At 38.0% G+C, this 72089-nt stretch overlaps 2 protein-coding genes across 4 annotated transcripts; one reads left to right on the top strand and one right to left on the bottom strand.

Annotated features, from left to right (window-relative positions):
* The first annotated feature begins 8756 nt into the window (after positions 1-8756).
* Positions 8757-19849, top strand: POU1F1 (POU class 1 homeobox 1). 3 transcript variants are annotated; one of them, XM_069849922.1, is made up of 7 exons: positions 8757-8898; positions 11581-11730; positions 12755-12868; positions 13790-14035; positions 15893-16057; positions 17523-17583; positions 19636-19849. In XM_069849922.1, the coding sequence occupies exons 1-7, from the start codon at positions 8757-8759 to the stop codon at positions 19847-19849; spliced, it is 1092 nt and encodes a 363-aa protein (XP_069706023.1). The 3 variants fall into 3 exon arrangements, with proteins under 3 accessions (XP_069706023.1, XP_069706024.1, XP_069706025.1); XM_069849923.1 differs by having other exon boundaries at positions 11665-11730; XM_069849924.1 differs by lacking the exon at positions 12755-12868.
* A 5083-nt stretch (positions 19850-24932) lies between these two features.
* Positions 24933-36713, bottom strand: CHMP2B (charged multivesicular body protein 2B). The gene is made up of 6 exons (XM_069870025.1): positions 36601-36713; positions 33166-33257; positions 30070-30264; positions 27487-27589; positions 26317-26423; positions 24933-26162 (listed from the first exon to the last, which is right to left on the bottom strand). Exons 1-6 carry the CDS (start codon positions 36632-36634, stop codon positions 26049-26051), a joined length of 645 nt encoding a protein of 214 aa, XP_069726126.1. The 5' UTR covers positions 36635-36713; the 3' UTR covers positions 24933-26048.
* Positions 36714-72089: the final 35376 nt, after the last annotated feature.

Below are 72089 nucleotides of genomic sequence, written 5' to 3' on the forward strand. Positions count from 1 at the left end.
TGCCAGCTGTACAGTGTTTTTGAAGTATTTTGAGATTGTTTACTGCTTAATGTACTGCTTAGTGAGGATATCAAAGTCTGACCCTAATATTTTGAATGTATTTCAGAGACCAATTTGGGGTTTGGCTTAGTTTTACTTGATTGTTGCTGTCACTTTAATTAGGCTGAACCCAGATGAATGTAAGTAATTTTTCAGGATGAAGTATGAACGTTACAGTTATCTTGGTAAGAAAGAGCAAAATATGTCTGTATGAGCTATGATTTGAAGTATTATAGTTGTTTAGAAAAATAAAAGAGAGTAATCTCAGAAAATTCAAGTTAAATTTTGAAAAAAATCTGCAGTCTTCTCTTTTACATTGTGCCTTTCCTACTGTAAGTCTTATTAAGAAATATTTTAACTTTAGAAATGATCACGAATTTGGATTAATCCCAAACACATGAATGTTTTAAGTCAGTTTGTCTGGAAAGCTTTCCTCCCACAATTCGTTCTAATTAAGCTATCTGTACTATCTGCATTAAACACCACTAGTAATACTGCAAATTAAAAATCTTTGACTATTTTATCTAAAACAACCTCAGATAATTAAAAAAAAATTATTTGATTTATGAATGCTTATCAAAGGTGCCCAGACTGTTAGGTTAGGCCTTTGATACAGTTTCTGAAACTCTGAATGGCTTTTCACAAAAGCTGTAAAGTTTGGTTTTTATTTACTTTATGCCAAAATTGTTGAAACTGAAACTGAAAGTTTCACTTTATGTTTCACTTCCAGTTTTGGGAGAACTTTACAACTGAAAAATGTTCATCAGTTCCACTGGTCAGAGATCCAAATATAAGTGGGAACATATCAACCTGCTCTTCTTTCCTGTGACACATAATGAGGAAGGAGTGAGGAGTAAGGCTGGGAGGCATGGAGCAGAGGAGGGAATCAGCAGTTAGGCACATCAGAGGGTTGTTGTTATGCCAGAGGGAGGGATAAAAAAGAGAATACTGATTATTCAGTACTCTTTTTTTTTTTTTTTGTGAGTTTTAAGTTGTCCTTGTCCCATGTTTGCAATAAAGTTGAGCAATGGGCAAAAGTATTAATCAGTTTCCCAGAATGTGATTTAGGCTGCTACCTATTTCATGCCACTCACACTTCCCTAGAGAGGCCTGGGCAGATGAGACATGCATTTGCCTCTGTGTGAATCATGAAATTGATGACAGTGTATAAGAAGTGTCTAGACTACCAAAGTTTCTTTTGTATCCTTTCTAATTAAGTTAGTTTTAAAAAGTCAGAGATAAGGTCATTTAAAGACTGTATGGTAAAACATTCTTTCACTGTGTGGCATGAAGGGATGAAGATGCTTATGAGGATTGTTTTGCTGTAGCAGAAACTTTGCTGTGATCCACCAAAAGCTAGAGATGGAGCTAAACCCAGATCATGAAATTAATCTTCCCAGGAAAACACAGAAGTTGTATGTTGTTCAAGAAAGGCACAAGCTTTAATGCCAAAGGGATCTCTCTGTGCTAAACAGCATGGAAGAGCATTTTGAGCCTTTAGATATGCTTTGATCCTTTCAGGACATTTCACTTCTAGAAAGAAATTTCTGAAATCCTTTCAAAAGATAGTGAGTCTAGTATTCATTGCCATCTCCGGGACTTCAATAGAAATTTTGCTTTTTGAGATATGTGAAGTGAAAGATAATTTCAAGAAAAATATTTGGGGGGTTGTTTGTTGTCGTTGTTAATAAAATCGCTTAATTGCATAAGCTGAGTTTCTGAGAAAGAGTTATGTTTGGTAGATTTTTGCACCATAAACAGGGGAATGTTTGTACCGACAGTTAGATTCTGGCTTTTCTGACTGATCTTGTCAACTTTAACAGTAAATGGCCTAATATATAACACAGATGCAGAGATAAGATGGTGGGGTCTTAGACTATATGTAATGTTCATGTATTTCAATACTAGGTCGGTAGGTATTTGGATGGCTGATGGTTTGAAGATGTTTTCTGGATAGACCATTACGATCTCAGAGATCTGGGTTAACAGCTTTACCCTGGCAAGCTCTCTCTCTTGGGTCTGGTACATTTGCTGTACATTCTTTGCCTGGGTGTGCTTACGCTCTTTCTGTTACATTTTGTTCCTTTCCGTGTCACTTCAGGGTATAAAAGAGCATTTCTGTAACATTTCAGATCTGGAACTGTCCCCTTCTTTTGAGTTTTTTACTTATTTTTAAATAAACGTGACTTTTTGATTAACAACATTTCAGAAGAAACTCATTTAGTAACGAAAGTATAAACTGAGCAGCGGGGGTTGTATATGATTGCACCATTTTAGGGACTGTGAAGGGACATTTAAAGTACGTTTTTATTCTAGGGACTGTGAAGGGACATTTAAAGTACGTTTTTATTCTAGGGACTGTGAAGGGACATTTAAAGTACGTTTTTATTCTATAGTAACTTCTAAATCTTCAAGTTTTTCAAGTATTTCATGTTACTATCTAGCAGGCAACTCCACCTCCCCTTCCCCCCATGTAATAATTTGTTTGCCTAGGTACCATGTTGAGAGCTTTTCTTTTTTTTAAAAAAAGTACCCTGAAAACAAAGTCTTAGCTGGTAATACCATCTTACAATTTTTGATACTTACAAAACTACTCAATTTTTCATTGTTTGTTTTAACTGAGTTTTAGTAAACATATGCTATATGGAATGGATGAATGATTTGATCATTTGAAAGTAGTTTTTTTGTAGCTGGGCACACTTTTGAATCTGAAAATATCAAGAAATATGACTTCTGACTGTAGAAGTTGGATTCATAACTGATAGTCAGCTTAGATGCAGCTAGAAAATGAAGTACTTTGAAAAGGCCATGAAAGATTGAGTTTGCTAGATTCACAGTACTATTTACACTGTATTCAGTGTACATGAATATTTACAAAAGATTTGTGAAAGCAATGTTTGTCTTGTAATGTGAAAAGGTTTGCTAGGAAAGAATTAATAATTTGGCTACTGTAGCAAAACCCCATGTTTGGATGATAAAAGCTTCCTGGTGTTACAGATATCCTTTCTGAAAGTACGTAAGAAAAATCCACTTGGACAGGGATAAGAGTGCTTGCTGAAAAGTTAGGTTGTTAGAAATAGTATTGTGTGGATTTAAGTTTATAACCAGCCATATGAAAATCATCTTCTGTGTGGAAAAGTTCCAATTTTCCAAATAAAAAATAATGTGTAAAATATAGACATTTCTCACTGAAAAGGATGTCATATAGTCCTGAATTAATTGAAAATGAGTAAATCATAACACATCTGAGTTTTAAACATGTTCTTCAATGACTGTCAAGTCACTATTAGTAGTAGTATTTTATAAATATTTTAAAGACATTAACTATAACATTTTTCCTAGTTAGCTGGCTAAATTCATGTCTGGTATAGATCCACTGGATGGGCCCAATCATAACTGCTTGCAGCCTGTTCATACATGGCTTTTCACCAGAGTTAAACTGAAATGAGCTTGGATCACTGCCATGAAGTGTCAGGGTCTCTCTTCAGCAGTGTGTGTGCAATGTGTAACATTTTGAGAACTACCAGTCTGACTGGGAGCATGAAGCAAAACAGTGGAACTTGTATATCTGTGTTATTTAACTTTGTAGATCTTATCTATAACTTTAAACATATTTTATGATGCCCCCTGTATAGGCAGCTGCTGACAACAAGGCTCAGGTTGTTCTTCGAGAGCCGTGGGAACAGCAACTTTCTCTGCTGACAACAGATCATGTCTGTGTTGTATGTTCAGAGGCTCTTTTCTGCAGAGGTGATCTAACATTAAGGGCAGGTGGTTCAGAGAAAAAAAATATCTTACACTCTTTTTGGCCTTTATCAAGTAGTCTCACTTGGTCTAAATCAGGCTTTAAGGCTATTGTTTGCTTTAATGCAATTACACATGTTTTTGACTCAGACTCCAGCAAACCAGACTTTGGCAGCAAGACCGGATAAACCTTCTACAGGTTTTTAAAAGGGAATTACATTGTGGTGGCCCCTGGGAAAGTGTCTTCCTTGGAAATGTTTAATCCACCCTCCCTCCCCATCATTTATGGATGAAACTATCCATGGCATACACTGATAATTAGTCAAATTATATCTTACCTAAGAAAGAAGAAGTTTTTTTTCCTGTGTACAGTGTAATGTACTTAGAGTTGTCTTTTTCCATTACAGTGTGGGAAGTAAGCCATAAATCTATGACATACCTCTGTCTTTTTAGTATTCCAGTAATGTGAGCATAGTAATTTCAGTTAAGGATATTTCTAGTAAATAGTAATAAGAAAGGGAAGAATTGTGTAAACGTGCAGATCTCTAAAGCACTTGTGAACTACTGAAAATATTAAAATGTTACAAAAATGACACAGTATCTCCAGTCATATCACTAGCGCTTGTCCCCATCCCAGTCACTGGGTTTGTGTGATAATACTGGCATGCTTACATTGTGTGACATGTAGAAATCTCTCTTAGTGTTGTCATTTTGTGATGTTCAGTACTTCTAACTCTGATTGATATCACCTACTCTTGGGATGCTCGCTCGTGAAGACAAGTCTTTCAAAAATAAAATGCACTTGCAATACTGAGAAGCAGTCCAGTCATCTGTACTTAAGGGGCTACCTTTGCTATTACTGTGGTGTTCATAGACCAGATTTCCAATGTTGCCTGTACAACAGAGTATTTCTGCCTGAGAGCTGGGGCCCAAGTGTGCTACCACATTAGACATGGGAAGAGAAGGAACTGTGCACTTGCTGTTCCAGTAAGGATGTTTTAGGGTCTGTATGCATGTGAAATGACTTCCAATTTTTTTGCAGATGCTCTTGTTCTACAGCATTGAGTAGGCAGAGTTTGGATGCTTCATGTAGAACAGTTATGACAGGCTCCTCATCTCTACATGATTACTGAGCAGTGAAGAGTATGCCAGGAGTACAATGAATGAAGAAAATGTCCTATAGAGAGGAATGATACAGCTGAAAGCCCCAGTACAGCTGGGACTTTTCGGAAATCTGCCGTGGAGCTGGAGCATGCTCAGCCAGGTTTTTTTTATCATGTTATCTGCAAAAGACTGTTACTGGCAAAATAGAATCAAGTCAGAAGGTAGTTTTCTGTTTCCTTTCAATTTATTTTATAGCTTTTACGCAACTGAGTAAAAACTAACCATAAAGTTATGGAATTAAAACCTGGGAAGTTAGATATTCTGCATAAAAATGAAATGTGAAAGGAATTTTTACATACAAGTACATTGTGCAAAGATGTACAGGGTTGGCAGGATAAAGTAGTATCAGAAATAGAAATAGTTAAAGACCCCCTGCCTCATGTGCAGTAGAGGAAAAAAAATAAAGCTTATTACCCAGAGAACTGGTGTTTCTCTGAGATGCATTATGGGAAGAGGGTGATACATAGCTGTCTATATAAATCTATACACATACCCTCTCCAGAGTGCAAATGCACATGTGGGAGATTGTTTGAGTGGGATATGTTTCAGGCTTAGGAGTTTTGTAGTGATGATGCTTGTAAAGAATTCCATCTCTATGAGCTCTTTATTTGAACGAGCCTTATGTTTGCAACTTATCTGGAAGAAGGTCTTGGAGACCAATGAAAAGAAAAGAATGGATGATGTTGCCAAGAGTTGCATTATGCCTGGTTTCCTTAGCAATTATGTAGTGCTTGGCAAAGGTGAGAATGAAACTCCATGTTGTCAATCAATATGGACTCATCTCTTGGGAGCTCAGATGCTGTGCTCCTATGAGCAAAACGGTAATGCTTCCCCTGGCTGTCTCACAGCCAGTCCTGAGAGCCTACAATAAGAGACTATCTCTGAGCTGAGAAAACCACCACCAAACCCCCCACCAAAAAAAAAACCCCACAAATTAAATTTTATCTAAATAAAAAATGCAAAGGTTTTTTGAAGGCTTTCTTCAGTATTTTGATATTCAATCAGGAGAGTCTTAGGGGGAAAAGAATGAGTCTTCTGTCATGAAGCAAAAATTGGAGGGAAGGAAAGAAATTAAAGTGAGCTCAGCATTATCCCATAATGGACAGTATTAAAAAGTGGTCAGTCATTAAAAGCCTTAATTTTCCTTAGTCCTCCTTATAGAAGCAGTAGGCACTTAAAAGATGTGTTTCGACTGAGGATTCAGGAGGGGGCAGATGGGCTTTACTGTGATGTATACTAACACTATATCGCTATCAAAGTGAAGAGTGGGATCTGTGTCTCAGGGCAGAAAACCCCCACTGAATTTTTGAGAGCACTTGTAAGTGTAGGGAAGGGATTACCTCTTTCACTCAGCAACAGCAGATCTGAAATTGCTGGCAGAAGCTCTCAGCTGAACTCTTTCATTTTTAACTATTAGAAGACAATTCAGAAATAAGGGAAGAGAGAACTCCCCGGATGATAATAACTTCACTCTGTATTTCTTGGTCTGCTTGAGAATGTCCAGTGAAGCCTTTCTCATTCATAAGGCACTCTTTCACCAGAAACAGGCACACTCATTTAGTTTCTATAAGCTGTCCCCACTTGGGATGCTGAGTGTTGAGAATCAGATAACGATTGGGATTTATTGGTACATAATTAGTACGATCCTGCCTTGCTTCTTAACATCCAGCCAAGCCCTGCAATTTGGAAGGAGGACAGATATATTGAAGTAAAGGGGAATATTTCTTCTCTAAAGCTGTAAATAAGCTGGCACGTCCTGTTAATTTCTGAGGAGGAAATAAGGATGTTGGGTAACTTCATAGCCCTGCAAGATTAAGATTCATCTTAAAAAAAACCCACAACCAACCAACCCCAAAAACACCTATCACTCCAAGACTCTCACTTGTGTCCTACCAGCCTGGAACAACTTGGGTCTTCCATGAGTGTAGTCAGAAGAAAAGAAACCACTGTTTGTTTAACCTGACTTCTCTAGTTCCAAAGTCTGATTACTTCTTTTCACAAGAAAGGAGCTTGCTGCTGTTGTTTAACTTACGATTAGCATGTTCACATGGCCAGAATGGAGTGTCCTTGGACAATGAACTGGCATGGGTTCCTGAGAGGGAAGCATGGTGGTAAGGACGTACTTCTCAGGCCCATGTGGCCCCAGGACCTGCCTAAACAAGCAGAAGAGAAAAATCTTTAGAAATGACTGCCATTACTCCATCTGATGAATGTGAAATTTGTGAAATACCTAGTATTGGTAACAGTCTAGGTATTCAGGATCCTCAAAACTTCAGCCAAACAACTTTATTTTAAACTGAATGCAAATAAAATCTCAGTCGCAAACAAAACAAAAGGAAAAATAGTGATGTAGTTGCCTGTAGTGTGAAGCAGACAATGTGGCACAAACGCATAAAAATAAAAATCCAAGTCATGCAGCAGTATGAAACACATTAAACAGCAGGGGCATGAAAAACTTATTTGAGGTGGTGTCTGAGGTCATGTCATAGAACATCATTTTACCATACTCTGAGGAAAAGAAGTTCAGTGCCTCATGATTGCTGGCTGCACACACTTTCTCAGTCTCCCTTGGTCCCAGCTTCTGTGGGCACGTGCCTTCCATGAACCTACTACAATCTCCTCTCATGAACTGAAATCTTGAGCTTCAGAGCAAAGCTATGCAAGACTCTTGAGCTCAAGAAGAAATGGAAATCTGGAAGTGAGCTCCATTGTGCACTGAAGGACAGGCTACAACCTCTTTGTGCCTAGCTACACGTTTACAGTTGGGATTTGTGAAAAAACAATTGTCAAGGAAGTGTCACCTCTTGAAGAGTGTCGTTTTTCCTTAAAAATTTGTGGCTGATTTGTAGAATGTGTGACTGTAGCATGCTGCTTTAATTTTTATTATTTTGAAGGTAACCTATATGCTCTTTACTGCTTCAAAGTAATCCCAATCTCATGCCAATAAATCACTTTGTAAATTCTATGAGAAAACATCCTGGTTTTACTTAGTGTGTAGCACAATAAAGACTAGGACCTTCTGGCTGAGACTATAGATGTTGCAGTAGTATAAAGTAATAATAGGAACTGTGAATTAGTTTTATGTTACACTACAGATTCTGTCAAGTGTTTCTCTTAGATAAATATTTAGCACATCATGCTTATGTAAAGCTATCTGTTAAGAAACTTCCTCTGGGATACAGCTGCTCCATATGACACATCTCTGATTTATTCTAGTATATTTTAAAACAATGATCACTGTGCAACTGCTGGGAATTAGGTTAATTTAGATTATTTTGCTATAGGTTCTCGACTTTCGCAGACTTTTGACTGAGCTCTCGGCTGGGTTGCCTTCCAGACAATTGCCCAAATGAGATTTTGGGGGCAGGTGTTAACTGTGGAAACCTACTTAGTATTAAACGTACCTGTCTCATTGCAACTGACTTTGGAGACAATACTTTTATGTTGTTTTTTTTCCTGGTCATTGTTCTTCACAAAAGACCTACATGAAAATATCTGTCAAACCATGTATCTGGTTTCACCCTTTTTCCCCTCCCCATTAACTGGACGTGTATTGTGTTTGTGTGGGAAGGAAGGAGGCTCTATGGCAGTATAGCAATATTGCTGGGAAAAGAACATTAAAATGGATAAAGGGATTTCCTAGTGGTATAAATACCTGCACACGACCTCCCTATGCTCTGGAGCCCTCCTGTATATGTATATGCATATGCAGGCAAAAATTCTGGAGTAGAGCTTGAGCTGCTCTTAATCGCACAGGATCTGTTCTGGTAGAAAACAGGGGCAAGTGGCTCTTTTGCTTGTTGGAGGGTATGACTTGTCAAGCGTTTGCTTCATCTGACACCTTTGTGCCCTTGAATTCTGAGTCTTCTCCCTCTCTGCCTCTGATAATGCATCACAGCGCCGCAGAGTGCCTGGCGGTTTCTAACCATGCCACCAATGTTGTGTCTACAGGTACTTTTAAAAAATAATCTTGCTCTCAGTAACTCTCATTTGCAATGCTTTTAGATGATAGGTATTCATTGAGTTCCGCAATATTTAAAATATTTGATATCAGTGCAATATATGACTGGATCTACATTGAGGCAGAAGCATTTTCACAAAATTCTGCTTGGTGAGTGAATCAGGAAAACTTCATATGTTTGAGTTTTAGCTAAATCTGTGGCTAAGTTTGTTAGAAGACTAGGGTCAAACATGCGATCAATGCATTAACTTAGAACAGATTTAAACACTGTTATCGTTGTTATGACTGCATGATCTCAAATCACAAGCGTCATGTAAATTAATTAAAAGTTTGTTTATTATGTAATCACAATTTACAATAATATAAATTGCTTTGAATAGGAAATGCACTTAAAACATATCGGGTCTAAATATAATTCAGGCAAGCATTGCTTTACAAAGTGTATTGCATGCTAAATTAAGATTAAAATTTAAGGATGATGTTCAAAATTAGTGGTGGAAGTCAATATTTTTTAATTTTTGTGTGTTTGTGTATAAAAACCAATTTTATTGCATTTAATTTTATATGTAATCATTGAGCTACCTGAGAGAGAGGCAGAAAGAGATTTTTCATGCAGCCTTAAACCTTCAGAAGTGGGATTCTGGAATATAGGAATTGTTCATAGAAAGCTTTCAGGAAAAGAAAAAGAAATAGTTTTGATCTTTTGAAATTATTTTACAATAAGAATTTTATTTGGAGTCTTAACAAGAAACTAGCTATCTCCTGATATGCACTGGTAATAAAACATTTCAATAATTGGAAAACCAGGTAAGTTATGAGAAATGAGTATTGGTAATAGATAACAGGATCTTGTACATTAAGCAGAAGGCTAAAAACATCCTAATATGGCTGTTGGTTAGCAGTGGTATTAGGGAATGGAAGAATTTAAATTTTGTATGAGGCCATATTTATGTATCTGTATCACAGCAGAATTTCATAATAAAAAGTATATGGTGACAGCCAGCCAAAAGCTTTTGCTGGTCTGCTTCAGATTTGGGGTTTGATATTTTGTAGTTCCTACCCAAGGACAAATACTACTGTAGTCACTGGGAATTTTGTTTGCAGGATTCCATGTAACAAATGATCTTGTGAGTATGAAAGCAGTGACAGAGGATGCTAACTATAATAAGTAAAGGTTTACACATTTCAGAAAAAGGTAATAAACAATGTAGTTCTGGTTAAAGTATCAAAGGAGAATTTGTGCACAAAGTAAATGTGAAAGAATTTTGAATAACAACTTATATTAAATGTCAAAATCTTTTAAAATACGTTAACAGATCTGCATCACAAAGCAGAGGTTAATACCCTTCTGTTCAGATATCACAACATTTCAGACAGCTGGTGTTCTGCAGTATCTTCAACATTTTGTTTCTTTTTATTTAGTTTAAATGGCATCATTGTTACTATTTAATTCTAAATCCTTTTTAGCAAGTTGAAAATGCTATCTTATGCATAAAAAATATAATCTATGAATTATGAAATAATAAGAAGTAAGCCACCAGTTAACAATTAGATTTTATCGCAATAGAAAAGTTGCATTACTGTAAATGCATTAGTATTATTAATGTAATCTTTATTTTGCATGCACTTATACTAGTATAAGTATGCCTGTTTTAGTAGATCTTATAATTGTATAAGTGTATCTAAACAGGATATTTTGCTGTTGTAAAAACCAGAGATCCTAATCCCTAATTAATTATATTCTTATAAACAACTGGAATGCATGCTCTAAATTGCAGTTTTACATATCTGAACATTCACAAACATGAATTTTTTATGTTATACTTTATAGCAGTTGTTAGAGGGGACAGTGTACGCATTGCTGTGCCTATTTATGTATAAAGAACAGCTGTATCTCTCATTTTGCATTCAGTAAAAAATTCTCTGGTTCTTCAGGCACCGAAGAAGTGGTTACTGAGCACAGATCTGAGACACCCCTGTGAAAATACTAGAGATAAATTAATTGTATGTTTGTCAGTGCTGCTGATGGAAAATGTTGATTTAGGCCTAACTTTTTAGAAGAGCCCAAAGTCTATCATTCGGTTTTCCTACCACTCTGCCAAAGCACTCTGAAATGCTTTTGGTGAGTTGACACTAAGAAAGGTGTGGTTTCTGGAAGTGTCAAAGGAAATGTCCTAAACTGCTTCTTCTGGAAACCCAGGTCTTAGGCATGCACTAAGTATTGCCTTCCTTGATGTCTGTGTTCTCTGTGGGTTTTGCATGACAGTGAGGTCAATCAGTTTTCCAGGAACACAGAACAAGTTTTTATGTAAGATTAAATGAAATGGTGCAGGGAAGCTGGTTGGTGAGAGGAACTGGCCTCCTGCTGGAGAATTCAATATTTCTTTTGCTCAGCAGTACATTGAGCTGGGTTATACCCATAGATTATACTAAAACTAATGCATTGAGACCACAGCATGACAATTTCTTGTCTTGCCTCAGAGGGTATCTCACTATTCATATTGGCAGTCTCATCTGGTGTGACCTGAACAGTGTCTGCAGGCAGTGTTGGCCTGATGATGATGGCCTGGAGTTAAATGCTTACTGAATGGTTACAAAAACTGCATGCAAAAGCACTATCTACCTATGAACTTGAAGGCTGTGTCCTGAATCCTCACACATTTTCTTACCAGTCCCATCTGTTTTGTCTTTGATCCGAACTCCTATGTGCTCCTGTATCCGCCGTACCATGACGACTTTGGGAAACGCTTTGGCAGGCCTTCATTACTCTGTGCCTTCATGTCCTTATGGAAATCAACCGTCTACCTATGGGGTGATGGCAGGTAAGAAATATACCCTCAGCTGTGTGAGCTATAGGCATGCTGATTTTGGTTGGTTTTCCTTTAGAGGGACTGATTCAAGACACTGGCTTAAAAAGGACAGAACTGGGGTTAAGATATTAAATAAGGAGTTGGCAAATTAGGTGTCAGTGCCCCAAGTTTCCCCAAACCTCTGCATCATTTAGTAGTAGACACTTAAGGTTAGAGTTGATGATCTCTCAGGTCTTTTCTAACCTGATTCTATGATTCTGTTATCTCTCAGGAAATCACCCCGTATCTTATTTCTCCCTCGATGATCCGGTTGGTCTCTTCCAACCTGGTTATTCTATGATTCTATACAAGATTGAGGCAGTGCTTCTCTTTTTGCTCATCTATGCCCACTTTCCCGATAATCATCATGTTTTGAGGGATCAGGAGTAATGTATCTGATATACCTGTGTATAATCTGTACCTGGGGTAATGGAGCCCTGACTGGTTCAATGAAATGAAATGGTGGTATAATGGAAGGATTGCTGAATTCAACAGGCAGGTGATACAGATGACTATGGGTTTTTATATTAATTAAGGTGTGCTAGCATCCTGCTCAGTTTTCCGTGTCCAATGCTGGGTAGGAAAGGGGAAGAGTTATTCTATGCACGTTCAAGTAGCAGTCACTGAGACAGTGCCATGAACCAAACCAACACAACTCCCAGGAAATAATCGTGACTCAGATATAGTCTAAAATCAAATTCAACATTTTTTTTTCACTTAAGAATGAAGGAAATTATGAGTAACAGTCTTGGTGAATGCATATGCATAGGGAAAGACTACAGACTTCCTTCAAGGTGTGCAAATGTCTAAATCCTCCTCTTTCATTGTTCACTGATCTTATGTGTCTGTTGCAAACATTCCTGGCATTGTTCAGGTCTGCAGGAAGACTTAACAGGTATTAAACAGCAAATATTGCTCAGAAGTTCATTTCATTTCATTTTGAAATAAATACATCTTCATTTTTTCTCCTTTTTTTACGCTTGCATTTTTTCTTTAGGGATCAAGCCTGCAACTCCAGAGATGCTATCAGCAAGTCTCTCCCAGAGTCGCATCTTACAGACATGCAGCATGCCGCATCCCAATGTGGTAAACAGTGTCAGCACCTTGCAAAGTAAGTCCTCTTTCTTTAGTCTTTTCCCTTATTCTTTGAGAAAATTCTTTATTTGTGGTTATCTTGCATGAAACATATAATTTCCTATAGTGTTAGAAGCTCCAATACTGGTGGGAGAAATCAGAGCAGTGAAGACAGGATAAGTAAATGGAAGAAGGGGTGGGAGGTAAATAAGTTCTGAATTCTGCTACAAAGTTTTATGTCATTTAGAAAATTGGGAAGGATGTCCTGAGAACCTGGAATTCACTGGCTGCTGTTAATATTTCACCAATGTTTTTCTTTTTCCCCTTCAGGTCAGAGACTCTGTAGTCCTACGTAAAATACCTAGCTATAAAGAGCAGCCTTCACTCTTAACTGAATCTCCTTATTAAATCTGGTAATTTTGTATAGCAAACAGATCAGGCAGCATGGGATAGTTTTGTTTTGCCCTTGAGAAATTTCTTAAGCCAGACAGTCATTCTGGATGTGTTCTGGGTTTGAGCTCTTACCTGTGTACTTTCTTCAAACAAATTTTATGCTGAAGCTAAACCGAGATAATATCTTATCTGAGCGTAAAAGAGTATTTACAGCAAAATATTCTTTGTACCAGAAAATAGAGACTGCTGCATTTTAGGTGGCTCAAAATGACAAAAATCTATGTTTTATTATGCTAATCAATTCCAGTTGAGGCCTTGGATTGCTATTTGTTTAAGTTTGGATCAGTTACCATCTTACTAAAGTGCATCACAGTTTTCTACATTTCTTAGTAAAATGGCTGTGGCCTGTTAAAGTGGCTCTTGGTCAGTTTTCATGTATTGGGACAAAAGAGAGACTCTATCTCCAAGGAGATCCTCACTCTTGGATACTTTTGTGTATATTATATAATAAATATTACAGACATGGATTATGAGATAATGAAAGCATGTTTTTATTGTGTAGCAGGTAGCCTGACCCCTTGCCTTTATAAATTTCCCGAGCATGCGCTGAGTGCCAGCTCCTGTGCCCTGGGCCACGGCTTCACACCCATGCACCAGTCCCTCCTCACGGATGATCCCACCACCACAGACTTCAAGCAGGAGTTCCGCAGAAAAAGCAAGTCTGTCGAAGAGCCTGTCGACATGGACTCCCCTGAAATCAGGGAACTGGAGAAATTTGCTAATGAATTTAAGCTGCGGAGAATTAAGCTGGGTATGTGCTTTATGTCTGAAAAAAAAAAAGGGGGCTGAAGAATTCCAGTGAAAGCCCAAATATTTCCAACTGTTTTACACTCTAGCCTCTGCAGTTGTCTAATCGTAACTTTAATCCTGCATTGCACTGCCAAAATTTCTCCACTCCTAAAAGACTTGCATGTAATTACGAACTTCAGCTTTTTGCAACTTTGTTCGCAGAAAGCAACTTCGAACTTTCTTGTGCTTAAATCTGTCTTAAGTGCAGAGAATATGACTGCTTCTTATTAAATTACATTCAGTAGTAGGTGCATTATTTTGCACAGACCCAAATTTTCTGCAACTTATGGCAGCACATTTTCTTACCTCTCATACCCACCCCCTTCCTAAAAATGTGGTTCATCTGATGGTGCAGTGTCATTTCAGTGTGCAAGATGAATGACATCCATGGCGAATCTTTCATATCGGTAGGAAGCTTCTCTTCCTGGTTTATTCTCCTGTGAAAAGGTTAAGATATATTAGCAACTGCTATTTTTGTTGCTGAATTATAACTACTGGGGTTGATGCATGATGGATTGCATTAGAGGGTCTCCGGTGAGGTGCTTGTCTTCCACTGGACAATCTTAGCTGAAGACAAAGGTGAAATGGGCCATGTCTTTCTCATCTGTAGAGAATTTCTACTTTCTACAGTAGGTTTGAGGAACACTGCAAAATAAAAGCCTGTCTTGTTCCCGTTTGAACCATACTGAAAAAATATCTGTTGCTGCAGATTCATCCTGCTTATAAGCATTGGATATTATGAATGAAGAGTGGCAATTTTTACATTGTTGCTCATAACATTCTAGTGTATCATTACAAAACAGGGCATCCTACAGAAATCCAGCTTTATAAATGTAAAAAAAAAAAATTATAAGATTTTTACAGTTATCTATGTATTACCCAAACAGCTAGAAAGCTACCATGTTCCATTTGCAGTGTAAAAATAAGGACTGAAGTAAAAATTTAGGGTTTAAAGTAGCGTTTGTAACTTGGTCAGTTTGCCGTATATCATGTATTTAATGTCAGCCACAGCAACGGAAATGTTTGCTAGACCCCAAGCTGTTAATCACTGTAATTATTACAGAGTTTTCATCCTGAATTTGTGGGGGAATAAACTTCCTCCAATACAAACAAAAAGCACACAGCTTGTAAGATTGGGCTTGATGCTCTGATGGGAAAAATGTAATTTTCACAGGAAAAACTAATCTGAGGTTGAGCTTTACAAGGGAAGACAGAGTTAATATGGGCTGTGGGTCTGAGACTCAGACACACAGAGTTAGTGCAATCAATATGAAGTTAAAAAGCTGCCTCATGAGACATTCAGCATCTAAAGAGATTGTGCCTGCTCTGGTGCAGAGGTAGAAAGGGAAGATGATGAGCCAGACCCCTGAATACAGCAGATACACAATCAGAGCACTGAATGGGGAGTTGCTCTTACAAAGTCAATGTCTGCATAGAAACTGAAACCTTCCTCTGATCTCTTCAACTTAGTTGTCACAACATATAACAGGAGACACGTAGTGCCACTAGGGATCAGCTTATTGTCATTGTACCATCTATAGAAAGAAAGATATGAGGTCTAGCTCCTTCCCAAATCCCTGACTCCAGACTGTAAAACTCCACTAAATCAGGGTAAAACTGCACTGAAATCAAAGGGAGACAGAAGAGATCTTTGAGGTGAGCTCAGAGTCAGCTACAGAGACCTCTGCAGAAAGCTCATCCTGAAGTCACTGCAGGCATACGCTATTCATATGTGTCAACAACGAAGGGCTAAGCATCTCTAGCAAAGTAACCCTTTCTAGAAATCCCCAAATTATGTTTTTCTCTCAACTTTTAACAGGTTATACACAAACCAACGTTGGAGAAGCATTGGCTGCTGTTCATGGCTCTGAATTCAGCCAAACTACCATTTGCCGGTTTGAAAACTTGCAGCTAAGTTTCAAGAATGCATGCAAACTGAAATCAATACTGTCCAAGTGGCTGGAAGAAGCAGAACAAGTAGGAGGTAGAGAATTGAGATCCTCTAAATACTGATCTGCATTTAGACCAGAATCATATCTATACATTGAAGGACTACTACATGTCTTCCATAGACTAAAGTTTTTGTTTTCACATCTTTATATGGTAAAATATGCTTAGATTAGATTTTAGTTATCTTTTTTGGGGGTGAGCAAAGAGGGGCAAATTAAAAAGCATGGAAGTTTCAGAATAACAGAAACATCCCTTGGCCTACTGAAAGTAATTTGTTTCAATGCCATCCCAGAAAACTAGCTCCACTCCTGTAGCGCAGGTCAGAGACGTTACTAGGATCTGGAGAACAACCCATTTGCCAGGGTATGGGGATTCTTTGCCAGAAAAGGAATTTCCCTTCCAGCCTCTGCCATACAAGATGTGGCCATGGGGGAAAGGATTTCAGTTCAGCTGGTCTTTGAATTGTGAAGAAGAATAGCATGGCACAGAGGTTTTTGATGTAACCTTTTTGCTACTAAGGGATTCCATTCCTTTTGCCCAGCTACATTCAAGTTGTAGGAAGAGTCACGGGGTTTGCTTTGGAAAGTGCACTTTAGAACAAGTTGGTTGATTTAAAGGAAATGGGTTGTTTTAAAGTACATCCTTTTCAGCTGGATGAATTGCGTTGCTCAGAAGCAGTATGCCCGGAGGTGACAGCAAATGCCAGGACTACCGCTGTGCAGCACTCACCTAGTACGGGAAGAAAGAGAAGATGGTCTTAACACTACTTTTTGCATTTGTCATTGTATTCAACAGTAGGAAACATTAAACAGCTGCTTCTGCCACACACGTCAGTTTACTTTGAACCAAATGTAGAAAGCTTTCTTCCCCTGTAACTGCACTAGAAACCAGAGACTGTCCTGAGGTGGCTGGCACGTTGCAAGAATTGCTTGTAAGAGGTTTGAGGTGGGTAGCAGCTGCTGCCTGCTTGAGCAGTATTACAGCATGAGCTGCCGGGTAAGAAAAACTGGGTAGGCAACAGTGTCTGAGAAGTGAGAGAGGTCTCATCTATTAGCAACTGGGGTTGAAGAGACAGATGAATAAATCGTATTGGGAACCAAGGCTGTACTTCTGAAGAAAGAGTGTGAGGTTGTTGAGGGGCATGGAAATGGCCTCCATTTCCCTAGATTGTTCCCTACAGGGTAGGTGGAAGAAAGTGTGTAAGAGGAGGGGCTGAAATGTGGATTTACAGGTACATAGGCACAGAACCAGCATGGCTTGCAGCTTTACCAGTAGCACACTGCTTCTGCTTATAACCATTTTATAACTGGATGTAAAACAATGAACAATCATCTTTAAGAAAAAAGTTCCCCTATGTGTGGTGATTCAGACACATTATCTGATAGCTTTCTTCTGTCTTCAAAGAAACGTATTTTCTTTTCCTGGAGATATTTGTGCTTGTTTTCCATCCCCTATGGAACATAACTGCTGGGATTATTTTTGTTTTATTTTTAATGCAGCTTTATACAATGAAAAAGTTGGAGTGAATGAGCGGAAGAGGAAGCGCAGAACCACCATAAGGTAATAAATATTAAGTGTTACGTGTTACCCCTTTGGCTAAGATGCTTCTTTTTCTTGGGCTTGAAATCAAAAGTGTCATTTCCTATTAATGAATCTCTATAGCCAGTGTTCCAAAATGTTTCACTGCTTTGAAACTTTCCAGCGAAAAATAACAGCATAACCCTCCAAAACCCTAGTTTGCTCCAAATATACTTCATTTCCCAATTAAAGGATTTTTTTTAACACACAGCAACATACTTCAAGACAAAAAAATATTTATTCTGATTCCGCTCAAATTATATGATATTTGTGTAGTGAATATGGTATCAGAGCACTCTTTTTTTCATATTGAGAGGTTCTACATTATACTAAAATAAATTTCATTATCTTGCCAGAGAAGTGAGGTCTGGGTAATTTGAAAGCAAGATTTTAGACATAATATTGGATCCCTGTCCTCTGTCATTGCATTCTTTCGAAGAATTTGAGTGGCAGTGCCAAGACCCTGCCCAGTTTATGCAATATGGCCTATGTGAGAGCTGTGAGTTGAAAGCATCTCTGTCCTAGTTGTATTCCCCTGGCTAGAGGAGCTCACTGAAGACTATTCTAACACTGTGGGCTTTGATTTTTTTTTTTTAACAGCTATTGAGGAAATCAGCTCTTGTATTAAAAAGGTTTTAATTATTACTGCTTTTACATCTAACTCCGCTGCACAGGGAGTATCAAATGTGACAGGTAATCAAGGGCACAAATAATTGAGGGCACATTCAGGACCAAAGTCCATATAGTAAGAATACTTACTTCTTCCTTTGAATTCATACAGGACCTTAGGTCTCAAACTAAATCAAGGAGGTGGACTTTATCTGAACTGCAGTCTTATTCTCAGCAGTTCTTAATGGATGTTTGAACAGAAGTCCCACTAACTAAATTACCTCATCCATACCCTGAGCAAAATCTACTTATTTTGAATTTGTGGAAGTTATTTTATTTTCTATTTTGATCACAAAGTGTAAGAAACTCTTAGTTAAAAACAATGACGTTGCTATACTTCTGTGTATGCCGAACACTGTTATTAATTAAGTAGTTTTGGTAATTTTACTAAATATTGAAAACAGACCTATAAATGAGAGGCCAATAGCATATTACAGATGAAGTGATGAAATAACTAGAACTTCAGCTGATACTGTGTATATTTCCACAACAGAAATACCTGCAATTCGTTTCCAGACAAATGCATGAAGTGCCCTCTTGTGTCCAAATAAATTACAACTACTGCTGAAGGCAGTTTTAGATCCATCCTGGTGGATGGATCTAAAATAAGCATTTTACAGACACTCCTTGTTTTCTGAGAAAATGTAACCCGAACAGGAAGGAAATTCTACCTCACAGTAAGGAAAAACAGTGTTAGTGTTCTTTGTTTATGGAACCACTCAACTTTGGTCACTGCCAACTGTGAGGAATAGATTAAGGCAGACTTTTAGAAAATGGGATGATTGCTGAAACAGCTTGCCATAATCTCTGTGATTTCTAGAAATACCCTAGTGCCCTCTTTATAACAAATTGAGATGCATAACTTGATACACCATGCAATATTTCCTAAATTGTAAGTGATGAAGCTCTTCCTCTTTGTTAACCCAAATTATTTTATTCAGTCAGGTAACCTCAGTAAAGTACACTTGCTATACTCCCACAACACTTCTGTGACTGGGGCAAAATGGATGGTCGGGCTTGTTTCAATTCCTGTGATCCCATTCACATCTGGCTAGTAGGTATATCTCCTAGAGACCATCAAGAAGCATAGACATTTCATGATTGCCACTGAAATTGCATCGAACTTGATTCTGGTTTTGCATTTAAATTACTCTGTGCTGAAAGTCTGTGTGATGTGATACTGTCCATGTCAGCAAACAACTACAGAGTACTTTAAGCTCTGTGGGTTTCCTTTAGATAGAAGAAGAGGAAACAAACCAAGTCACTGCCTTCAGTGCTCTTCCTTGACCCTTCTTCTGAACTAGTGGTGAAAGCGTGAGTGTGTCAGAAAAGATTTTAAAGGTGACATTTTATCCCTTTATCCAGTATCGCTGCCAAAGAAGCCCTAGAGAGACACTTTGGAGAACAAAGTAAGCCTTCTTCTCAGGAAATTATGAGGATGGCTGAGGGACTCAATCTTGAGAAAGAAGTTGTAAGAGTTTGGTTTTGCAACAGAAGGCAAAGGGAAAAAAGAGTGAAGACAAGTTTACATCAGAACACCTTTAGTTCTATTATCAAGGAGCATCATGAATGCCGGTAAAGCTTTTCCACATATAGATGTGGTTTTCTGTTTTGCTTTTTGTAAATACTGTAAATACTATGTTGTTTAAAAAAAAAAAAGAGAAAAACTCAGTAAACAACTTGTTCCTTTTACAAGCTGGCTAGCTTCAGAGGTAGTGTGTTGTGGAAGACCTAGTTTTAATGTAAAGGGTTTGAAACAAGTTAGTCACTACTGGATATATTTAAAGAGTTGGAGGTCTCTGCTTAACTGCAAGGAACATATTATGCTTTATTCAACTAGAAATGCTTTCCAAGTTGCATAAGTAGTTGCAGTTTTCCTGTGCTGTGCCTTTCTTTCATCTGTGGCACATTTAGTGATTAATGGAAGAAAACTCCACATAGGTTCCCTACGTATCAGGAAAAAGCCTTTGCATAGTACATGAAGAAAGGTTACAAAGCTTGACATCAGTAGCTATTGTATTTTACCTCTACATGTCCATGCAAGTGCTGTACCCTCCCCCGTCTTCCCCACCTCCAATATCCCCATGCTGACTATGCTAAACTTTTTGAGATTGAAGGCCATTAAGCACAAGGCAGGGTCCCATCTCCATCGGTGAATACTGACCATCATTGAGAAATGAGAACTTGAAAGAAGAGAAGGTGAATAAGCAACCCTAAACAAGCAGTTATGTTACTGCTGAATATAGACTCATAGAATCGTTTGGGTTGGAAAGTACCTTAAAGATCATCTAATTCCAACCCCCCTGCAGGGACACCTCCCACTAGATCAGGCTGCTCAAAGCCCCATCCAACCTGGCCTTGAACACCTCCAGGGATGGCGCAGCCACAACTTCCCTGGGCAACCTGTGCCAGTGCCTCACCACCTTTCCAGTGAAGAAATTCCTCCTTATGTCTAGTCTAAATCTGCCCCCCTCCAGTTTATAGCCGCTAATAACTAGTTATGGCCAAGGATGAGATACACTCGTGGGATCTTGTGGGACTGCCACTGGATCTGACAACCAGAAAGAGGAACGCTATCTGAAAAATTGCCTTTCCAAAGAATGGCTCAAACTCAGCTACCCACTCACAAGAGCTGTGCACATCTGAGCAAATCATTCAGGTGAATTCCTTGTGTAAGTTCAGGATGAAGCCATTACAAATGTGCCATAATTGCTGTCATCATTTACGGCAGAGTAAGCTTGCCAGCAGAGAGGTGCCAACACTGTTCCAACTGTGTGCTCTGTCTCAACCTACCTTTTGACTGCCTTAAATGGATGCCAAGTATAGAAGTGACTTCTTTTTATGCTTGCTCTCAAAGCTAATTCTTGCTAATTTATTATTGCTTTAAAGTTTGAATTGGACAGGCTGTTATAAAAACTGGAATACAATTTACCTTACTTTAAGACTTGGCAACCTGAGGGGAAAAAAATTACAGAATTATCAGGAGTTTTATTATTTTGGGTTTTCTGTGCATTATATTTTTTCTGACTGAAACAATGTGTGCACATACTTACACCACAGATTCTGTGTTAAGCTAAAAAAAAAGGAAGGCCCTTGCACTCTAAAGTAAGTATCCACACAAAGCATTTATTGCACTACATATTCACACTCTCTTACACCCCACTAATTGAAAATAATCCTTTATTTGTCATCCTGTAGCCTAGAGAGATAATTGAGTGAGGGGCAAAAGCAGTGTCAGAGATCCACCTATCAGAAAACCAGGCACTAAGAAACTGAATTAATGACTGTACTGCTCACCAGGGACAGATTATCCAGCCATCTCATCAGCTCTGCTCATTGTTATTAGAATAGTCCATTACCATATATGTATTTTTGACTGTTTTCCCAGGACTGAAATTAAGTGAGTACATGCAACTAGTAATAGCCAGATGCATTTTATTTTTCCATAAACCAGAACTGATGATTTAGAAAATGTCTAGATAATAGGCCCACAGAAAGCAAGAGCAGTTTAACGTTCAAGACTATTTAGAAGCAGTGTGTACAAGTTAAGTGCTCTCTCTCTAGTGTACGTTAAATTATCTCTGATACCTATTACAGCGACCATAGCCATATTCAGCTATGGAAATCAGGCTCCTGGATATAAAAAAATAATTTTTTTATGGATGAACGCATTGCTATAACCCCTTAATTTAGAGGAAAACTTCAATTTAATTACTCAAGGGGGAAAAGTTGTGCTACGTCCTCTCTTCAGGCTGTTGTCAACCCCAGTGTAGATCACCCACTACAGTAGAAAAAGACCAAGCTGTAGCTCTTATCCACCATGTGTATCAAGCAGACCATGAACCTTCCAAAAGGATAAAAGATAAATACAATTGAGATCAACGCTCTGTATAGGTGGTCGCATGCATTTGTGTACCCTTCATGTTATGTGATCTAATTTTATGTCTGTTGAAACTTATATATATACACAATTTATTTATATTCTAAATTATTTTCTTAATTATAACACACTCCCGAGAAATGCTCTAAGCCTGTTCTTCCCAACCTACCCATCCAATAAAGATTTCTTACACATTTGGTATTCCAGGTAATGGTTTGTAGTTCTGTTTTGGTAATGCTTTTACTTTTTTTTCAGTTGTGCATCATGCTGACATGCTTATTCATTTTAGCATGCTATAATAGTTAATTCAAGAGCAGACTTACTGTAACATGGCAATTTTGAGTCTTACAAAAAAGCCTCATGAGTGAACTCTAATTGCAGAAGCATAGCAAAATCAAATGAAAGGTGACACATAACAGCATTTTCTTGCGAAAAAGTGACAAGCCTAAGTGGAAGAAGCAGCCACATCTAGCTCTAGCCCTGGAAATACAGACAAATTCGAGCAGAATTGTTTAAAGGAAAAAAAAAATCTTGATGAAACCAATTTAATAATGTGCTGATGTGCTGCAGCTGCAGTCATTAGAGAACACAACAATTAATTTTTTTTTTTCTCTAACAACTACTCACTGGGTAATTGCCATAAACCACTCTTGACTGGGGGAAAAGGGTAAGACTTCTGAGGGGTAGCTTTCCACACCTGCGAGTAAGAGTTTAGTTGGCCATTTGACTAACATGGGCAGCACTACTTTTCTTTGAGACGTTTGTGGGGTTTTTCTTGCATTCTTACTTTTCCCCTGGTGACTTCAGGAAGGGTGTTAAAACTAGAACAGAGGACAAAATAATATAATAACATCTACATCTGTGGTTCACCTGTCTCCCAAGTACTGTGTGGCATTCTGTCCCACTCATCTGAAGGATACAGCAGGCCTAGAAAACGCCCCTACAGGGGGCTGTACAGGCAAAGCTGACTATCAAAGGTAAGATGAATAACAATTTAAGCTGCTGTCACCCATCTAGATTTGACGTGTGTGCATTGAATGCTATAGAGGTCTACTGAATTATGAGCTGTGTTGAAAGGCTGGATGGAGGCAGGGTGTTGCCCACCTTGCCTAATGCGAGAATAAGGAGCAAACGTGAAGCTGTAAAGAACATTAAGAAAAAACAGAAGTGGTGGCTCTTAACATGGTGGGGAAAAAGATCTATGGAACTCCTCTACCAAAAAATATGAGTGTCTATATAAATAAACTTGTGGCAAGCTTACAGATGAGAAAGCCACTTGAAGCTGTTGTATATAGAGGAACTTGCATATAGCTCTGGAAGTGCTTCCAATTTGTGGAGCAGGATTCTGGGCGAGATGGACCTTGGTCTGCCCCAATAGAGCCATTCTCAGCTGTGCACATTGCTGTTCTTAGAAGGCAGACTTTCAGATTTAGTTGCTATTAAGGTGTCAGCAAAAATAACGGCATTTAAGGACTGAGTATGGTTTTTGTTGAGTCTGCTAAGACAGATTTAAAAAGATTTTGTTTCTAAATAGGGGATGCAATTTTGTTATAGACAGCTACAATGTACTAACTAACTGAAATAAATTTAAGTAAGTGTGCAAACCTATAACTCTTCTTATTATGCTACTCCAAGATTTTTATACAGATCAGAGCTGCAAGAATTAAAAAGTAACTGATAACAGAAACAGCAGACACGATCCAGTCAATAGGGATATTGACAGGATCCCTAGTTCAGCAGTCCTACTGACACCAAAAAGCAATGTCTTTATTCCTGTCTGTTAAACCCCATAGACAGAGGAAAGAACTCAGAATTAGGCCCATCTTTGATAGTCATTAAAAGAATAAAGTGCACACTTCATTCAGAAAGGACATAAGCCGTGGTGTTCAACCAAAATACAATTACTAACATTTTATACCTAACTACTTTCACATTATCATTTCTTGTTCAGTCCCCAAGAGCAGCTTAAGCAGCTACAGACATAAGGGAATGCAAACTTGACCAAGTCTTTCTCTAATGTTGAGTTTAAGTCAAAGGCCCAAAAGCAACTACAACCAATATTATGCTGCTTTATAGCTCAGGAAAATTTATCAAGGTTAAGAAGAGTCCAAAGACTAAGAGACAAATGTGTAAGATTAATCCTACAGAGGACAAAGTCATTGTGGAATAAAAAGCTTTTTATTAGATTTTTACAAAATAACTTGTAAAAAAAAAAAAATCACCTCATTTCAGATTTATGCAATATATAAACTTAAATATTCCTACCCAACTACCTCACAGATTCATAATCTGTGTATTACTTCCTTCAAAGAGAAAGAACACCTGTAAATCTATGCCAAAACCAGATGAAGGCTCTTGTATGTTTTTTCTTTCACTCCTGACTTCTATAAAGTTCATGGTGCGAGAACAGCAGATTCATAGAAATTACGGTTTCCTGCAACACCTTCTCTTTACGCAGTTTGTCCACGCAAAGTCTCTTTACGCAGTTTGTCCACCCCCCAGTTATCCTGGTTTTGCTCTTGGAAGATATTTTACTTTTCTCTTTTTAAAGCCAAGGTGATTTTGTTGTTTCTATTCAACCAACAGCCCCACTAAATCAGCACAACTGAGGGGCAAATAATCTCCAGCAGAGTAAGGATTGAGGAACTTCACACCAACAGGGAACTGCATTCTTAGGCCGTGTCTTCTATTTAAAATATCAACATCCCTTATTTCATTAGCCCAATGTATTTCACTTAAATAGAGAACCATGCTGATGCAGTTCAGAGACTACGGAAAAACCTTCACAGAACCAGAGCACTTTTATTATAGTGTTTAGGCAAGTAATTATAAGGTGTCGTCCAAAACTGTTCTCAAAACTAGAATTTAGATTTAGCTTATCAATGTGATTAACTGCATCTTAGTAAACAATACAATTATGCACAGTTATCTTCCATTAAGAAATACTGTAAAGTATTTACAAATGTTGTTTCAGGCAAATGTCCGTTTTGCAAGAGCACAAGCTGCGTTTCTGAACAAGTGCATTTCTGAACTTCAGCACAGAATCCCATCAAGTGTACACAGAGGTCTCACCAGTATTTTGTGAAACCATCTTAATTATAAGTTTAGTCACCTTTCAAAGACTCATTGTGAAAAAAACCACGAAGATATAAGATTTATATACATAAAGGCACAGCAATTCTGTTGAAACCAGCTATGTTACAGTACAAGAGTTCAGTCAGTGCCTTTCATGCAAAGTTCATTAAAGATTTAAATCCTCTTCCAGGAAAATTAACTGCACAAGGACTGTATCCTTCCCTCTCAGTAAAAACCAGTTATTATTTAACCCATTCAAAGTTACTACAGAAACTTGGAAGAAACGCATAAAATCCTTTTTTTTCTGCCTAAATTTGCTAGGCTTTCAAGTCTATTTCTCAACAATATAAAATAGTTTCCAACTAAGAGCAAAGGTGAAGTTTCATTTGTGCTAAGATGAGAAACTATGAATTTTCCTATAGTGACAGTTCTATAGAAATGATATATAGGTGCTGTCCTAGGAGGCATTGCTACCAGCCACAGAATAGCCAATTCTGAAGATACATCAGAAATTGAAACAGGAGAAAACTTTGAATTCAGAGGACAGTTCCAGATAAGTATAAATTAATTTATCATTAGAACTACATCCCTGGTTGGCCCAAAGCTCAAAAAGACTCTATGCAATGGACACACCAAACAGATTTCTCCTCATAAATCGATTCAAAATATTCTCCCCTTCTCCTGCCCTCAGTACCAACTTCAAATTGTCATTTCTGAAGCTTCAGAGCCTTCCTAGACACCAGTTACACTTAAAGAGTATTTGTACTTTTTACATCTGTCTGCAGCTGAATAATCAGAAGGCAGACTGCATATTGCCATCCAGCTAATCAACTCCCAAAGCTTTGAGCTGTCGTTCAATCTCTTCATCTGATATGGTAGCAGCTTTTGATGTTGATGCAGATGGTAAGCCTCTGGCAGCAGACGGAGCTTTGGCCATCTACAAGACAGAAGTTTTCTTCAGTCAAATTTCTACACATTATAACAAGCTGACTTCTAGAAAAAGACTGTAAAATTAATGCTTCTCAAATAAACTAATTAAAAGAAGGGAATGAAGGGGAAGAAGCACATGAACTGGGTAAAAATAAGCATACCTTTCCAGAGATTTCAATTCCTATCTCATCAAGCACCTGGTTAACAATATCTTGGCTTTCTTCCTCTTCATCAGATGCATCAAAAATATCATCCAGAGTATCATTAACTTAGAAGAAAAGGAAAAAAAGAAATCCACACTGGATTAAGCAACAAAGTTACAAGAACAAGCTCATACCATCTTTCTACTCTCCCTGAACACAGCAGTAATGGCACTGGCACATAAGATACCAACAGGAAGCGCCTGTCTATTGGAAAGGCTTTCTTACTTCTGTCTTGCAAAGCTTGTGAGCACAGCTAGCGCAGTAATAGGGTAAGGCATGACTGTTTTTATAAAAATGTTTAATTTCACCAAAATAGTTCAGTTGCTCTATCTCCAAGATTTTAACATTGCTTAAAAACAGTTACAGTTCCATAAAAAGAAAAAAAAAAATCCCTTTCTTCTTCCTCCTGCAAGGAAGTTGCAAAATTATTAACTACTCAGCTAATTTCTGAATTGCAACAATACATTTCTGAACAGCTGAGGCGTTCACATCTTGCTCAACAATACTGTTTTGAGTCCATGCTGCTTACTACAGCCAACACAGTAGCAAAGTTTAGAACAGGAAAGACTGTGCTAGCAACACCAGCAAGTTTCGTATTTAATTGACAGTGGACAAGTGCAATCAGGAACAAGAAACCTGCCACCCCCCAAGAAGTTGTTTGTGGCTTAAAATAAAAAGAAGAGACAAAGTCGTCCCATACCACTATATATGCAAAGCTGAGATTCTCAATAATACCTAAATTAAGTGTCCAGTCCCAGAAGAAAAAGCACATGTGGAACTACCAGCTACAGAAAGGCCAGTTTTTCAAGTTGTGCTACCAGTATGCCAATAACATTTTGAACTGGTCTCAAACGCCGTTCCCTTACAGTACATTCTTTCTGGAAGTATAATGGGTGTTTTGCATGAAGATGTGAAGAGATGGGTTCCAGATTCACTACCTAGAGCTACTAAAAGTCCTAAGGCTCAGCCTCCCTGCTCAGGAATGCAGCATTTAGTTCGCTTTTCATTTTTGGTGTCAGCGTCATTAATAACTGAAACAAAACTTCAAGCATCAGTATTTTGATTAGTTCTACACTTCCAAGAGCATGGTAGGCTGCAGCTAGCTGTTCCATGCAGTGCAGAACTTACTCATTTCTTCAGTCATTTCCATCTTCATGTTTTCCTTCTGGAAATTCTGCATAGTTTGCAGTGTCTTTTGTGGATCCATTTTCTTATTAACTGCTTGCATTGTCTATTAAGACGGAAAAAAAAAAACCAACTTAATCACAATATATATACATTAAGGAATAAGACTTTTCTAATAAAAAACCTTCAGTCCAAATTTCACTTTCCTTGTCTCTCTACATCCTATGAGAACAGTAGACCACAACAGATCAATAGTACAGTCTGCACTTAGTAAGAAATATTGCTATTTACTATCCTAATAGATATGCTTATAAATGCATGTATCTTTCTTGCACCACAGCCCTTATCCTGACTTTATATTAGGAAAAATCTGCCTGATCTAAGTGAAAAGAATGGGACAATATTTCCTAACTTGCAAGCTATGCACTGTAAAGACGTAAATGGCTGCAGGCCTTTTATTCAGAAAGGTGCATTTATTTGAACCGCCAGTAGAGGACAAGCATTAAATTTCAGTTATTTATGTTATAATTTAATGCAAAAATTACTTTTCTCTGAGAAGAAAATATTGAAGTGTTTAGAAAGTATATATTATCTTAGGGTGAACCTTTGTAACAGGCAAAGATCTTTCTGTGACACTGTAATAAACTTCACCTGTTTTATTACAAGTATGCAGCACTGCCTTTGCACACACCAGTTTTTAATACTTCCTTCTTTCCCAGGAAGAAAGCTACTGTATCTCTTGTGAGACTTTAAAACCTAAATATAGACACAAGCAATTCAAACATAGTCTAACCAATTTTGAGAAGATAAAAGTGGTGGTTAATTAAAAGGGATGCTACCAAGCTACTACAGCCGCTACTGGCTTCATAGAAGCTCTTCTGCCTTCATGCCTAAGTTTATTTAAAGTGATAATGTGTTATGTTTCTAATGTTACTTGAATTTCAAACACTGAGTTCATAGTCACATTATTTGAATTTTAACGGTCTGAACTGAGAAGGCGTTGGTTCTTTAGAATTCTTTTAGAGGACTTATAGATGGACATAAATATTGGTACTAAACCGATACAGAGTTTATATATCTTCAGAAAATAATGGTCAGATGCATGATTAAAAGAAACAAATAACAATTAACTGGACTTTATTATGTCTGAGATTAATGCCAAGCAAGCTAAAACATATATAGAAAATACTGTGAAAGCTTTGTATTCATGTATGCGTCTTGCTTCTTGAGGCAACTGATTATACAACTGATGGTTGTATAAGATTAAGAATAGTTTATAAGCTTCAAAATGAATAACTGAATATTTAAGCTTCTTTAAGCTTCCTGTGTTGACAAGGAAAAATACTTACTTTAAATGTGACTGAAAGAATTTAAAACTTCCTCTCCAATAAAGTTACAGAAAGTAGTCCATAGAAGTACCTGCTGTGTTTCAAATACCATCACTTTCCTGGATGCTGGTTAATTTATTTTTTTAATATTTTTTATTCTTTCTATTGACTTAACCTTCAAAATTAATCTAGTGATACTTTGGGTTTGAGAAATTTAATCCAAGATACCTTATAGATAGAAACAAATCAACCATGTAATAATTAAAAAGCAAGACTAACTCCTTCACATGCAACACTGTTGTTGGAATACTAAGCAGGCTGTTCAATTTGATCAGCTGTACAGTCAGAAAAGCTCCTCCTTTGTGGGGTTAGTCACAGATGATGGAAATTTTGCTACAGAGCCACAGCTTTGTATTACTGAATGGCTGATATGTGCCAATATACTGTTTCCAAAAGATAACTGACAGTAAAGTCTTAGCTGTAATTACTTTCTGCACTAAGTCGCACTGCATTACTATATTTAACCTATAAATAGATTTAAATCGGAGCGTGATAAAAGTGCAACTTGTCTACAATTATGCACACCAATTCTGTTTCTTACATCCTAAGGTGAACAATCCCCCCTGCCAAAAGCAAACTCCCGATTTATCAGTTCAAGGAATTAGGGTAAAGTTCATAACTACTAACTCAGAAAACTGAGATATTTCACACTGTCCTGAGATGAGATTTGTGGGAAAACTTAATGCAATACTGTTTCCTTACAGTGATGATAGTGAGAATGACAGTAAACTCCAGATTAGATTTCCTCAGGAATTTAAGATCCAAAGCAATAACCTACTTTTTGCACAAGCCATAAAGCTACTGTGACATGCTGCCTTGATTTTTTACATGAAACATGCCCCATTTTTTCCCAATTAAAACTGCTTGTGACAAGATATACAGGCAAGACGCTGTACCTGCATTGTTTGGTTTTTTTTCATATACTAAGAGAGTTCTTCAACTGGTATTAGAGCTTATTTTTAGCATGCAAACATTTGACAGATGTCTAGCCTAAGAAAATATGCTTAGTTAGGTGCTAACTGGCTGGATTGACTAGACAGACATTTCATAATATGAATCAAACTACATTCCCCTACTGTACTTAGGGTATTAAGCAGTAAGTTTTATCCCTTCAATTATCTTATACAAAAGAACACAACTTAACTTTTGCAACCTCATGCTGCATTTTAATGTAAGAGAATGTCTTGTAACACCTTACTTTTGCTGTAGTTGACATAGCTCCTGCCATCTTCATCTGAGAGTTCATGACCTTTGTTTGAGTTGACATAGAAGTGACTTTAGAGCTAACAGCATACGTTCGATTTTTCTGCTTTCGCAGTTGTACAAGCTGTTTTGCTAGCACTTTACAGGCTTCTTTGTTACCAGTCTTAGCCATTTTCTTTATTTCCAGTTCCTGTTAAAAAAGGTATAAGATTAATTTTACAGAATTTTCATTCAAACAAAGACTATAATTAAGCCTAAACAGTAATAATTAAATTCCAGAAGTTAATTACCCTTTTGATTTTTTTAAAGACATTTGAAGTTATGTAAATAGTCACGCTTGCTTTTGTACCAAAGCTATTTAGTAGAATAAATGCAATGCTGTTATGGTTTGACCAGAAGAATAAAACCAAATTATAGTACACAGCACACAGTCCCCCAGAAGGCTTCAACTTCTGCATAACACCACATTCACTTATATGTGCACATACAACTCTGTATCCAGATATGGGGGAACACTTCAAAAAAAAAACCAAAAACAAATTACAGTGGCCAGTCAACTATTAGTGCCATGACTCTAATCATCTTTGAATTCTTGCTTTCCTGGGCAAACAGGACACAATCAAGCCTTGGAAAAAACAAGGAGTTCACAGATTTTTAAATACTTTTTCTGCCTTGGAAGAATCTAATAACCTTTCAGCGGAAGAAGTAAAGATTGAAGAGCAATAATTATAGACTGCTTCCCACATAATTTAGCTAGACTTATCTCAGCACATACTAAAATCAGTACAATTTCTCTACAATATGTGGTTAAACCTTAATACAGACACTTCTGGCTTACAAAAAAACCCCCAAACCTTAATCTATCAATTCAAGGAGAAATAGCAAGCTATTTAGCCCAAAGGTACCAAGAAAAAGTTTGGCACAAATAATCCCATCAGTTGGGAGTTTTTAACCTATGCCTTTTGATTTCTGACTTGGTGATGTAAAATTTTCAATTAATTTTTCCTTCTCGGCCTTTTTAAGAAGGGTTTGATGTAGTATCTTAGTTCTCTGTATATGTCCAATTATACATTTTTATTTTTGCCATTAGGTAAAAGCAGCCCTTTAAAAGAGCAGCTTTGTCCTGTGATTCTTCAGGAGAATATGCCTGTGACAGGAATACAGTTGTTTCACTTTATGTGCACTGGTAATTAGAAAACTGCACTTACAAAAAGATATGTTGCTCTGAAATGGTAAGCACTTGTCACCAGTATACGCAAAACAGTCCCATTTAAAGGCAAACATAAAGTAACCCACTGCATTAGCTTTACTATTAGGAAAGATCATGGTTAAGTTTACTATAGAGATGGCACTGGCACATGATCTTCTTTGTAAATCCATGATTTTTGAAGGGCTGTGCCATACATACTATTTTTGATCTGAGAAGGGACAGATCAGCAAATAAGGGCATGAGACTGTTCAAACATTAAATGCCTGAAGTATATCAAAGCTGTCCCCTTTGCAAATAGCTCACAGAGACTACAAAACTAAATTTCTATAGCATTCCCAAAATAACCTCCTTTTCTCATACCTCAGAACTGGGAGGGATAGAAGAGGGGATTAACTTGCAAACTAGCAAACACTGGTTTGCATTCTAGTTTTAACAGCAAACTTTTGAAAATAGGTGTTGTCTCACTGAGATTAAATACCTAAGTAGTATTTATAACCAGGTTTTCAAAATGAAATACAATCCAACACCATTGCTAAATCACAACAGATAATCCAGTTGCAGAAATGAAACCCTATATATGGATGATTTTATTCTTAATTAGAAGAATTTGGGTTGAGGGCTGAAATATATTACTTGGTTTAGAGAGGTTGGGAGCCAGCTAATTCAAGTCAGTTATGTTCTTCTGGAAAAAAATAATCAAAATTCATATAGTCATAGGAGGTTACTGAACTGAAATAGAACTATCTGCACACTTTAAGGTATTTTTATATACAGAATTAATAAAACTAGATTTTCTCAGAGTAGTACCTCATAGTTAACAACAACAACAAAAAAAAATCACTCTGAAGAAAGTACCTAATAAAATGTTCTGAGACTGATAGATATGCCCTTTGTCCTTTATCATCTGAGGACTTTGATAACTATTGTCTATTGATTCTCTCATCCTAACAGCAATTTCTAACTTTTTCAAAGACATATTTCACCTTGCCTTTCATGTTCTCCTCAGAAATCCAACATTTCTGAAATGATATACTGTAGCAAGTAATCCAAACTTCAACACGAACGCATGTGATTTCAAGAGTCAGTATATTTCATACTGAAAAATGCTCTATCTATGAGTAACCTATTATATCATACATGTTTATGGCTTCCAGAAACAATTTCTGTGACTTCTTTTAGTTTATTATTTCCAGCTCTTGATATTTATGCAACCTGCTGCCATGAAACACCTCAGTAGCTACTGAAACAGCGGCTGGATTTGCATAGCTTTTCCCATAGTCTGAGCATGTCTTCATGCATCAAACCCCACCATCTGTCACATCCATTTATCCAATTATACTGCCACACAGGTGCAGCACTCATTCACTGAATACTTGATAGCTCACACTAAGTTGTAAATAAATCTTGATTTAGGCAGATAGTTTTACTATTATTAGCTAGTTTTAGGGAAGTCCTGTATGAATGAAAATAATAAGCCTATGGGGTATTCACGATACCCTATGGTTTTTCAAGTACTCTCTGCCACTGGAGAATCATGATTACATATGACAGCAGTGACACTTTTAGGTTTTCCACTACAAGACCACTGATTTACAAGCCTGTTAGGAAAAGTCTTTTGAAGGCTACAGGATGCTAAGAACAGAAGGGAAAATATTAATGTGGTTATTTAATTTAAATACATTGCTTCAGGCTTTTCCTATACCAGAGGCCATCACTTCTAGATAGTAAGTTATTTTCCAACACAATCTTGACAACTGAAAAAAAGGGGAATACAATTATTACACATGCAGTTACGTCTTTAGTGCTTTGCAAGCTTTCTGTTGTATTGGGGGTGGGCGTTTGTTTTTAAAGAGTAAAATAAAAGTTCCCTTCTCTACTTACCAGTTGTTTTTCCTGTTTTTCGAGCCCTGCTCTGTCTCTGGTTATAGCCCTCTGTGTACCTCTTAACTCTCGATTTTGCTCCTTTATTATATCTGAAAAGAAAATATTTATAGCTGAGAAAAGCATTCAGTGCTACATAAACATCTTGTCTCCTTAACACCCTGCAGACATACAGTATATCTGACAGCCTCCCTTTGTTCAGAATGAAGTCAGCTATCAGAAGAGTTGTCAGCATTTCAAATATTAACAAAATACAATTTTGTATATGCAGCATGTTTATGTTTCAACATCACAGGCCATGTCTCATACCAAAAAGGCTATTTTACCTAGCGTATTTATTTACCACAGCAAGTAGAGGGTAGGTATATACACTTCTCAACTTTCAACTCTAAGTCAGCCATAAACCATACATTGCGAGCCCATGCCTTTTCAACAAATCAGGCCTAACTCTAACAGCAGAAGAAACTTTACATACAAGACCCTCAAAGCAGTTCAGGAGTTTCTACATCCACAAAAACCATGAAGATATTTTTCAGTGCAAATCCTGTATCCTGCTCTTCTCTGTCCTTACTTTGGTTCAATGGAGATTACCCACCACTGCAAACGTACTGCATCTGTGGAACCCAACTTCAAGTCAGGCTATAAAGCAACAGCTTTCAAATTTTTTGAATTATCAGATGCCTAAGAATGTTTAGGTATAAAAGGGGAAGCTTTCTAATAAATTTAAGTTTCCTGAACACTGATGTAGCCAGGAAAAGCTTGAACAATCTGTCAGGTGAAACACATCATCCTTCATAGGAGTTTTGATCACTCCACAATTTAAAAATTATTTTCCAGTCACACCTACTTATTAAAAGGAAGTACTATTTATAGTATATGCATCAATCACGCTAGTTGCAATTAACTTTTGTTAGCTTTTACAGTGTGTGCTTAGGTGTGATTCACCTGGGCAAAGGTGGAGAGGAATGCATCTGACTTAACATTCTCCAAAATATATAGAGGAAAGAGATTAGTCCTTTTAGGAAGGGATTAATCTACTGCCAATGTATGTACCTACATCACATTAGATAAACTTTGGATGGGTGACTAAAAGGAGCAGACTGTCACATAAACTTTGTTTAGAGCTCTTTCTTTTAATCCACAGAAGTAACATCATGGCAGAGTGCTGCTATTACACATAAAGTTTGAAGCTTGTGAAAATTACTACAAACAGGCAGTTACTAATAGAAATAAAGGCATGAAGGATAAATTGTAGAAACCGCAGCCACCCTTTTCATTTTTTAAGGCTTCCAACAATTCTTCCATACACAGAAAGAAGCATTCATGTTCTTCATTCCCACAATGAGACATATTACTAAACATCCATTGCTGAAAATTTCAGCCTTAATAGGTTTGAATCAGAAACCCTCAAATCTTCAGTAGCATTTTAAAGAGAGCATACATACTATCCCCTCCCACCAACTGTTCTTGGCCAAATAAATACATATTCCAAACAAACTCTGTGAAAGAGATATCTTTTTACAGTGCTACTCCTGCTCCAAGATCTACACAAAAAGCATCTTCAGGACATGTTGACTTTTCAATGGACAATAGCAAAGACATGAAAGATGACACAGAACATGAAGAACTGTGTTCTTCATACCAGCAAAGCAGCAGTGAAAATTACTCTGAAAATAATGCTACAGGCAAGTAATTTTGAAGGTAGACAAACATATATCACTTGTACAGCTGCACTCACAAAAATGAAAAAAGCTTAATAGCTACATACAAGATTGTCTTTTCTAACTACAATAACTGCTAAAAAAAGATCCCTTAGCACAGAAAGCTTGAGAAGTAGGAACTTCAAGACTAGAAGAAACAAAAATTGTACTTAAGACAGAAGACAATAAGGGTGAGCATGATGCAGATTTCTGTTGTTTCTGTTCTCACATCCTGACTCTAAGGATAGCAATACACAAAATAGAACCCCACCAACTATCTACAGTTACACACCCTTTCGTTCATTTTTGCAAGTGAAGGCCAAGATAAGAACTTTGTTCTTATTTGTCTGCATTCAGTGATGCAAACTCCTAGCTTTATTCCAGCAGACAGGAGGAGACAGCCTTTCGCCCATAAGCACTCCTGTGTGTCATGTTGCCACCTTGCACATCAGCGTAAGGAGGAAGCATCTCCATTCCTGAAAACAGGTTGGACAAGAGACACCCAGCAGGGCTTGGTCTGTCTTCAACAATCCACATTGGTCATGGAAACTCCATGCAATCTCACCCTTCCTCCCCTCTCATTTGTTGCACCAAACATGGTAAGAGACAAGCAGGAAACACACGTATTATCCCTCGGTGCCATACAATTGGCTGATGCACAACGTCATTTTCGGTGTGCCATTTTCAAACGAGGACCTGCTTGATTTGACACAGGGCATCCAACACGCCAGCTACCCAGCTCTGGGGCTCGCTAAGCCCCAGCTAGTCTCTGTCACACAGCCAGGCATGGGGCACATGAATTTGGAGGGTCTGGCCATTATCCACAGGACTCCTGTCAGGTAAGCGATCTTTTTTGGGCTTTCTGCCTTTAGTTTCAAAAACTCTATTTCTGTGCTAACTTGTTAACAAAAAAAAGAGGTGCTCTAGAGGTGTTCAAGGCCATGTCGGATGGGACCTTGAGCAGCCTGGTCTGGTGGGAGGTGTCCCTGCCCATGGCAAGGGAGTTGGAACTGGATGAGTTTTAAGGTCCCTTCCACCCCAATCCATTCTATGATGACAGTGGTAGTGGTGGTGTCTGGGCCACCGCGGCATCCTGCTTCTCTCACTGCTAAATGCTTTTGGACTTCTTCACACGTATGTAATGATTACAAATAAATTGAATTTAGCAACGCTGTGCTCCTGGGCCTCCTCTCCCGCACCACCTCACCCCTGCGAGTTCCACCCGCTGGGCAGCTGGAAGGGTTTGGTCCTCAAACCGCAGATAAACACGCGTGGGTTTGTTTTCCACCCGCGTTGGGTGGGAAGGGCAAACTCGTCTCTCAAGCAACTCGCCTAAAGCCCGGCGTACAAAGCCCAGGGCAGCGAGTGGCGGCAGCTCCAGCAGGAGCAGGCGGATCCCGGACCCCGCAGCTGCCTCCCGCAACAACCGCTCCCGTTTCCCGGTGGCTCCCAGCTCCAGCAACTCTTGGCGGGCCTGTGCTGCTCCCTCGCTGCCGACAGGACGTTCTCGTTCTCTCTCCCTCCTCGCCCGCACAGCAAAAACGGAGCCCCCCGCGCCCCGCAGCGCCCGCTGCCCGGGACGACCCTTCCGCCCCTTCCCTCTTCCCATCCCGAGACATCCCTTCCCCAAACCGCTCCCCCTCGGAGCCGCCGCGGCCTCGCCCCGCCGGGACTCAGCGGCGCCCAGCAGCCACCGGCCGGAGCCGCCCTAGGGCCGGGAGGGCTGCCCACTCACCATCCACAGTCTTCTTCTTGAAGAGCGAGGCCATGGCGGCAGCCAAACCCGAGCCCCGCCGCCCGCTCACCCCGCTCCTGCCTCCTTCCCTCCCAGGTGACCAGGAAGCTCCGAGCCGCCGCCACCCCCCGCCCGCCAGAGGCGGAGACACCGCCATGACCCCGCCCACCACCGTGACCCCGCCCACCGCTATGACCCCGCCCACATCACCAGACCCGCCCGCCGCGCCCGCTCCGCCCACCGCTCTGACCACGCCCCCCCGGCAGGTGCAGCCGCTGCTGCCGCCGCGCGGGGTCGTGAGTGTCGCTGCGGGGGGGGTTGGGGCAGCGGCAGCGACTCCCTGCGGGATTCTTTTCGGGGCTTGGGCACCCCGAGCTGCTGGGACCGTCCCGGCAAGGGGACGCGAACCTGTGACCGGGCTCTGGTTGATACAAGTGGCCCCTATTACAAAGAAGTGGAATGTTTTGATTTAAGCTCAAGTAGAGCCAAGCTCATCTAAGTAATTGTATTTTTGAAAGTTTGACAGGATGCCCCCCTGACAGCATGTTTTCTTTCAGTGTTTTTCCAGACGCTGTTCAGTCCTTGGAGATGAGAACGTCCTGTGCTCAGCGTGGTCTGTGCCGAGCAGGTGTCTCTGCTCCTGCCACCCCTCGTTTGCCTTTCCCCATCTCCAGAGCAAGGGCAGAGCTGGCTCCACAGCTCCACAGCACCGAGAGATTTCACTGCTGTGAAGTTCATAATAACTTTAAAATCAGTCCTTGGAAAGTAACAGAATAGGCATAAGATTTCTGGGAAAATTTACCTATCTGCATGTGAGTGGGAAATGCATCCTGTCCAGGCTCCTGTCTCACTGCACACAATTGATGGAGTTGCCCAGGCTTGATAAAGGGTGCTTGCTCTCTAAAACCCAAAACCCAGAGAGTTTATTTGCTGGCATTTTCAGTATCATGGGGAACGTGGGGAAGCTCCCTTCTCCCCATGATGGTGGTATTAATGATGATGATGATGGTGGTGGTGGTGTCCGGGCCATTGCAGCATCCTACTCCACTCACCGCTAAATGCTTTCTATTTTCTTCATATTTATCTAGTGATTACAAATAAATTGCATTCAGCAACACAGTGTTCTCCAGGCTCACTTCCCGTGCCACCTCTCCGCGTGCAGTTTTGTGTGCCGGGCAGCTGAAAGGGGTTGGTCTCAAATTGCAGCTAAACACATGTAGGGTTTTTTTCCACCTCTGTTGGGTGGGAAATGCTGGGCTGTGGCACGTGTGTGTCATGGAATGTGGGGTGTGTTGGGCACAGCACTCCTTGCAGCCTTTGCGAGTAACAACATAGGGGTTTCGGGTTTGGTTTTTTTTGTGTAGAGAAGCTTCCCACCACATCCAGAGCTGTTGCTGTGCCTTGGGGAGCAGTGATGTGAATTTTCTAACATGAGTCTTTGTTTGAATAACACAGCTACTATGGTCCACAAGATGTGAGAATTTGCAAAAATGAGTAATACTTTCTTTTGTATTCATCGCCTAATTACAATCCTTAATTTTTAATAAGGTAGTTTAGAATACAGCTGTGGTTTCATCATTGGCAATTACCTATGTACACATCTTAGCATTAGAAAATTACAAAGGAACTATAGTAGAAAATGTAGAGCTATGGGTGTGAATATTAGCTAGACATACCTTTACTTGAATGTGTTGGGGGGGTTATGTTAATTTGTAAGGAAAAACAAGTCATTGTAATGCAGCAATGCATTTTGATAGCTAGATGTAAATTTAACGTGGGGAAGAATTGTAAGTTTATGGTGTCAGTACCTTAATAAACCTCGCTTTTATAATCTTGCATGAAAAAACAATCTATTAGAATATTGTAATAGCAGTGCAAAGATGTATTTGGGCATAGGTATGTGCAAAGTACATATTTGGTGTCAGTATTTCTTGATTTTCTGGAAATACTAGTTTTATTGCAGATAGCAAGTTTTCATTGTTCTTCATGTGGCATTTTAGTTGCTCTTCACCAATTCTGCTAGACTAAAATCCAGATCTTGTGTGATGACGTAGACACTATGGTCATTTTAGCATTCATTGTGAGATAAGTTAAATAAAAAAAACCCCAAACCTTTACAAGTTTATTCCTGTATGTCTGTGCTGTCTGTTATGTCAGATCAATTAGAGATGAATTAGTAAATCCTGGCTTTGAAAATGCACAGATGAAGAGGAGGAGAGCACTTATAATTTAGATTCGCTTCTCCACTTTTTTTGAGAGAGGCTGGGCAGCCTTACTATGGGGTACTGTTAAATTGTACTGATTAGCTGTGAGACCTGAAACACTTTTTTTCCACAATATTTCTTCATGAATGTTTACTTGTGATGAGGCAAACAAAAATGTCTGCAATAGGCTTCTAGATTGCAATAAATAAGCTATGTCTGAGGAAAAGGAAATGTGAGCTTTCAGGCATATGAGTCCTGAAGAAGCTCAAGGTCATGCTTTAAATCTTTTCAAGTGTTCTGGCTGTATCAGCTGGTCTAATGAAAATTATTAGTCTTCCTTATCTCTGTTTCTAGGGCGAGGGAAACACTGCAAGTGAACTTCAACTGACAAGCTGAGGCAGACTGCCTTGGGACGCTTTGTAGATAATGACCCAAATTGAGTACTCTGATCTATCCTGGGCCCGTCTAGTTTCTCATCTGCAGATGCAAGGAAATTAAATGAGGACACGTGTAGTAAAGAATGAGGTGGGTAAGCTGAAAATTATAGGGGCCTGAATGAGATACATGATCAAAGACTGGTATAAGTATATTGTTACATGAAATGCACAGTACTTAATGTCTAAAATAAGGTTGTCTTTGGGGCCCTAGTAACTGGCCATGTTTCAAATCCTGCAAGGGCTTGCTGGTGCTTTGCTTTATCCTGGAGGACCTCCACTGAAATCAAATGCCACAGCATTTCCATGTGTAAGAGTTTGAGAGATCACACTATACAGGCTATGTAACCTACCTTGTATGAAGGTAGGCTGAGTTACAGAATCACAGAATCACAGAATAACCAGGTTGGAAGAGACCCACCGGATCATCGAGTCCAACCGTTCCCATCAAACACTAGGAAGGGGTCAAAAAATAAAAGGCAGGGAGGGTATTGCAGACCCTGTGGAAGCTGAGGCTGCTGTTCAATTCAACACCTTGGTTTCTTTTGGAGCAAGAATCTTCTGTGGCCCAGCCTGAACATTATGGTTGTGTTTGAATGTATGGCTCCAGCAAAGCCTGCACATACATCATGTTGTTATCTCTAATTGCATTCATTAGTAATGGTACTTGGAATGCACTCTCCTGGTTGGAGACATGATGGCCACACACTTGATGGGCACAGAATGTGAGATGCTTGGGAGAAGGTAAAGGAGGGGATCAGTGGCTGTCATAAAAGCTATGTGTGGAAATTTGTGAAGAAGAATAAATAAAGGAATAAATAAAGAAGGCCCTAGAAGTGTGGATAAAAAAGATGGAGGAGAGCAGTGTAAATAGTGCAGCTGTAAGATGCTGGAGGTTCCATCCTGTACTGTGGCAATGAAATGAATTTTCTCTATTTCGTTAAAATTAAAGTCACTTATTTATGTGTGCAAGTATAAAAAAAAAAGTATACAGTGCATCTCACCCTCACCTTGGAGATTAGACAACTTTTCAGTAACTTTTGTGGAAAGCACATGAGGGCTGAACAAAACCTCATTTGTGGGAGGAGTAGCATCCAGCAAATGCACAGGTATGAAATAACCCTTAAAAATACTGAAAGTAAAATTATGAGATTGATTTCATAAGGGAAACCTATTTAACTGTCAGCAAATAATGGCGGTAGTGAATTGCTGTCAGGTAAGAATAATGCCAGAATAAATGAGGTTGCAAGGGGAATCAAGTCAGTGAGATCCAGAACAATCAGTAGATTAACTATTGGGAAATTGTTTATAACTCTAAACATTTCAGGGTTTTTTTAAAAAAGGATATTTTTCAATGAGTTAAGAAAATATTGAGTAATACGGTGGATGAAATATGAGTGAATGTCTTCCTTCTCATCTGTTCACAATTTCCATTGAATTGGGTATGGATGTGAATCAGAGAAAGTGTATTCTTGGTCTTATGAATAACTTAATTGGTTTTTGCTTTCTCTGTCTAAAAAGGATTAATTTCCAATAGATTGCTACTCATCTATGCCTTAGAGCGTACAAGGTATGCAGGATAGAGGGAAATACACATTTAGGTGTGGAAGCATGGTCTGATTTAATTTGCTCTTGTGAGGTCTATGTGACATCTGAAGAGACTGAAATTGTCTTTTAATGTGAGAGAGGCTTTGCTATGTGCATGCTTTGCCTGATAATCCACTGAATTCACTTGGGAGACTTCTAAGTAAGTAAAAACCAGCAAGAGTAAGTTAAAGAAAATTGAAATGTTACTGTAGAGTTTGCTGAAGAGCTTTTAGTGAACTGGAACTCTGAATGTTTAAAGGAAGTTGTCTTCATCCTGATTTTTTACTCCTGGATGTATTTGTGAATAATCCTGGGAAAAAACAGTAACAAAAAAATGACATAACCATCCTCATTATATGCGAGTAACTAGGCAGATAAAGGGGTTTTGTTGCATGAAAAGGAAATATCAAAGTAACATACTTATGTATGCAGGATTACACCTTAGTTTCAGTCACTTTCAGCATCTTCTTAATAAAATAGAAGTACTTCGTGCCATTCAGTATGTGTGTGAGGTTCAGTACTTTGTAAAACATTCTAAATAACTGCTCCTTATGGAAGGCTGGTTTTAATTATTATCTTGATTGGTGATAATAAGATACTTCTGGGTTGCAGACTTTTTCTTTTATAACCTTCACATCTGATTGCAAGGTTCTTCCTTGGTTAAAGAGCGAATGATTCATTATAATACAGTGTCATTACTTTGTACAAGCAGGTGTAGTTTTGCTTCCTGTAATCAAGTACAGTACGACATCAGATTTCTATAGGGCATTCATGAAATCAGAGGTTATACTTTTAAAAGAATTTACTTGCAAATATCATGTCTTTAAATGACTTTGCCCAAGGAGAAAAGGAAATCCAGGCTAGTAAAAAAAAAAGGTAAATACTGTTTGTATTTTATCACAAGCTTCAAGAACTCCTCAAGGCATCAAATTTAGAAAAAAGAACGAAAGATTATGGGGAGGATATTTATTATTACAAACCACAAAGTCAACAGGGACTGCTAAATGTTCTTACAGTCATAATAGCCTATCTCATGTTAATTCTAGCCTGAAGCTCTGTGACTCTATGTGCAGAGATAATGGGGGGTAAAACTGTATTTTTAGTTTAGCAGCAGATTCCTCCCAACCATGGAAAATAAATTGGAGAGCTTTGCAAACTAAAAATGATTTGGGCTTTGAAGGAATTCCCAGCAATAATATACAAGACTTATTACCCTGGGTGTTTAGAGTGTCATGTATGTTTATGGCTGATAGTAGTCATTTTGATTGAATATTGGCTCTGTAACTTGTTTTCAAATACTTTGCCTTTAACCCAAATCTGTAGATCCTAAAGAGAAGACCTTTTTGGTGATGTTTTTATTGTTTATACTTCCTATGTGCATCTCAGATAAAATTTAGTGTACGTTACCCAGGCAAAACGCTACAGTAATTTTGAAGCTGTTCTATTTTGCTTAGCTAGACTTGACTGCACATCAAGATTTAACACATCAAGACCTGTGTTAAATAGGTTCAGATTTGAGGATGCATGCACATTATATTTTCAAGTAAAACACACTGCAAATAGCTGTAAAATAATGCATTACAAACCAAGGAAAGTTTATTATTTCTTATTATTTGTGCTACATTTTTATCTAGAAACATGACTGCTTTGGCCTTTGAATGCTATAAAGGTGAAATAAAAATGTTCCACCCCAAATAAAACATATTATCTCAATATCATAAGAAATACTATGTGGACATCAACAGACTGAACAGTGCAAAGGAACTGTAAGTCTGCTTATGTAGCTTCACATATTGTCTGTGCATATGCATCAAGGTAAAAAAAATGTTTAAAAGACATTTTAAAAAGAGATCTTTGTGGCAGCTTGTGAAGAAGTCCTTGCAACTGTGACGAGTAGGTTAAGAGAATACAAGCGATGGTTGTCAGCTGCAAAATTATTAACTGTTTGCTAAAATCTAGAGCTAATGAGAACTAAAGGAGTCAGTGTGAACTGTGAATATGAGCTGGTATGGAGAATGGGATAGACCAGGGAAGACCTCAAACAGAGACACACTGTGGTGAATAACCAAAGGAACCAGTTGGAAGGAAGCAATGAAAATTACAATGTGATTAAAGTAATGATTAAGACAACCTTTTGCAAAATGTTTTGACGGAGCTAAGCTGGATTCGCCAGGGATGGGAGGAAAGATGTCACACTCATCTTGCATCTCAGTTATGAGTACCTGGTCTAAATCTTCAGCTTTGTGACTTAACAGGAAAGGCTGGTCCAGCAGAGCTGCTCTGCAACAGGGAGCGTAAAGTTTTTATACAGCTAAAATCATGAGCATCTGGAGATGACAGTCAGCTGACTACCCTCAAGAATGGAGGTGAAGGTGGTGATCATCGTATTAATTAGGAAAGGGAGAAGGCTAGAAGCACTGGATAGATGAAAGTCAGGAAACACTGTCCTGTGGAGCTGAATGTCTATAAGCCAATGGTGGACAAAGAGACTCACAGTTCGATTCAAATGGGAAGAAGTCTGGAGTAGAGAAGCAGAGCTATAGGGTATCAGAATATGTGGGATAGTGGAGATTTTATACTAATGAATGAGACTCTTCAGAAACACAGTAGAGAGAAAGGAAACCAAGGACAGGGCTTATGAAAATGAAAGGGTGCATTCTTAATATATGCAATCCTATTTTTTATTTTTTGTTACTGTGGGATTATTTTAGCATTTTTGTAATTATACTTACGGAAGGAATATTTTTTAAGAAGTTTTATAAAGTGGAAGTACTTTAATATGAATTTTATGTTTTATATAAAGTACCTGATATTCTTCATCAGTTTAGAAGGAAAGATACATTTTACTTTCAATAGTTTTGCAATACCTTAAAACATTTATTATTTAGTCTTTTGATAGCCGTGAGAAGAAGCAAACATTTATTTAGTTGATTTGTGATGGCATCCTGGTGTCCACATAAAGACAAAATAATTTTAATGTTTTTAGAAAAGTTAAAAGTCTATTTTAAGTATATAAGGAAGACTCAAGACTGGAAATGTCAAATCAAGGATTTCTCATTGTGGTCCTTTGGCTAATGATTTATATTTTCACTGTGGTTCAGAATGCTTGTTGATTACACCGTCCTTTGAGGATAGCTATAGCTACCTAATGGTTCAGTCCAACAAAAAATATGTCCTGTTTAGTTTCTGCATCACAAAAGTCTATATAGAACTCCAAGTCACTAGAATCTGCTCCCAAAGCATACACTGCCAGAAAGGCAAATATATTTTATATTGCATTGGACCCTGAAGTGTTATAAAAAGTGGCATATCCCTTTTTTTCATAGTTTTATGACCAGCAAGACAGCATCAAGCATTTTATTGCAGATCCTGTTTATGCCTTGTGAGACTGCAGTGTAGTAGACCCATGTGCATGCTTTGTTTTCAGTACCATCTCTGGAAGCAGTTTTGAATCTCATTTGGTTTTAGTCGAATCTGTGTTCTCTTTGTTGTCTGTGTGTAAATCAGTATTACAAAAATTAGACCAACGTAGTTTTCACTGTTTAAGAAGGCGTTCTGTTTATTTTAGATTAGTTCAAACTCTATTTTTACATCATGCTTAACAATTTCTTTCTTAACCCTTCAATGTCATCATCACTTTATACAGCTAGGGTAAAGCGTGCCATTTCCTGTGATGGGGAGGGGAGAGCTCAGCCATATATAGATGAGGATTCAATTCTACAAAGCCAGGAAACACATTTGGCCACATGAATTTCAGTGAGAATTCATATGGATAATCCCTTTGTAAGTTAATTGGGATGTTTCATTGGTAAATGAGGTGGCCGGGATCCACAAACACATGTCTGTAGCCTTCTGGGAGACTCCCCTGTTGTTAATGGAAGCGATATTGAGCAGCCTCTCCTTTGCTCGTACAGCATCAGTTTTGCTGAGCTGAGCCTTTGGATCTAATTAGATCCCTATTCAGGGGACTTGTCTGATTTAACTTTTAAATTCTACATGAAAAAATATGTCTTTATGGTAGCTCTTCTTAACTTGTATCAAGCTGCTGAAGTGACTAACATAGCAAATATTTGCTTGTAAAAATAATATCACTAACATAACTTTCTCCTTGATTCTGATGTGGCTATAGTTGCCAAAAATGTACATGTGACAATTATGGATCTTGGTCCAATGTTATAGGGAAAGCATGAACCACAGGTGGGTTTGATGTCCCAATTCAGCAAAATTCTTCTGAACCTGTATGGTACTGTGTGATCCTTCTCTCAGCAGGTTTAGTCCTGTTACCGGGATTTGCTCCAGTTTTGGAAAAGAATCAGAGCTACAGCTGTCCTGCTGAGAAGGAAGACTTGGTGACTGCCTCTGTTTTTGGTGTTTTGTGTAGTGTGCTGATATCTTGCTCTGTGAAGTAGAGGGGAAAGAAACTCAACCGCATTTTTCTCTCTACTGCCCAGAAGAACTAAGTCCCTCCAAGTGAGAGGGGATTCTGTGGTTGTGGGAAATACAGCTGGCTGTGAAGTTGGGGAATAGTAGCTCTGTGTAATGTGCCTTTTTTTTTGCACTAGCAGTTTTCAATTGTAACTACTCCTGGGAATTAGAGATACTTTTATTTTAGGAATACTCCCTGAACAATGGGTATTTTACATAATGGTGACAGACTTCTGAAACAAGCTGTTTTGTTCAGAGTTCTGCTGACTGCATTACTTAGTAAATGAGGTCTTTTGTTATTAAGTGCCTGATCAAAACTACTGAAATTTGTAATGTTAGCCAAATCCACCAATTTGCAATTTAGCTCTCACTGCAGTATCAGTTACAGCTGGTTCTTGTGTTCATTGTTGCCATTCATGTTCATGGAATGCCTTAATAAAACGAATAGAAAGAGAATTATCATGTGCTTTCCTCTTGTACCGAAACAGATGATACAAGCACACCAATTTTATCTCACTTATAAATAGCTTCCGGAAATAGTGGTCTGTGAGGGAACAGGACTGATTGACTCATACATTTTGAATACTCTAGCCTGAAAAATTAGCATTTTTGTACATGAGTTATCCGTTGAGAACTGAATTTACATTCATCTATTTGTTATTCATAGTCTTCCATTTACTAGTCTATGAATTGCTGCCTAAAATTTTTTTTACATGTGTTTGATTCACCATTTTGTTACATGTGATATGTCATGGTTCTCTGAGTCATCTTGACAGTTTCTGGGTCCTCACTGAAGGGCCAAAAGTTTTAACTAGAAAACAATTCCAGCTATTTGTGGTCATGTGAGAAGAGGGCTTTCCTCTATGAATAGGATTTATTTGTGAGAATCTTTTAGGAAATGGACATGGTCAAGGGGGACTTCCAGTGGTTATGAAGTCGGTTTCACAGAGTTTTTTTAATTCAAGTTTGTGCAAGACCTTGTAATTGGCTTTCTTGTCAGAGCAAATTCCCCTTTCTTTTGTGAGAAAGCAGGGTAGTACAGAGTCAGTGTGGGACTGAAAAATGTGGTGTCCATCATTACAGCTGCCAAGCATGAAGTGGTATATGTGGAGATGATGGAGAACTGCTGAGCAAAGTAGTGCAGGTGCCAGAAACAGAGTGTGTGCATTAGCATGGTATTCTGCCCATAAAAAAATATATATCAGGCTTCTAGTTAAGGAATTTCTTGCATACCTCTAATGAATTATGTTTTGTGCATGTATGTGTACTTACAAATGTGTATGTCCATTGTATACGTATACGTGCCTCATTTTCACTCTTTTATTAATTTCTGCCTTGTGCGTGAGTGTCCGTGCACAGGTGTGCTTCTCATCAGCAAACAGGAACAGCAATCATTTCCCACTTCCTTCTCAGGATTGTTGTATTTTATCAGTCCGTGTTTTTGAGGTGCTGTGAGCATGCTGACCGTTTGTGTGGAAAACCCAGTAGTGCTGGATCGCCAGGGTGGGCTAATGAGTGCCAGGAGGAATTCATGATATAATCACACAAGCAAATATACAAAATCATTGACTGTTAGTTTTATGCATGGTTACAATTGATATCAAAACTATGGGCTGTTGTATAATCAAATAATTTATTAGGCACAGCTGGTTAACTGCTTACAGCAAAACAACCTGTAGCTTAATTGCTCCTTCTACTGCACTGGTTTTATGCATGGTCTTTCTGTCCCCAGTCTCCAAAGCAGAAAACCCTGCCTTGGGCTTCTTGAGAGTTGTGCAAGAAACAGAGGGTCATAACTCATCCATGTTAAATTAATGTTGTTGTCATGGGACATCGATAGCATAACGAAGGGAGAATAAGGGCATTAAGGAGAGTTAGTCCTTCAATTGGACTTCCCTTCTGATTTCATTGATATGCTAAATGCAATTGTATATTCTTTCCCCCCTTCCCCCCCCCCCCCAGTAATCATGATAATGTCTTTAAATGATTAACTGTGGGGAACAATTGTGAACCTTTTTGATTCTAAATATTAGCACTTTTATTTGTTTGTTTCCATTAAAAATGTTTAGGAGTACAATAAGGGAAGTTGCCGTGTGATATCAATCCTAAAATGTGTTTACTTCTGAGATAGTTTTTGACAGTTCAACTATTTTACTCTATGAATTGCAAAGTTAAATGTCTTGCTCTCGCCCATGTTCTCGAATGGCAGTTCACTATTTTGATTTTGTTTTCAGGATCTCTCTTTTGTAGCTGGGTAGGTGAAGGGTACTGATTCAGAAATACTTGCATACGTGGGAGAAAAAAATCAAGATGGTTTCTGTGATTGTAAATGAAAGAATTTGTGAAATAGTGCTTCATTTATTCATTGAAGCCCTTTACCTGAAGTGCTGGCTTTTCAAAATAATATCCTTGATTTAGGGAAATGAGTACTGGGACAAGCGATGTTCAGTCACGCAAGACTTATCTGCATTTAGGTTGTTCCTTTACTATATCAGCACAGACAGCTGATCATTTCTGTGGTGTGGTGGTAGACATTTGCTTATTCATGGTTTGAAGAGAGAATGGGAACTTTTTGCTGCTTCAGTTATGTAGCCATTTAACTGTAGCATTTGCTGTTACATAGTCCAGATTTTGTTAATATCTCTGGTGCTAGGTACTGTTGAAAATGTATTCATACGTCTTCAGGCTTTCTGTCTTCATGTTTAGAAGCAGTGTTTGCTTGAATAAATAAATGCATGGGAATAGAAATAAAAGTTAAAATTTAAGTTGTGTTAGAAGTTAGTATATCAGATAAAACTCTCTACTTCTCACAGCTGTTTTGCTTTTTACATTTGTAGTGCTTGGCCCAATTAATCCATGCTGGTTCAGTGCAATTGTGAGGCCCCATATCTTTATGAATATAGAAATACACAAGTTGACATGAATATTTCTTCTGGTACTGAATGCTGGGACTAAGCATGAGCCGTTCTCCACCTTTCTTGCCTATACTGTATTCTCTTCCCCTCCCTGCGTGTCTTATAGGCAACTTAACTACATGGGAGTTCACCCTCTGCACAGAACATTTATCACCTTCTTCTCATCTGCCCTTCAGCTGGCATGTGTGTCATGGCTGGTGCTCCAGCATAATTTTTAAGTCACAGCAGGTATCACTATTTACTTTTCTCTGTAGATCTAGAGGTGGGAAGCTGTGAACTCTACTGTATCTCAGCACTTGTGCCATAAAAAACTCTAAAATTCCATTTCATACATACTGCTCTGACAGAGGTGATGACCTTGGCAGAACTTAGCTGTATCTTTGAACATTTGGTAGGTTTCTAGTTTTCACTAGTTTGTATTTGAATGGAAGGAAAATTAAATTGAAAATTCAGTTTTGCATTTGTGTTTCTGGTCATAAGATCTTGTTTAAACTGTTGAATGCAGCTAATGTACTCTGTAATAAATTTCTCTGCTGATTTCTTTCAAGATAAGTAGCCAGTGTTACTTCTTTTATTTCTGGCAGATGTATGTGTTTGTTTATTTTAATCATGGGCAATGGGAAGCTGGTAGAAAAATCTTTCTGCTGATCAGCATGGTGAGCTGTCAATGGAGTGATTTTGTGTGAAAAATCCTAAATATTCTTAATTAACAGTTTCCAACTTGTTCTACAGAGCCCTCAACAACCTTAAGACCTATTTCTAACAGGTCTGTGAGAAGTCTGTCAGAAAAAAATAAGCTCTGCACTAGGCTTGAATGAATTTTTCACATTTCTGTGGTAAAATTCTTATGATGTCTTCCAAATAAAAACTGATTGAAAACCAGTGCTATAAAGTGGTGTTGCACACATGAACACAAAAAGCTATATGTTTATTATTTATCTGTTTATTTTCTGCAACTAGGTGAATGGCAACATCAAGCAATGATCATTTTTCTTCATACCATTTTCTTTTACCTTGAACTTGAAGACTCAGTTTCCCAGTTTTTCAAACTACTTTACCAAGTGCACAGATTTCAAGGAAACTGAGCCATAAATTTCTCAAAACACTTGGTCATTATTCCTGTTCCCATTTTCTAAATAGGTGGCTTGATTATAAGAGCACTGAACATGGGGTACTACCAATGCAGCTCAACAGAACTGCATTAAAAACCATGTGAAAGGGGAATCAAGCCTATTTGCCATATACATCAGCCAGCTATATGCTAGGAAGGAAGGGGAAAGCTAACAAATACTATAACCAGTCCTGAATAACAATCTCTGTGCTTAACACCATTTAAAACTAGATTAGAGAAAACAGAGGGAAGTAAACAAATGCCAAGGGGAGCAATCTGCTGTGGGAGGAGGATGGGGCCACATGATTCTTCCCCTTTCTGGTACTAGAAAGTGTATATTCAGTACACTAGCATTTGCATTACAAATGCTTGTACTGCGTTTAGAAAAGAGCTAACAGATTGTCATTGCCCAGAGCACTGGCATTACAATGATTGCTTCAATATAACACGGCTGTTAAACTTTTTATTAACCCTTGTGCTACCTGCACCCAGCTTGAAAGAAGATTATTTGCCTAGAGTTAGTCTTCCGAGACAAATACAAGTTTTAATGCCCACAGAGATCTGAACAAAACTGTTATCTTTTTTAATCACTAGCATCTGAGATATTGTGTGTTTTGAGATGTACATATTTTCTAATGTGCTGCAGTAATAGATGATGCACAGCTTGGACCTCAGAGCACTGCTGATATTGCACCCTTGGCTGGTGGGAAAATGAAGGATTATGTAAGGCTTTTCACACATTTGTCCTCTACAGTTTTCTGAAAGCTGTAGGCAATAAAATTAACACCCTTTTGTCATTTATGCCATTTTTACAATGCTGTCATTTCAGCTGTCCTAATTCAGACTGGTGGAAGCTGGAAGAGAATTTTATCCTCTGAGTACTTAGTGACTCCTTTATAAATTACTAGATCTGGAAATTGTGAAGGTTTGTTTTGTGAATAATGTTTTTTTTAAAAATTATTCTGTGAATGAAAGCAGTCTTGAATTTAATTTTTCTTGAAGTTCCACAGCTGATTGAAAAAACAGTGAATCTCACAAATTGTTGAACTTGGATTTTTGTATCTATGTTTTGATATCAAAGTTATCAGTACCCCTAAAAGGGCATTAATGTTGAGACATGAATAATGGGAGAAAATAGAGGATTCTTGGCACTCTTTTGCTAAATATAGTTTTAATGTCTTCTTGTCTGTTTATTGCTCACAGTTATCTGGTTTTATCCATTCAGTGCTTTAAAGCTTTTTTCCTGGTGCTTTCGAAAAAAAAGAAAAGCAGATCTGTGTAGGTGTAGATGTTTATCAGCCCCAAGTGTGGTAATGAAAGTTATTAATCATCTCAGCAAGGCATATCAGACAAATGCCAAAATGCTGCTGTTCATATCATTGCAAAAAGTGTGTATCTGAAGAATATTCTCTTTGAAATATTAGACCAAACTGTACTTTACTTTATTGAAGCATATTAAGGGTAATTAAATCAGCTTATGAGTTGGCAAAGGAATTTTGATTAAATCATTAATAAATCCATTTCTGTCAGTAATAGAATTTGTCAATGGGAAAAGGTAGTGCTCTTAATTACAGCCTGCAAACCTAACAAAAGTATCTAAACTTTGTTGCTGAAAAGTAGCTCCTCTGAGTCTTGGTGCCTGCTGAAACAGACAAACAATTGTACTAACACACTTGTATTCAAATTAAAATGCACTACTTTTTTCCTTTTTAAGAAGGTCAAGTCACATATCTCTTTCAGGAAACATAACTTGAGCAGCCTGGTCTTTGGCAGGGTATTGTGCTAGCATTTTAATTTTTAACAGAATTTCAATTTGCTTAAAATAAATAAAACTTTCTGATAAATAAATATTTTGTGCTTTTAGAAACTACATCTCAAAATTGTCTTAGATTTATTATTGCAGAAATGTCCATGTTCATAAAAATACCTATTCTTCCAATTCAAGGACCTCTTTTAGAAAGTTCTAAATGATTTTCTTTAAATCCTGCTTCAGTTCAACTGTCATCCTTTATTTGGCTCAAAGGATGTGATACAATGATTTTACTGGTGGCTCCCAGTGCAAGAACATGAAGGAAGGTCAGACCTCTTCAACTTTCTAGTTCCTTTGCTTTTGTCTTTCGATCAGGAAGACTTAAGAATATCTTTTGAATTTTAGCTCACCTGACAAATTAATTTACCTCCAGAAAAGTTTTAATGTGATGAACAAAACCCAAAAGCAACCCACCCCCAAAAGCCAAAAAATAACACCACAATAAAAAAGCCCAAAAAACCTCCTCTTTTGCTATGTTAATTCAATAAAATAAAACAAATACATTTGAAAAAATACTAGTCTTCGAAGTTAAATAGTTCTAAATTCAAACTGTTAATATTGGTGTTTTATATTGTGATATCATCTTCTCTTTGCAGCTGATTATATTACAAAAAAATTCTCATTAGCATACAAAATTTTCTTGATGCTGACAATGCATCAAGCAGTTGCTTGTTGCATCAAACAGTTGTGATACGACCACTGAAACTAGTTGTAAATTTTCTTAAACAATTATCTGAAAGAAGAGTGACTTTATATTTCTGTTATTCATTAAGCGCTGTATTTTGAAGTAGAGACATAAAAGGAGATAGTATTGTCTGGAAAGTATTGGCCTTATATAAATAATTTGTATGGCATTTAAAGAATGAGAACCTCAGAAAATTTACAAAGTAATAGAATTATTTCAATGCAGATATACGTATATGAAATAAAGTTTCTCCTTCACATAAAGGCATGAGATCCAGTGTTATGACTGGGTAACACATCTAAATGAATTCCTTTTTTAACTCAGATATCCTGTACAGAATGTATTGTCACATTAGGGAAGCTGAAAATATAAACACAGATATTTAAACAATCTTTTTTTCAGGGTGAAACTATTGTCTCTGATAGGCTGGTGTCTTGTATAAAGTGTTGTCATTAACTTCTTTGAGAAGATAGTATTTACTGGGGATTGGGTTTTGGCTCTTGGTGTTACTGTTTATCATTATTAATTAATTTATCACTTCCAGTTAAAATCTTCCATAAATATTCTATGTAGAGCACAGAAGTGTCTAATAGATACTTGTTTCAGAACACTACATGAAAGAGGATATAATGGCATGGTCAGAAAAATAGCATCATAAATCTGCATTCCAGAAAATGTCCTAAGAAATAATAAACAGGTCTTTGTTGTTGAAGGATAGTTATTGTATCTTTTTTTCATCTGTGAGAGAAACAAGCTGTTTCTGGAATTATCTTGACTATCCCATCAACCTGAAATAACCTATTGTTCTGAATTTTCAGAATCATTTTTGGCTGAAAGAAAAGGACAGATTTGTGATTATTCAAATTGTGAAGACACATAATATTTTATTAGCAGTCTTGGCAGGAGGACTCACATATGCATGCTGTAGCACAATCTATGGTATTTGTTACAGTAAAATCTAATTAAAATTTAAATTAAATTGATGACATTCAAACTGCCATTGGAGAGGGAGGATCACATTCTATGAGTCTCTCTCTCTCTGTCCATGCATTTGCCATTTTGGTCATTTGTAGTCAAGCATCTTCTATTTGAGCACAAAAATGTGTTAGTCTGCAGTTGTTTTGTGTGCTGTTGTCAGAAAACAAAACAAAACAAAAAAGCCTGTTATTTGCCACAGTTTTCTGTGATCCTTGATAACTTCTATGATCCTTGATAATTTTGCTGCCCAGGTATCAAACACTGGACCCCTGTTTTGGCCTTCAGTTTTACTCAGTGCCCTTGTAATGAAGATTTAGATATGCAAAATGGGTTTTATGTGAATTTTTTAGATGATGGCTAAGTCAGAATAGTTAACCACCCACTGTCATGATAGCTCTTCTAGTTCCCTGAGGATGGCAGTAGTAAGTCTTGTGTTTAGTTTTTTTGCATGAAGAATGACAAAGCAGTACAATGTTTCTCTGTACAATGTGTCAATCTGGCATATAAATGCGCTTCTCTTCTTGATGTGCACGAAAGGCTTGGGACAGGATTACAGAAGCTGAATAAAGACTGTTATGTGCCATGGCTTGCTTAAACTGATGAATCCAGCTTGGTGTAACTGTCAGGAGGGCTTAGAGAGAACTCTCTCTTAAATCAGGACTGTGCTACATACCTAGTAAGCCACTTGCCTTTGTGAAAAGTAGCAGTTATTCCATGCAGGTTTCTACATAGTGATTTTACTTAATTCAACTCCTACAGTTTAAGCTGGGTGCGATCAGCAAATTATCCCTTCCCTGTTTTCTATAGTAGTTGTTTTGGAAAACATACAAGTAATGGTGGAAGGTGGTCTGTTTCTTTGTGATGTTTATAAATTCTCTTTTGTACTTAGCCAGAGAAGAATAATCCAACTATATCAGCTGGTGAATTCTAAATGGTATGTGCAGGCAAATGTTTGGCAAAAGCAGTGAATCTGTAAAAGATCCATTGCTCAATCATTTTACGTAGTAACATAATAGAATTTTTTTAATTCAAGGGTTTTTTTCTTGTGTAAAGTTTAAAAGGAAAAAAGCACCTCTTAAAATTTCCAAGTTTCTTAGTCAATACTAAATGCTGTAATACTATCTGTAACGTAATTAGTTTGACTCTTGTATCTAAAATTCTGCACATGCAGAGGGGCAGGAAAAGATAGCGTGTTCTTATAACTGGTGTGACAGTGTCCTGTAGGCACTGGAGAAGTGAATATCAAACCAGATTTGAAACAGTCTTATATTGCAGGTCTGAGGGATAATTTGTAAAGCTGTAATGAACTAATACAGGTATATCTTTTACTACTGTTTGAGTTTTTGGGGGTTTTGTTTTGACTGCTGTGCTTGTTTCTCTTGAGCTCAGGAAAGTTTTCACACTTTAAAATCTTAAAGTGCTTAAACCTTCAGAGAGGTTTTGTTGTCAATGTTTACTGTTTTCCTGTGCTAAAGAAGAAAAAAGCTTTCTTTTGTAATAATTAGCAGGTACAGTAGAATGATTGGGAGAAGATATGGAGTATTAATGAAATTATAGTGTACTCTGACATTCTTTCCAATGGAAACTACTTTTCAAATGCAATGGAGCTGTTTCCTGCTGTCCCTCAGGAGCATCTCTGTCTCTCTGGAAGTATATAAGATTTTTGCATCTATTAAGGTGATTGGCAGCATTTTCAATACATTTTCCAATTATATTTGCAAACACTTTGGAAAAGCCAATTGCCCAAAGTGCCTTCCCCAGTCCTCCCCTGCACCTCCCCCCCCCCCCCCCCGGGTTATGCTACTTATTTAAATACATTAAAAAGGACATAAATATTTAGTAACAGAGCACATCTTTGCTATGGCAAACATAGGAGGTCAGATCTTTGTTGAAAGCAAACTGAATTAAGTGAGACTCTGCAAATACTTTTACAGTCATTTATGCCCATTGATCTGACCAAAAACTGTTGTAGAGTATAACATGCTGCTGTACAGTTTTTCAGTGTCTGTAATAAATACTTTGTCACAATAGAGTGTATTAACAGTTTCATGTCCAGGAGATCCTATGTACATGGAGTAAATGATCCTGTGATATGATAGTGTTTTTAATTCTCAATGCTAAATATATGCAGTGAAGTTTCTGTAGAGTGGTTTCCTCTTCCTCTTGTAACAAGGACTTTGTTAGATATGGATAAGCCTACTAACAGTCACTGAAACATTATTGTTCTTTGCTTTTTTGTGAGTGGACAGGCAATTCATAATCTGTTAATGTCTATCTCATTATCCTACTCTCCCCCCACCCCCTACGTTGTTCAATGGCTTAGCTGCAAAAATTAGCTGTGAAAGGGAAAAAGAGACCAGAGACCAAAGTTAAATCTATATATGTAAATACATTCCAAAACTGATGGCCTTGAATTTAAATCTTTAATTGACCCTCACTCTATCTTCATATCGTGCTGTTGCTCAGTATCCTGTCTAAGCTTATTACTGTTCCTACTTGCTGCCAGAATGTTCTATTTAATCTTTTCTAGTTAATCTTTTAATTTCTATGTGAGGATTCATGGAGAAATAATGTTTGCCTGTATCTATATATGTGAATGCAAATTGTATGCCCATACAAAACAAGTTTTATTTCTCTTCCTCCTTGTGTTCTTGCCATATTTCTGTCTCTGCATCCTTGCAAGTGGCACCATGGTTCTCACTACTCAGCCACCTTCTGATGCCAAGTCTTGCACTGAGTAAGCAGAACTGCTCTTTGGCAAAATGTGTCTTCCTTCTGAGGCTTTGGCAGGTATCCTAGGAAGCATACATTACCACCCACCACCACTATTCTCCATGCCCTGTGAAATGATTCTCACCATCCTAGATACCCTGTTGTCTGATGGACACTAACAGTCTGGAAGTCTTTGTCAAGAAGCTGCTATGTTCTCACTTGGCAGGAAGCTATGGGCCTGGGCAATGTACTCAATACTGGAGGACCATATAATTCAGATGTGAGGGAATGAGCAGTGCATGCAGAATTTTAAGGCAAAGAGGCACAGTCAGTGCTGTCTCCTGTGAGCTGGTAGCAGAGCTGGAACGTGGTCAGATGCCATTTCAGGAATCTCCTTCTGTGTCTGAAATGTGCAACTGTTCTGGTTTCATCCCATTAGAGGCCAACAAATCCATAATGCCACAGAATCAAAGAATCACAGAATGGTCTGGGTTGGAAGGTTCCTTAAGGATCATCTAGTTCTAACCCCCCTGTGCTGGGCAGTGACACCTCCCACTAGTTCAGACTAACCAAGGCTCCATCCAGCCTGGCCTTGAACACCTCCAGGGATGGGGCAGCCACAACTGCCCCATCTGACAACTTACATAGCAAAAGTATTACTTTGGGATGTTGTATGAGCTCTCAGCAGTTTGAGAGTAGTCTGTTGCATCATATGATGCTGGAGGACTTCAAGGTTATATGGCCTCCTCGTTAGTTCAGACCTTTTTCACCCCATTAGCCACTGGAGTGTGCTATGTGTATACCTGGAGCACATCGCAACAGCAATGTATTTCTTGTGGCAGTTCAACAGTCTGAACCTCTGTGCAGCTAGCAGGGATGACCAGGGAATTTGTTTCAAGTATGCTAAAACAACAAAGAAACCACACTCTGAACAACTGTCTTCCAGTATGTTCTATAAATGGTGTATCAATAAAAAATGAATCTGTTAAAAGCTTCTTAAGTTCAGCTGTGCATGTTTGAGTAGAACTTCAATTCCCTGTCTCTGTCTTGGGATGTTGTGACCCCGCTGTGCTCTGCACACACTGTTGTGAACTGAATACAGTGTGATTTACTATTAAGATTCTATTAAGACTGTTCAGGTGACTAACAAGCATAATACCTTGCTGATGTTGTTATCAAGCATCATAGATAATACCTTAGATGCCAAACCTCCATTAAATGGTGTCCATTTTAAATTGACCAACAGATGGCACTATCAGTCTCCTTTTCTCCTGTGGCTTGGTAATGAATCCTAGAGTATTTGGAACTCTGCTGCTACATTCCGTAATTTTTTTCTAATTAATATTTCATTTAAGTTCCTAATGTCTTATAATAGCACTTAAAATCTGTGCACGCCTACATGTGCAATGAAACAAGTTGTGAGGATACATATTCATAAATTTAACCTGTAATGTTCCTGACAGTGTATTAAATGACTCTTGATTTTCGAGGGGTTTATAATTCAAGCCTGAATTTAAATAATTTAAGTAGGAAAGGCACTGCATGTGATCCTCTCAGTGTAACAGATGCGTACAATCATGGAAAGCTAAAAAGAAATTTGAAAATAGATGGAATAGCATAAATTGCATAAAAAGTATACCACTCTAATTTCTGGAAACTCTACCTTTTTTTTCCCTGAAATTTATAGTAAGTTTTTAATATTATTCTGTAAGTTTAAGATGCCTCGTCAGGATCCATAGAAAACACCAGCAACTGATAAAAATGATGACTTACAGAAGCTATGTTCTGCTGTATTAACTGAATAGCTAATGAGATTTCATGAAGGAAACATTACTGAGAAAGTGTCAGGAATAAGACCTGCCTGGACATAGAGAAAAGAAAGATAATGTCAGAAGGAAAGAGAGAGGCAACATAGAATTTAAAGGAACTATTATATGCTTTTGAAGGTATAAATATTGTGCAGTGTAGTCATCTATCTTTGTAGTAGTGTGAAAGAGAGAGGCTTACTGAGGTTGCATTGTATGTGCTATCACCCTCAAAACAAATAAATATTTTTTTCTTATATTTACATGGAATTTCCTGTTTTTCAGTGTGTGCCAATTGTCACTTGTCCTTTCATCAGGCAACACTGAGAACTGTCTCAATTGACCCAGGAGGGATGAGGAGAGTGGTTGTCAGTGGAGACTGAGGCAAAAAAGTTGTTGAGTACCTCAGCCTTCTCCTCATCTATTGGTGTGCGATAGAATCATAGAATCATAGAATCATACTCCCTGGATAATCAGTATGTACTTTGTGCAAAGCATCTCTGAAGTGCTACTGCTCTGAATTGCTTTGTTTCACTAGTTGTTGACTGGTTTTGCACAATTGTATGTGAGTAAATAAAATGTTAGTAAGGTTTGGAACCAGGTATTTTCATAGGGGATAACAATATTATTCCAGTTTCCTTGTGGTGGCTGATTAGCATTATATACTTAACTTTCAGAGCACCAAGACAAACTCTGCAGTCAGCGTACAAGAAGGCTGTTACAGTGTCTAGTAGCACATGTAGAGCAAGCTCCATTTCTACTCAAGGCTTTTTATTTTTTTCCAGAGGTATTTTTATCACCACAGGTATTTCCGTTATGTTTTAGTTAAGCTGTGTGATTAAAGGTGCTTGTCAACAGAGGGCATCTACCTGGGTAATCAGAATGACAGTGTAAGTGATAATTGTAGAAAGAGTAATGAAAAATGCACTGTTGTAGTGCAGTTAAATCCTGCACAGCCACTCTGCTTTCCTTACCACACCTCATTGTGCTTAAGTCACTGGCTTGCTGTTGACTCACACTACATAGCTTCAAACTGCATTAGGGAATTATTTAATGTGAAAACTTTACAAGATGGAAATACAGCAGGAATATGAATGGAAGGAAAGCAAAAAACACACCATCCAAAGCATCTCCTGTATCATAATACAGTGTGTTCCACAACAGACAGAATTCCTTCTTCAGCACATGATAAATAAATGTATTATTCCACAATAAATCCAGTTTAGACATCCCCAAGGCCCATGTCAGCATGCTACTTAAGCACATGCTGAAATCCAGTCAGATTTCATGAAGTATTTAATCTCTAGTCAGGCTGGGCTATGTACAATGAAAGGCTGCAAAATCAGAACTTCATAAAAAAATACCTACTTTATGAAGCTAGGATTTTTTAGCCCTTTTTCATAAATAAAAATTCTTAAAAGTTTTCCTGAAAGCCTTAGAATTCCTTCAGTGCACACATCTTTATATTTTTACAGTCCCTGAGAACACCTGTGAAAAAATCCAAAACAAGTGGAAGTGACTCCAAACTTTTATATTGAATTCTGAAATCCAACAATTCTTATTTGTGCTGTTTTTTGAATAAAACCCTAATGGTTAGAGTGAAATCTTCAGAAAAAGAAACACCATTTCTAAATTTTACACACACACACGCACATGCGTGTGCAGGTTTCAGCATAGTTTGTAGATTTTTGAGGTGTTCTTGCTTTTTATGTCATAGTTATTTTCCTTAACCTGACTTTTTAGAAAGAGTAGAAGCCAGTAGGAATAAACAGCCCTTCTTTATTATTTGAGAAAATGATACAAGAAAAAAGTGCAGCTGTTCCTTTTCCTTTGAATCTGAAGGAAGGGTTCTGTGTTAAGGACCTGCTTTGCAGCCTTGGGTAGGCAGTGGTAGATGTTTAGCTCTGCTGAGCTTTGTATGAGGTTTGTATTCTGTTGATTTATGGTGAATAGGGATAATTCTATAAGATATAAAGTACTGTATCTTAATTTGTGTGTTGGAACCTCACTGTAAATTTGTTGTCCAAGATGTTTCCCTTTCATAATTAAATTTGCAGTAGCTAGTTTTACTGCCATTCCTAGGGATAAATCTTTGATCTGAGATCTTTCATGCTCTATATCTCTATTGCTCACCTTTTTATTACGGGTAAGGGATTATTTTTTACTATCTTCCTGGCTGTCTTGACAGAAACTTAACTTATATTGGTCTATGCCTCCTAATTTATTTGTTGAGTGGAGAAACCTTGTATTAATAAGCTTTTTACGTATTGCCCCATACTGTTATGTTCTTTTCAGTTTATGTGCAGGTACATTCCAGTTTTCTGTAGAATTTTTAATCCTGACTTCTGTTCTTTAGGCCATCTATCACGCTGTCTTCAGGCAGCACACATAACTGCTAGCACTGTTAAAGGACACTGTGTAACCTCTTGTATAGTACCAAACCCCAAAATTCCAGAAAGCAGAATATGAAGCTTGCATTCAGTTATAGCAACAAACCCAGAAACCCCTTTGTGGAATTACTATCTAGTTCATATAGGGTTTTCTTGGAAAGGAAAGAGAACAATAGTCATAAATGCTATTTGTTATAGGGCTTTTCCAGAGAAGACCTTGAACGGCTGAAACATTTATGAAAATGCAACTAATAGCCTTGTCTGTAAAATGAAATGAAGCTCCAGCTATGAGAATTAGAACAGAGAACTAAAGCAATACAGGAGAGATACAGTGTAAGATGTAATTGCAGCATTTAACGTCTATGCTGTAGCATCATAAACGTCAGCCAGTAGTGCCTTCAGCAGAGATTAAAGTGCCTTGCCTCACCCGTGGGATGGGTAGATGTACTAGTTGTTCCAGTTGCTTCTGTGCACAGTTGTCCCAAGATCTCTCTTGGCAAAGAGGATGCTCTTCACCCCATTTCTACGTCTCTTCTCCCCTTTCGGGATTTGTTGGAATTTCACCCAAAATTTATGTTGATTGAGGTGCCAAGATGCTACCATGATTTGATCTTGTGCCAAATCAGACTTCCTTCCGACCCCCCGCCTTCAATTATGTATACAAAGATCAGAAAAAACCCAAACCTGGATTGTACTTTGAACCCCTCAGGTGTCTGCATTAAAATATTAAAATATTTTGATGTTCAAGTGCATTTTTCTTCATCTTTGTCGGGTTGGATTCCTTTTATGAAGCTGGAAATGCTCCCTCTGGTGGCGAATTCATCCCTTAACATCTTTTGTATTTTGTATCGGTGTAGTCCAGTGGGTAAGATACTGGCAAGAAAAGATGTGTTCTCTAAATGCTGTTGGAAATGCAGCAACATTTTTCAATTCACGTTCAGCAAACAGTATTTAGTGGGTACTAATAGGAGTGCTTTGAGCATGTACAAAATCTACCCGTACATCTCAAACATTACCTTCAACCCCTGAAAAATTAGTTTGGCCATCTCTTGACAGAGGTTGCTAACATTGCTGGATTTAAAGAAAGCTGTAGGATATGCTAAATTCAAAGACTATCTTTCCCAGCCAAAGGACTGTGTATTTATGTGAATCTTATGATATTTTGGTAAAAAGAAATCATTATGTTTATGTTGTGTTGTAAAAGAAGGGAGAAGAGGCTGTACCTCTTTTTGATTAGAATATACCTTGTGATGGGAAAAAATATTGTTTCTAGAAGAAAAAAAAAAGAAAAACAACCAAACATATAGATGGCCACAATAAACGCTTTTAACATTATGTCTAAATTGGGGAGCTTTGGAGCTGGGGGTCCCTGCCAGGCAAGTCATTTTTTACCAGCTGGCTGCCCAGAAGAGTGACTGGGCGTTTAACACTACATATGGCTTTCAAGGAGATGTTTCAATCTTATAAAGTGGCAATAGCATTTTTCTTTCCCTGTTCCAAACAGTTCAATGCAAGGTAATTAGTATACTGGCTTTACGAGGTGTAACTTAAAAAAAGGAAGTGTAACAGCTTAGAGAACTCATATAGTAGGGATATTTTCAAGGATGTTTGAGTTACTTTGAAAAAAAGCCTTAATTACATACACAGATTGAGGTATATTAGTAGCAGTTCCCAGGATCAGTTTTGCCTGATAAGTGATATAAACACAGTATCCAATGCTGTCCAGCTTTTGGGATAGCCTTTGTAATTGGTTCCATCTGCCTCTTGTGACTTGATTGTGATGATGTTACCTCATACTCACTCTTAATTTGTGGAAGCATTGATAATATCAAGTATTTTTTAAAAAAAACTATAAATGTTCTTTTCAGCTTTGACAACTTTCGTAAGTTTTGTGATTTGAACGTTTTCCCAAAAGACTCAACTACTGGAATCAATCAATCGCACTGAGAACATTGGCTTTCATTAAAATTAAATACCATAAGAAAGTCTGCAGTCTGGCTTTGCAGAGGAATTCTTTAAATACTGAACTGATTGTAGGCTGTTGATTCAAAAGTGAAAAGCCAAAGAAAAATAATCACAAATTTCATGACATTGAAACTTGTCTAAGACTTTTGGAAACCAGGTTGTTGGGGTTTTTTTGACTTTCAAAATAGTGAGATCTGGAACAACTAAACAACATCTGCTGAAAATAAAAATGTTTTATGATAATAGTGGCACAAAAAAGAACAGCTCCAGGAGCTGCTCCAACTAGTACAGAAACACTCATTGACTAAATAATTAATTTCTTTCCTGCTTCTTATGCAATTCCATGCCTTTGCTTTCAGTCTTAATGACTTTGTATTTCCCTTTATCTGTCAATCAATTGATACTAGTCCAAATTTAGGCTTTCAATGCGCTCAGTATTGCTAACTACAGCCATTCAAATACTAGATCTTACTCCTTCTCTCTTTCCTGAAGGAAATGTATCACTTGGTCATAGTATCATGATTTGAGAAACTAAAGAAATCTATTACTCTGTAAAGGTAGTTTGTTTTCTTTGCATTTCTCAGCTATAGAAACGTCCTTTCCAGGAAGCAAGAAACCCAGAGTTCTCTTGCTGGCTTTTGATTCAAACCATTAAGAAGTAATTCCAATCTTGTTAGATTTACCTAAAAGTCATGCTGGCTAGCAGCAATGTGCAGTTGTAGTCTGTAGTCAGGTTTCCTCATTGTCCTGGGAAAGCAGAATACACTTCCATATCTTTTTTTTGCACATAACATTGTGACCCTCGTGTAACTTCCGCAATCCAAATGCACCATCCTATCTGAGGCTTCCGCATCCTGTTTTCAATCTACTGGTCAACATTAACCAATTTTGACAAAAGGTCAGACGTTTCAGATACATTTCCAATTTCAAGCTTAATTTAACCTCAAGAAAATGGTGGGCTACCCCTGGAAAAAGCAGCCTGTGCATCACTGTTTTCTGCCTCATATTACTGTAGCAGTCCTGTGGCTGTGTGGTCACCAGAGCCACTTACTGGTCTAGGTCAAAATAAATCATTTGTAAGTCAGGCCAACTCACAGGTGGATAAGCAAGCTGACCACACAGCCACAAGGTTGCTGTCACTGGCCAGATTGCAATATCAAGCATGTAATAGTGGATTGTTGAGGAGAGTGCCAGGGAAGAGGACAGAGTTTGTGATTACCTAGTTAATTACCAGCTGGTTGTTAAATTGAGCGACAAATCTTTAGGGAGTCAAGCCTCTTTGGTTCTGATTTACACACAGCTCTACTTGTTTTTCAGAGCTTTATGCATCATAGTAGAAGCAAAGATTAAGAGAAGGCTAGCATCTTCAAATGCAAACTTCCCCCTAGTGGTCTATACAGAGGAGATTAATTCTTATTTTTCTTTTTTTTCTATTATTTTCACATTCTTTCTTGGGACCAGTTCAGTGAGGCTCCTGTAGGAAAAGAATAGATTGCTCTGAACTGGTGACCTGCTGTGCTTCAAGGAGAAAGGAGAAAGGAGAGGTTGAAGGAGGGATGAGGAGCGGAAATCTATAAAGATAATTATGTTGCCACCTTGTTGGAAATTTCCTTTAAGCATGCTGTAGGCAGAATAGAAGAGAAACATTTCACTGTCTCTCAGTATTTAGTTATGGGCATGAAAGCACCCTGATTTAATTAAACAGATTAACAAATTAATTCAGACTAACACTTGGTTATCAAAGCTTTAATCTCATCTTTCCAAAAGACTTCCAGAGCTTTTCTGGAAATGGAGCAGTCGCTGTAGTCTCACAGATTTTGGAGATACTTCTGGTTCAATTTTGTTTTAATAAATCTTTCAGCAAAACAATAGCATTAGAATGCTGAAAGGATAGCCTTACAAGATGTCCTTCACTGATAACAAAGCATAAGTAGTCGTGACTTGCCTTATATAAGGACAGTTTCAGTTATATAAATGTCCTTGTCGCATAGAGAGTTACAGATCTGTAGCCTACATAGGAATGAATGTCTACTTGCACTGACTGATTACTCCAGTGAAGGGAGTCTTAAAGGGGTTAAAAAAAAAATCCTATTATGAAATTGTTTCTTATATCTAGGCACCCATTATCCATTTTGGAGCACTACCAGATGTGTCTCACGGTAAAAATGAATCCAACATGATCCATTGTGGAAATTTCCAGCCTAGAAGAACAAGTCTCAGGTTGTTTTTTTTATAATGCTTTGTATTCCTTCAATTTTTTTTCTTTTAAAAAGGCAAGATACAGAAAAGAGTCCTGATGAGTCATTGATATCTGCGGCATTTCGAAGTTGATGGTTTAATACTTATGGTATTTTCCTGAAAGTCCTCAAGCAAGTATCTACTAGCCTTGACCATGATACCTTTCTCATCTTATTTTTTTTACTACATCTGAGCCTGATGAGAGCAGGTGCTTAAAGGTGCGTCTCCTGTGAAGGCCAAGAATAATTCTGTTGATTTGTTCTAGATGAAGGAGAGCTTGATAAATCCAGCTCAGCAAGCAGACTTCTTTGCTTATGTACTGCTGATAATCAGACACACTAAACTGCTCTGTTGGAGACCAATATTTCTGTACATTTGGCTGTTGATTGCTGTTAACAACAGTCACGTACAACTCCTTTTTCTTGTAAGCTCTATCGGAATCACCTGTAGTCTCTTGTTCCCACAGTGCTTAATGCTATTTCAGAACTTTCCTAAGGAATTTATTGTGCTCATGGACATTTGTGCATAACTTTTAAATCTATTTATGGCTATGTGCTGCTCTTAAAGTACTTGGAATTGATGTCTGTTGTTTCTTAAACAGTGACTAACTCCAAAAACATTTTTACTGTCACACATCTAAGAAGTGTTGCATGTGTCTGATTAGCAAAGTAAAGGAGGCAAAGTTTATATGTACTGATAAAAGATTAAAAAAAAAGAGAAATTCCAAGATTCTTTCCTGCTACTGCAGATAAGTTACACATGTTCTGTGTCTTTAGATCCCAAGAATACAGAATACATAGCACAAATCAGTGAAACTCCAAGTGCCGAGAGAACATGCAAGGATGTGAAATAATGTCTGTATAAGACTTGGATATGTAGTAACAATCAGGTGCTGCATCACACCCTTTACTAAGATTTCTTAGCTACCTAATGCATGAAAACCACATGCTGAGTTGGGTCCTTGTGTAAAACATGGAAATGTGCTTATGCGAAGTTATAGAGTGGCTTTTTTATTGAGTATAAACATGTGCTTATGTGTTTTACTGGGTTTGGATTTTGGTTTGTGAAGGTTCAGAAGCAGCTGATTTTGTCTTTAGAAGCTATATGAGGACATGCAGAATGAAGTCTAAAAGAATAACATCATGACAAATGATGCTAGTTAAATAATTATTCTTAGTATTTATGAATATATGCCTAAACTGTTCTTTCACTGCTTCCAAAGCTTATCCATTGCTATTAAGAGGCATATTTAAAGAGAATCTCTTATAGTACATGTCCTCATTTGACTTTGGATAACCTTGTTGTCTAAAAGCTTAGGCTGTATACAGGTCCTGCTAGGGGGCAGGATTGGTTTCTCAAAGCTTAAGAAACTGGGGTCTCCTGCCTTCCCAAATTACTCCTGAGTTGCTTTCAGCAGGGACTAGGAAAAGACTGTCACCATCATGAATTTCTCCGTAACAAGGGCACAGATAAGGTAGGGAGTTCACCATTGGAATGGGAGGTAGCTGAATTGTGCCTGTAGGATTTACACGCTCTGAAACACAAATTTGTGTTGTGATGGTCCACAGAAGGTTGTAAACTATGAACCCAATGAAATAAAAGGGAAACAGATAGGATACTGAAGGTAACTGCTTCACTATCTTGATTTCACCACTTGTTATTCAGAGACTGATTTAAAAATGTTATTATTCTTCTAAAGCTCTTCATCCAAAATTACCATTAAAAGTTGCTTTTCTACTTTTTTAGAGGTCAAAATTACTTTTTTTTCGTTGTGTTTCATGTTCTTATACTTTTTCCCAGTACAAAAAGTGTATGAAGGTACTAGAAACAGTCCAGCAAAGGGCCACTAAAGAGATTAAAGGACTGGAGCATCCCTTGTATGGGGAAAGGCCGAGAGGGCTGAGGCTGTTCAGCCTGGAGAACAGAAGTTTCAAGGGGATCTTATCCATGTTTTATATACCAATATTTATTGTCTGAAGGAAGGATGTCAAAAAAGTGAAGCCAGACTCTTTTCAGAGGTGCTCAGTAACAGGACAAGATGCAATGGGCACAAACTAAACACAGGAGGCTCCTTCTGAACAGCAGAAGACATTTAATTACTGTGAGGATGACCAAGCAGTGGCATAGGCTGCCCAGAGATGTTGTGGAGGCTCTGTTCTCGGTGATGTTCAAAAGCTATCTGGATGTGGTCCTGGGCAACCATCTCCATGTGTGACAATTTTAAAACGAACCTCAAAATGTTTGCTGAGTAGAGCAAAACAATTATTTGCACATGTAAAACTATGTATCAGAAAATATTCATGCTAAAAATGAGCCCTTTAAATACAACACCATGAATTTGAAGACTGTTACACTAGGAATGAGAGGTCCTTAATACGGGGTGCTACATGGGGAAGAAATATAACTCACAGTGTGAAGTATTCTAATTTGTAGGTTCCTGTTTTATTGTAATTTAGAGATAGGAGTAGTAAATGGAAGGATAGTATTCCATGAAGCTAATAAGATGGAAGAATAAATATATCACCTTTACTTCTTCTATAACTTCTCCTCAATTTATTGTCACGTCATCTTTTTTGAATGATAGTGTTGATCAACCTATAGCCCAGGGTTGATATAATAATAAAGGTTATATTGTTCCCGTGGGTGCTATTACTATGTCTGTATCACAGACATCACTGAAGAATTTAACCTGGTTTTTTGTTTCATAAATCATGGTTCAGTTGCAGGGATTTTGGAGAGGAAGGAGAAAAGAGATAGGAGAGAGGGAGGCTGGCAAATAACTTGAAGATTATTTATTTACTAAATTTGTAAAACACTTCCCTCTTTACAAGTTTTAGATATAATTGAAGGTACAGGCACTTGTGAAGAACATTACATTCTGGCTTTATTTTTGGGTTAAGGGTTTATTTCCCAGTCACTTATTTGCCTTTTCCAAAACACTGTATTAGATGAAGAGGCACAAACTCTGTAATAAGATTTGCTGCATTTAGTGAGAGGTGTAAACCGTTTGTAAATCCTCCATGTTATGAGAGTAAAGAATACACTTTCTCAAATGTCTTGATAATTGCACTTGTGCTATTTTGGTAATGGCTAGAAACGAATGTAGTCAACCAAGACCAGTTTTGATCTAAGATAAATGAGGATCCTCTGGTCAGGTTTCATTGGCTTTGGGATTTTGGTAAACTGCGTATGTGATATATATTATATATTTTTTTTTTCACTTATGTAACCTGAAACCTGTAACATGTTATGGTATTCCATTGCTTTATGCTTTATATCCCCTTGGGAGTAAAATATCGCCTTAATTTTGATTAAGCATTTTGTATGCAACTAGTTTGCTCAGAGATATTTGGGAGGCAAAGATATGAGGGAATCGCTGAGAAATAAAAAAGGACAAAATTTCATATGGAGTATGTGTATATGTGAGTGAGAAAGCAGGGCAGGGATGATCTTAGATTGTCAAAAAATTTTCACGAACGAAGAAATTTAAGGCATTGAGACTGATACTGAGTTATACAAACTTGCTGTGTATATGATGACTTCACACTCTCTTGATAGAAATAAAAGGTGAAAAATTTTAGGATCCTTGTTTGTACTTAGTATCTTTGATCCAGTGACATGATTTACTATGTGCAATCTAATGATTTTTTTTTTTTTGCTAGCTTCTTAATGCACTGTAAGTCACAGTCCTATTTCCAGTTTCTAGCTGTAGCTCTAATCATGATGGCAACTGTCTCAAAATATTCAGGTATTGCGCATACTAAAAACAATGAGCTGTATTGGTATTTATTCTTTCCTAGATGAACAGACAGCATGCTGATAGCTACCTACTGCTTCTGAATAAGTTGAAACAATTATATTCAAAATACGTTTCTTGCCCTCTGCTGCTGCCAAAATGTTTACCTTGTTACTTGGCATAGCAAGCTGTCAACCATATGGATGCCATTCAGCCCTTTTTGCTTCTCAGAATGCCATTGAACAGGGCCCACACAACCAAATGTCCATGCGTTTTGCGATTCAGCGTGACTCAATAAAGAAGAAAGAACACAAATTTGCCAAGTGGCATTAGGCACTCCTGTCTTTGCTTTACTCATCTTTCTGTCAAAAAGAAAAAAATCACCCTTATGCACACCACTTGTACTTCTGTCAACTGGGCTGCAAAGTTGCATAGCTATCTTCTTTGCTGATGTTGCCTTGCAGCTGTAATGTATGAACGATGTTAGGTAAGGTGAATTTAAAAACAATAATTAAAAAAGTATAACAGTTTATGATAACTTGGGTCAGGTTGAAACAGAAAGGGGGGGTGAGGGGACAAGATTGCAGTCCTCATATAAGAATTGCCTACTAGTGTGGAGAAATTGTTATTGAAATGGTAGTACTGTAGAAAAATCATGGCTCAGACTAACAAACAAGAGATTTCCAAGCAACCATAAAAACTTATACTTATTCATATATGACACCGTTAATATGCTGTTGCAATTTTTAACAGTAATAGCTGCTAACCAGCAAAATCTTCCTAGGAAGATTTTCCCAAATGTATCATATCATAGGTTTACTCATACAGAAATGCTCAGGAAGCCAACAGGCTGCTGGTGACGGCTGTCTACTGCATTGCATTTAAAATGGGACCAAAAGGGTCTGTATGGTGTCCCTTTACTTTGACTTCATGGTCCTGGCTGCCTAGAGTTTTAGACTCTGTGGGATAAAGGGAAAAGAATCATGTCTAAAAATTAAATATAATTTTGAATTTCATCATTATGCTGAAATTTTCTGATGAGGTCCAACGCAAAGAGAAATACCAACCCCAGTTTTGTCTCAAATCATCACTCACATCATCAGTCTATACCCTATTTTGCCATCAGGTGGCCTCTCTAGTGACACTAAGAATATTTCAAACCATTCAAAATGATTACAGTTCTGCTTAGCTGCCTACACTTTGCCATGGTTACGTGAAGAAGTAACTTCATGACACACAGTTGGCATTTCTTGCATTTGTTTGTTTGTTCAAAGCTTCAGGAGGGCTATCAGTGATATACATCTGAAAGAGGAGGTTTGAGTTTACATCCCTCTAGCCCCCAGACTGGTAATTTTAACAATATGAGTAAGCTTGCTAGAATTTCCACATTCAACGTGTTTGGGGCATGTCAGGGTGGAGGTGGTACAAGGAGGGGGGCACTACAAAACAGCACATGAAGGTGGTTTCATTGCCATAGGAACTAGACCGCCTGTGGTGAAGAGAGAAGTTTTGGTGAGCTGGGGAGGGGCCACAGAAGAGATACATTATTATGTAGCTGTATTTATTTTTAAAATAATTTGTGGCATGGAAACGTCATCGATGCAGACTTGGAGAGGACTAGCAGTGACTCCTGTTTAAAGTGTGTGGCTCTGGCCCTGCTGATCTTATCATCACAAAGTTCCTGGCCTAAACGTTTTCCTCTGATATGTAATGTTCTTATAACTGAAAGCAATTTCTTCTATTGCGATTTTGTGTGGATCCTGCCTGAAAAAGTAAGCAAATGGTTTTGGTTCTTGTGAAAATTAAAATCATAGAATTATAGAATCTCTTGGTTGGAAAATACCTGTGAGATCATCAAGACCAACTGTACCTGTCCACTACTAAATCACATCCCTAAGTACTTCATCTACCCATCTTTTAAATTCTTCCAGGGGTGGTGACTCAACAACCTCCCTGGACAGCCTGTTCAATGGTTTGATAACCCTTTTGGTGAAGAAATTTTTCCTAATGTCTAATCTGAACCTCCCCTGGCACAGCTTGAGTCCATTCCCTCTCATCCTATTGTCTATCACTTGGGAGAAGAGACAGCCTCGCTACAACCTCCTTTCAGAGAATTGTAGACAGTGATAAGGTCTCCCCTCAGCCTTCTCTTCTCCAGGCTAAACAACCCCAGCTCCCTCAGCTGCTCCTCATAAGACTTGTTCTCCAGCCCCTTTACCAGCTTCATCACTCTTCTCTGGACAAGCTCCAGGACCAAATTGTCTTTCTTGTAGCAAGGGGCCCAAAACTGCACACAGGATTTAAGATGCAGTCTCATCAGTGCTGAGTACAGGGCACAACCACCTCCCTGGTCCTGCTGCCCATGCTGTTTCTGATACCAGCCAAGATGCTATTGGCCTTCTTGCTGGCTCTTAGGCAGACAAATGTCAACAAACACCCTCAGGTCCTTCTCTGCCAGGCAGCTTCCTAGCTATTCTTCTCCAAGCCTGTAGCGCTGCACAGGGTTGTTGTGTCCCAGGTGCAGGACTCGGCACTTGGCCTTGTTGAACCTCTTCCTCTTGGTCTCAGGCCACTGATCCAGCCTGTCCAGATCCCTCCATAGAACCTCCCTACCCTTAAGCAGATCAACACTGCCTCCCAGCTTAGCGTCATTTGCAAACTTACTAATGATACACTCAATCCCCTCATCCAGATCATCAGTAAAGATACTGAACAGAACTGGACCCAGCACCAAGCCCTGGGGAACACCACTTGTGACCAGCATCTGTGTTTATTTAGCTCCATTTACCAACACTCTGGGCCTGGCCATCCAGCTAGTTTTTCACCCAGCACAGGGTAAGTCTGTCCAGGCCAGTGGTAGCCAGTTTTTCATGAAGAATACTGTGAGAAATGGTGTCAAAGGCTTTACTAAAGTTCATGTACACTATATCCATAGTCTTTCCCTCATCCATCAAGCGGGTCACCTTGTCATAGAGGGCGATCAGATTAGTTTGGCAGGACCTGCCTTTCATAAACTCATGTTGACTGGGCATGATCACCTGGTTGTCCTGTGTGTGTTGTGTGATAGCACTCAAGATCACCTGTTCCATGACCTTCCCCAACACTGAGATCAGATCGACAGGCCTATAGTTCCCTGGATCCTCCCTCTGACCCTTCTTGTAAATGGGTGAAACATTTGCCAACCTCCAGTCAAGTGGAACTTCCTCAGTCAGCTGGGATCACGTAAACAACAGAGCATCTCTGGTGTTCCCAGATGTAGCTTGTGTCCTCTTTGTAGCTCCAAAACCAAAATGCCCTTTGTTATGGCCCTTTCAGTTTCTGAAGCACTGATATTTCGGTAGATAAGTTATAAATATGACATCTTCACAGGGCAGTATCTCAGCTGTGACTCAATCAACAATGCTTTTGTTGCAATGAAACCAGCAAGAACTTAAGTAATTAAGTCAAATATTATTCATGATTCTAATAAAAAATAAGGAAGACTAAAATCAAATAATATTTCTGAACTTGCCTTGCATTTGCACTGATTTACTCAGTTCTGTAAAGGGATGTTGATTCCTTCTCCCATGGTAAATGTATTTGCCCTTTTTTTTTTTCCCTTTTGTTTTATTAGACAAGCGTGAATCAGAATCATCAAGAAGAGCATTTATCATTGATGGGTATTAACTTTACTTAGTTTCCACCTAATTACATCTTGACAAGAAATAAGATTCAATTAAAATATATAAAACCATTAAAAAGTAATATGAATTCAGTAAAAATTTTAAAAGTGTTCTTGGATTACAACTATTACAACCAAAGGAAACATTGTATATGACTAGTAAACAAATATATTCGGGTTACTATATTTGTCCATTTTTCAGAATTACAAGATGTTACTGCAGTTTTTTAGAGTAAGAAAGAAAAGTACGTTCTCCTGAACTAATTTCCCAATTATTTCTTAGTGTTGTATGAAATAGATATTGAAATAATTTCATTGAATAAATACTCCTTACACCTGCAAGTAGAGCTATTGCTGCCAAAAACTGAAATATTTCTTCAATAAACTTTCTACTTAATGACTTCTCCCATTGATCTGTGGTTTGGTGCATTATAAAACTTCAGGACAAACATTAACTGCTTAAGACATTAAATGTTAAATTATGTTTTAGGATTTTAAGAAGTTGTAGTAAATTTAAATCTTAATGTATATTGTCTTGCTTTAAATTTAATTCTCAATACGCTTGTTTTATGAGACATATAAAAGACCACAGGGTTTTTAAAAATGAATTTATATACCTTTGGAATGCTGTTTTATCTGTTTTTGCACTTTATTATGTCCACAGATTTCAAATAGCATAGGACTGGGTCCTTCATATAATCTAAACCAGACTATTCAGTGAATATTGTATGAATTATATCTATTTAAATACAAAGAATGTCCTTGTTAATCAGAGGAAATTATTTTCAAGTTTTCAGTGGGGCTAATAAAACCACACGATTGCTTTCCAAGTT

Source organism: Phaenicophaeus curvirostris, chromosome 1 (assembly GCF_032191515.1).
Source record: "Phaenicophaeus curvirostris isolate KB17595 chromosome 1, BPBGC_Pcur_1.0, whole genome shotgun sequence".
Taxonomy (NCBI): Eukaryota; Metazoa; Chordata; class Aves; order Cuculiformes; family Cuculidae; genus Phaenicophaeus; species Phaenicophaeus curvirostris.

Bases quoted from the DNA above. Each gene is read 5' to 3' on its own strand.
- POU1F1 (XM_069849922.1), top strand. From the start codon at position 8,757: ATGACTTGTCAAGCGTTTGCTTCATCTGACACCTTTGTGCCCTTGAAT. The intron at 12,869-13,789 runs GTAAGTCCTCTT...ATTGTGTAGCAG, and splicing joins CAGTGTCAGCACCTTGCAAA to GTAGCCTGACCCCTTGCCTT. The intron at 16,058-17,522 runs GTAGAGAATTGA...TTTTTAATGCAG, and splicing joins AGAAGCAGAACAAGTAGGAG to CTTTATACAATGAAAAAGTT.
- CHMP2B (XM_069870025.1), bottom strand. From the start codon at position 36,634: ATGGCCTCGCTCTTCAAGAAGAAGACTGTGGATG. The intron at 30,265-33,165 runs GTAAGTAGAGAA...CTTTTTTAACAG, and splicing joins AAAAACAGGAAAAACAACTG to GAACTGGAAATAAAGAAAAT. The intron at 26,163-26,316 runs GTATGCTTATTT...TCTGTCTTGTAG, and splicing joins GAATTGAAATCTCTGGAAAG to ATGGCCAAAGCTCCGTCTGC.